General features: G+C 45.5%; 2 protein-coding genes, 1 non-coding gene and 1 pseudogene across 4 annotated transcripts; 1 reads left to right on the top strand and 3 right to left on the bottom strand.

Moving 5' to 3' along the window:
- Positions 1-9,921: 9,921 nt before the first annotated feature.
- Foxi3 (forkhead box I3) lies at positions 9,922-15,834 on the bottom strand. Its single transcript, XM_028859424.2, is given in 3 exon segments — positions 9,922-11,979; positions 11,982-12,193; positions 15,104-15,834. Coding segments are annotated over 3 exon segments (1,278 nt in total). The 5' UTR covers positions 15,780-15,834; the 3' UTR covers positions 9,922-11,589.
- Positions 15,835-27,408: 11,574 nt separating this feature from the next.
- On the bottom strand, positions 27,409-28,247 carry LOC114684875 (annotated as a pseudogene).
- A 25,861-nt stretch (positions 28,248-54,108) lies between these two features.
- Tex37 (testis expressed 37) lies at positions 54,109-61,875 on the top strand. Of its 2 annotated transcripts, XM_028859425.2 has the most exons (4): positions 54,109-54,210; positions 55,449-55,485; positions 58,066-58,158; positions 61,357-61,875. In XM_028859425.2, the coding sequence occupies exons 2-4, from the start codon at positions 55,459-55,461 to the stop codon at positions 61,777-61,779; spliced, it is 543 nt and encodes a 180-aa protein (XP_028715258.1). In that variant the 5' UTR covers positions 54,109-54,210; positions 55,449-55,458; the 3' UTR covers positions 61,780-61,875. The 2 variants fall into 2 exon arrangements, with proteins under 2 accessions (XP_028715258.1, XP_037059335.1); XM_037203440.1 differs by lacking the exon at positions 58,066-58,158.
- A 2,366-nt stretch (positions 61,876-64,241) lies between these two features.
- On the bottom strand, positions 64,242-64,295 carry LOC114684893. The gene has a single exon (XR_003733415.1). It is a non-coding gene; the product is annotated as a small nucleolar RNA Z17 (small nucleolar RNA).
- Positions 64,296-71,402: the final 7,107 nt, after the last annotated feature.

Raw genomic sequence — 71,402 nt, 5'->3', positions numbered from 1 at the left:
GAGTTCCAGCCGGGCGGTGGTGGTGCATGCAGCACTCAGGAGGCAGAGGCAGGCGGATCTCTGTGAGTTCGAGGCTAGCCTGGTCTACAGAGTGAGTTCCAGAACAGGCAGGGCTACACAGGGAAATGCTATCTCAAAAAAAAAAAAAAAAAAAAAAGTTCCAGACCAGGAATACCAGGCTGCAAAGTGAGTTCTTAGACAGTCAGGACTACATAGAGAGAATCTGCTTCCAAAAAAAAAAGGGGTGGGGTGGGGGTGGGGGGTGGAGTTACCATCAGCAGTTTCTGTAGCTCACACAATCTGGACCCTGACAAAAATACTCCAATGTGACAAAACTAATAATCCACATCTTCTGTAACTAAGAAGGAAATACTGCTTGGTGAGGCAGCCAGCAGTCCATCCAACCCGCCCCGGCATCTGCCCACCCCAAAGCTATGGGGCGCTCTCTAAAGCTCAACCTCTGCCATTTCCCTTGTATTTCCTACTTTCATTTGACAACTGGAGGAAGCTGCTTTCCTACTCTGTATCCAATTTATTAGCAAGTTTATCAGTTCCTCCTCCAAAATAGATTGGGCACCTGGCCACTGCCCTCACCCTGAGCCAAACCACGCGCACTTGCTGACAGCCTGCTGGTGCCTTACCCTAGTCTCCCCTTGGTACTGTACTGTGTATCTACAACACAGATCCTCAAAGCTTGGTTTTGTTTTGGTTTCGGGGCGGTTGTTCGTGGGTTTTTTGTTGGTGTTGCTTGTTTGTCCTTTTGAAACAGGGCCATGCTACGTAGCCCTGGCTGGCCTGGTACTCACTACGTAGCCCAGGCCGACCTCCTTCAACTCAAGACAGGCCTGCTTAGCTGCTCCAGGGCTGGATTATACACATGAGCCTCCTGCGTATGGCCTGTTCTTCTCAAACATGATTGGTTAAGGAGGCAGCAGCAGTTATATCAGTATATTTTTGATAGGCTGATGTTCTAGTTTCTTTTCTTTTTTGGGGGGAAAGAAGGTTCAAGACAGTGTTTCTCTGTTCTTTTTTGGTCACTGTCTTGTAACACTGTGGGGCTGATTCAAGCCTTGGACATGCTCTCTCTGTGGCTCCTGCTGTTGGGTGTTGTTTGATTAATAGCTCTTTGTTTAAGAAACTGAAATTTGTTTGCTCTTGAAAAACTGAAACCTATGTCCAGTTGTAAAAAGGGGAAAATTTAGACCTCTCAACATAACCAAAAGCCAATTGCTTATTTCATTAAACAGCTACTTTGCTAAGTCCCACGGGCTCACCACCATCGTTACCATGGACATTTCCGAGTTTCTCTCCTAACACTCCAATGGCCTATTGCAATGCTGCAAGCCTGCAATATCAGTATACCAGAGGCTGAAGCAGCAGGATTTGCTGCAAATTTGCGGCCAGCCTGGGCCAGGTTCCTTCACCCCTGCCAAAGGAAAATGTACCTCCCCAAAGACCTGAAGTGGTCTCTTGTTCACAGAACAGGGAGATCACAATCCTCCTCCTGATCTCTACCTCACTTCAGACCTTTGTGCTGTCTCCCTTTTCTCCATTCTCATGGTGAGTGCGGCTCTCTCCATTCCTTGACTCCATTTCTTGATAATGACCCTTCCTTCCTTCCTTCCTTCCTTCCTTCCTTCCTTCCTTCCTTCCTTCTTTTTCTTTCTCTCTCTCTCTCTCTCTCTCTCTCTCTCTCTCTCTCTCTCTCTCTCTCTCTCTCTTTCTTTCTTTCATGTGCATTGGTGTTTTGTCTGTGTGAGGGTGTTGGATCTCCTGGAACTGTATTACAGACAATTGTGAGCTGCCATGTGGATGCTGGGAATTGAACCTAGGTCCTGTAGAAGAACAGCCAGTGCCCTTAACCACTGAGCCATCTTCTAGCCCCTAAGGAAATGTGTTTTATTAGAAGATTGTTTTCTGTTTTAGTAGGTTAATTCAGTAGCAAATGTAAGACTTTGGGTTTGGAAAAATCCTTAGAAAGAAGCTGTGCCCCAACGCCTGTCCCGTACACCCTCCCAGGCTCTTGAGTTTGACCTTCAGTCTGGAATGCTTTCTACTTATCCAGTCATCCAGCTGAGCCTCGGGGAAGAGCAGCAACCCTCGCTCTGGGGCCCAGGCCTTCTCTCAGGTGTCTATCACACACCCTGAATAGTTCCTCTTCAGAATCCTAGAATTATTTACACACACCCTGAATAGTTCCTCTTCAGAATCCTAGAATTATTTATGCAACTTTTTTTTTTTTTTTTTTTGGTTGAACAGGGCCTGACTACCTAGCCCTGGGTAATAGTAGCCTGGCTCCCTTTCTACCCAACTGCCTGGCTCTAAACTGACAACAGTCCTCCTGAGTGCGGGGATTACATGCGTGCAGCGCTGCACCAGGCTGGAAATGCTTTATTATTTATTTATGGTTTGGGTTTGTGGGTTTACTGTCTGTTTGTTTTGACACGAAGTCTTCTACTAGTCCTGGCTGCCCTGGTGCTCACTCTGTAGCCCATGCTGACATCAAACCCACACCTACCTTCCCACTTCAGCCACTTAGTACTGGGATTACGGGTATGAGCCGACACACGAGAACTGAAACACAGATTTTATTCTTTCTGATTCTGTCCTTCTGAGGGGCTTTTTTTAGATCGTAGCTCCACCTTCCAGCTTCTTTCCCTGTCCCCTCCTCCCCACAGGCATCTCTCAGGGCTCCATCTCTCAGTCGCGCAGGTCCAGGCTTCTGCTCTCATTCATGCCCCATTAACACCTACTCCTTCTCTCCCGGAATTCCTAACCTGGCAACTCTCATCTGGGGTGAGGCCTCTCCGACTGAGTGCCCTTTGATTGGAAACCAATGAAAGCATTCGCCACTCTTCAGCATCCCCTTTGGCTGGAACATAAGGCCCTCCTTACTGGGACTTTGCTTTTGGTGCTTTCTCTGGAGGAAGGTTATGAGAACGTCGGTCCATAACTGAGCTTCAGTGAGAGTCTGGGGCTGATGGTAGTGACTCGGGCCGTCCGTGGGCACGCTTGATTGCACAGACGTTGATCCTTTGGAAGAAACGGTTTCAATGCCTCTGCTGAAGGAGTGCTCTTAACGCCGGCATGCTGCAGCAGCTGTTGGGGGGGTGTGTGTGTGTCTTACATTCCCCAAACCGGTGAGCGGAGGACTTGAAAGTCTCTCCCCGAGACAATGCTGGGGGGCAGCTGGAGGGCTGCTGATCAAAGACGGCAGGTGTCTGGTGGAGACTCTTCCTCCTGAGGATGAAGGGGCAGCAGGGGAGGTATGAACGTGCGGAGAGAGAAGCAGTGTATGAGCCGTGGGGGCCCATGAGTTCACAGTGCAGACTAAACACAGCCAAAGCATCCAAAACTCTGTGAAGAAGGGTCCAGCAGGATGGCTCAGCTGGCAAAGGCACTGGTTGCCAAGCCTTGTGACCTGAGTTCCACCCCAGGTCCCACAGGCTGGAAGAGAGAACCAACTCCTACAAGTTGTCCTTTGGCCTCCGCATGCTTGTCCTCTCCACTGACACACAATAAATAAAACGTGTGTGTGTGTGTGTGTGTGTGTGTGTGTGTGTGTGTGTGTGTCATGTTTTATATAGAGAGGGGATAGTATTTTGGTAATGAGAGACACTGCAGTTTTTTTCTTTTTTCTTTCTTTTTTTTTTTTTCAGTTTTATTTGGTCATGTTATTTTATGTGTGAGTGTTCTGCCTGCATGTATGGTAACACATACTTGGTGCCTGCAGAGGTCAGAATGGGGGGGGGGCAGGTTCAGACTAGGGTGTCAGATCTCCTGGAACTGGAGTTAGAAATGGTTGTGAACCACTACGTGAGTGCTGGAATTGAACCTAGGTCTTCTGCAAGAGCCACAGTGCTCTTAACCCCTGAGCCATGTCTTCAGCCCCAAAACTGCAGATTTTTATCGTAAATAAAAATCATAAGCTCATGTTCCAGGCCAGCCAGGGCTACATAGTGAGACCTTGTCTCAAAAAATTAAAATTAAAATCAACCAATCATGGGAATGTGGATGCTTTTACCTTACTTTCCCCAAACAGGGAAGAGGAACAATGTATTTTTCTGTTTGAGTGAATAAGCAAATGACTTCACTTGGATACAGACTTTATTCTTTTTCTTTTCTTTCCTTCTTATTTATTTATTTGTTTGCTTGTTCAAGACAGGATCTCTATGTAGCCCTGGCTGGCCTCACCTCCTATGGAGACCAGGCTGGCCTAGAACTCTCTCCTGCCTCTGCCTCTCTAGTGCTGGGATTACAGGCCTGCCCCAGGCTGCCCATAGACCTTATCCTTAAATTAGCTTATTCTTAAATTAGCAAGAAGCAAATATGAATGGGGCCCTTGTGTACAGTTGGCTCACTCCATGTCTGTTCCCTCGGTCCCTTTGGTCCACTCCCTCCTCTGCTCCAGAAATTATCCTGTTAACACGTTCATTGCTTTTTGTTTTTTGAAATTATTTATTTATTTATTTAACATTCATGGGTATCTCATCTTCCTATGTCAATGTGTGCATGCCTGGTGCCCACAGAAGCCAGAAGAGGGGGTATCAAATCCCCTGGGACTGGAGCTAAAGATGAGTTTAAGCATGTAGGTGCTGGGCATTGAACCCAGATCCTCTTTGAGAACAATCAGTGCTCTTAACTGATGAGCCATCACTCCGGCCCGCTTTTTGTTTTTTGACTCAGGGTCTTACAAAGGCCTGGCTGACCTCAAACTCAGAGATCTGACTGCCTCTGTCTCCTGGGTACATTCCAGAGATCGAGGCAGGAGGATCAAAAGTTCAAGGACATCCTCAACTACATAGTGAATTTGAGGCCAGAGAAACTTCAGGGTTTGATTGTGATACTGCTCGATAAAATCGGTCATAGCACTTCTGGAAGGTATTAACCAGGGAAAGGGTAGGTTTGAGGGAGGGGCTGATCACACCTCATTTCCCTGCCATTTCACAGATTAGAGCAGGCACCCCACTGGGAAGGTGCCTGGGACAGGCTCCCCGGGGCCTCTGGACTGCAGCATATCTTGCTGGTTTCAGATTCCTACAACATTCTGTCTGGCACTGACTACATGTTGTGTCCTCAAGGAACTTTGGGGTCTCCGCCTTATCCAGCACATTTCAGAAAGTGCCACACTTGTTCCAGTAGGTTTCTATACAGCCCTGGGTATGTCGGCACCCTCTCTCTTGTAGATCCCAGGCACTGAAGATGGACAGCAGTTTGAGGCCAGCTTGGGCTATACAGTGAGACCCTGCTTCAAAACTAAGTTTAAATAGGTAAGTGGCATGTTGGTGTCCAGGTAGTAAGACTGACCACAGCAGGGAGGAACGGAAGGTGGGAGGGAGGCTAGGGCCTGAGACTTGAGGAAGGAAGCCCAGTGAGGAGGCTGCAGTGATCCTCGGGCCAAAGAGATGCAGAGAGGCCAAGCAAATTGGTGGGACATGGGCCAGACCATCCCTACATGTATGTGTATGTACCACATGCATACCTGGTGCCCACGGAGGCCAGAAGAATGTATCAGATGCCCTGGAGCTGGTGTTTCAGATGGTTGTGAGCCACCATGTGGGTGCTAGGAATCTAACCCTGGTCCTCTGGAAGAGCAAACCAGTGCTGTTAGCTGCTGGGCCATCTATTCAGTACCCCCTCTTCCACATACACACAGTCTCTCATTCTCATCCTGATAGGGCCTCACTATGTAGCCTAGGCTGGTCTTGAACTCTCCACCTTCCAGTCTTCCCCTCTCCAAGGGCTGAGATGACATGTGCATACCACAATGCCTGACTTACAGACAACTTCCTGAGAAGAGACAAGTGGAGGCTTAGTGAGTGGAGACAGGGTCCCGCTAACACATAGATTACTTATAAGTTAGTATGTCAGCTTTCCTGACAACCATGTGAAGTAGATATTGCTGTCCTCCATTTCATCGCCAGGGAGTTTACATAACTGTGTTAGGCCTGGGTATGGGTTGACAATGATGCAGGGAGTTAAAAGTGAATGGAGTGGCAGTTGGTTCCATCCTTGGAGAAGAGAAGGAAGAATCCTTGTGCTGATGCCTGCTTGTGATTCTAGCATGGAAGGGAGAGATGCGTGCGTTGTGGTTCGCTGTCATCTGGAGGATGATGTTCATCTGATCTTCTGCTTCCACCTCTAGAGTGCTGGCATTTCAGATGTCGGCCATCATACCTGGTTTATGCAGTGCTGGGGAATCGAACCCAGGGCTTCATGCATGCTAGGCAAGCACTCTACTAATCGTTATTCGATCCCTCTTGGGTTTCCCAAGGGGCTGACTTTCCTTCCAAACAGTGACTTCAGGAACTGGATCACAGTCATCTCAGCACCCTCAAAGCCCAGCACACTCGGGGAGTCCAGTTGAAGAGAGGGAAGAGGGATTATATGAGTAGGGAAACCTGCAGAGACAACTGAACCAAGCTCGTAAGAACTCACACACTTTAGACGGGCAGCTGTGGAGCCTGCATGGGACCTGACTAGACCCTCTCCATAACGGGAGACAGTTGTGTACCTGGGTCTGTTTGAGGGGCCCCTGGCAGTGGGATCAGGGTCCATCCCTGGTGCATGAGCTGGCTTTCTGGAGAGCATTACCTATGGTGGGACACCTGGCCCAGCCTTGATGCAGGGGGAGGGGCTTGGTCCTGCCTCAACTGAATGTACCAGACTTTGCTGACTCCCCATGGGAGCCCTTACCTTTTTGGAGGAGGGGATGGGGGGTGGGTGAGGGACTGGGAGAAGGCTGGGGTTGGGGAGCGGGAGGAGGGATGAGAAGGGTGATTTGTGGTTGGTATGTAAAATAAATTTAAAAAAATCTTGAAAGAAAAAAAAAAAGCCCAGGGCAGGATGTGGTGCCTGGGGATGGGGGTTTGCTAAATCAGTGGAAAAATTTTCCATAGGTCCAAAAAGGTCCTTTTGTTTGTTTTTTATTTTTGATATCACTATGTAGCTTTGGCTGTCCTGGAACTCAATATGTAGATCAGGCTAACCTGGAACTCCCAGAGATCTGCCTGCCTCTGCATTTTGAGTGTTGGGATTAAAGGTGTGGGCCCCTATGCCCAGCTAGGGTCCAAGGTTCTTAATCATTGTTACCAGTGTCTGGCTTTCCTGAGTGGCTTCAGAGCCAGAGACCCGGAACTCCTGACTAGACTGTGGGCTGCTTCTGAGGGCGAGGTATGCCAAAGGAAAAGTGACTTTTCACAGTTTAAACTTCTGCGTCCATGAAGAGACAACCCAGACTCAAATTTTAACTTCAGGGTCCACACAAAGGAAATTCCTGGAACAGAAACTAACCAAACTGGAAGGCAGAAGACTGGATTCTAGGTCCCTGGTGTGGCTGTGTGGTTTTGGGAAAGTTACTTTTCTTTTTGAAATGATTGGCAGTGTAATGTGATCAGCTATGACATCACAGTTTAATTTAAAATTCAAAATATTTGTGTGTATGTGTGTGCATCACATGTATAGGAGCCCAAGGATGTCAGAAAAAAAACATCAGATCCCCTGGAACTGGAGTTCCGGCTGTGAGTAAAGTAGGTGCTGAGAACCCAACCTCGTTCTAAGAACAATATATGTACTTTTTTAAAAAGGGGGGCATGTTTTGCTTTGTTGTTCAAGACAGGGTTTCTCTGTGTAGCCGTGACTGTCCTAGAACTCACTCTGTAGACCAGGCTGCCTCAAACTCAGAAATCCACCTGCCTCTCTGCTTCCCAAGTGCTGGGATTAAAGGCCTGAGCTATCTCTCCAACCCCAATGGCCTCATTTTGAATTCTGGTTTGAGCACTTGCTGAGGCAGCCACTTAGATCAACCCTCAGGCCCCGGTTATAGAAACTCCCAAGCCAGGTAATAACTAATTCATTGTTGTTAGGGCTGATAGGGTGAGAAGTTAGTCATATAGGTGTTTGAACAATGCCACCTTACAGATGGGTCAATGGTGACACTTGCCTTTTTTAACATGATAAAAGGCCGTTCTTTTAGGCCTCCTGGAGAGGAATTCAGGAGGGCACCAGTCTGTTCGGCCTCTTTGTGTTTTGTTCCCAAATCTGGCAGGAAATTCCTTTCCTCAGCGGTGCCAGCCTAACCCCACCTAACCGCAGGCCCCAGTTGACGGCTTTCCATGACAAAGGCAAAGCCAAAGCCGGGCTCTGGCCTACAAGCCAGCCGACCTCCTGCCCTGTGAGAGCACCAGGGGTTTCTTTCTCATTAATGACCTCAAAGTTTTAGCCCCAGAAACAGTAGGAAAAAAAGACAAAAGCCAACCAGGCTAAGGACAGGTGCTTTCAAGCCTCCGAAGGCAGGGAAGGCCCTGGGAATCCCCTCTGAAGTTTGGGAAGTCTTTTGTGTTCTCAGCCTGCCTTGGTTTGCCTTGGGAGGGGTTCGGGAGCACAGTTGGCCGCTGGAGAGGGGGAGGCTGCAAAGCTGTTTTCAGAGCCTCCTCAGCTGCCTTCTTTCAGGAAGTTCAAGAGTGATGGAGGATTTCAAAATGACAAGATGAACCGAGCATGGTGGCGCAGCATTCAGGGAATGGATGAGCAAAACGGAATGTCAGCCTCTGCTATACAGTGAGTCAGCTTGAAGGCCAGTCTAGGCTTCAAAAGACTATTTCCAAAACCCAAAATATATGTACAAAGATGGAAGCATAAAACCTACTTAATAGGTCCCCAAATTCTCCTGCCCTACCGTATTTCAAAGGGCACAGCAGGCCACAGAAAGCTGAGACACATCAGCCTCAGCCCGGGCTCACTCCCCAGGGACCCTAGCTACCTATTATAGGGCATTCTGTTCTCCGGATTGTTGCAAGCCACCCAAAGTGTGGTCTAGCCCACTTTAAAATTTTCTATGGTTCCAAGGCAGAAAACATCACAGACGCACAAGTCTGCAGCAACTGGGTGCTGGTGCACTTTGACCCGGAACCATCCAGGCCCCAGCAACTTCCTTGCTACTTAAGCAGATGGCTGGCAAGAGCCACACCCTGGTATATTTCATGCTGGATCTGTCACCTTGCTGACCCCTCAAAGGCAGGCAATAGGTCCTCACAATGCTATCATTCCAGTGTTCAATGTCAATCAACTATCCAGATCTAGTTCCTTCTAATACACATTTTGATCTGGTTTTCCTTTCTTCCCAACTAAACCCCACACTTGATCCCCTTAAAGAAGTTTAAGTAAAAGGTTCTTACCTGAGTTAATATGACCCTATGTGGTGGGGGAGGATGGGGGGGTGGGAACGGGGGGGGGGGATCTGTGGTATGTAAAGTGAATAGAAAAATTCTTAATAAAAAAATGACTATGTGACCTAGAGTAGGTATTTCAACTGTGTGGGTATGCCTCTGGGACTAATAGGCTTCCCATGATACACGGGGCAGCCTAAACAAAGAACTTCTGGGTGGGGCCAAGTTCAAACTTCCTGCTCCAGCCCTGGAAATGGGCTGCCTGTGGCTCCTTCTTCCCAAGCACATTCACCCTGGAAAGCTCCATGAAACGGCAGCCTCAGAATACTTTCTTTGGACTACTGTGCACCAAAACTCAGCTTAATCTGTCCTCCACCCTCAATTAGAGCCTTATCCTAGGAAAGCTAGACAAGCACTCTACTACTGAGGCCCATCCATCCCAGCTCAAATGTAGCTTCTAACAGAACTGCTTCTGCAGTATAAACAAACCCAACACTCATGCCCCAAGCCCTTCGTGAATGGTAACTTTTCCTCTAGCCCTTTGACCTGGGATTAGGTGGAGCAAAGTCAATGTGCAAAGTCAAGTACTCAACAGAGTCCCTCTAATGGCTTGAGTGACAGGTCGTCCATTTTTGTTGCTTCAAGAAAGACACTGAGGTCAGAAAGGCAGTAACACAAAAGCCAGGAGTCATCCCATTGAAGAGTTTATTCTTAGCATGCAGAGTACTTTCTTGGGAAAAAAAATCTTTGCAGCTCCAGCAGACATTATAAATTAATTTACAAATATAGAGTTGTGTTAGAAATATTCATAAAAGTCCTTATGATTCTTCACATACAAAAATATTAAGAAAAAAATTTTATGCACCAAGTTTGAGGCCGAGTAGTTTCTTTGGTTATATTTTTGCATAACAATTAATAAGCAATGGTGATAGAATTTGTACATCAAGAGGCCATTAAAAATTTCCATACATTTCTAAAAAATTTTAACTAAAGTTGTGAGTTCTAATATACAGGGGGCATAAAGCCTATCTTAAAACAAAAACAAACAAACAAAAAAAAAAACCACCACAGGGATTCCCCGTGGCCCCCCACTACAATTTCATGAGGTTCCTGTCTCATATCAATATTAAGAAAGAACACAGTGTCATGGGAGCTTGTAGAATATTACCTTCAATTTAGTGGTGGGCTGTTCCTGTAAATCCAAATCATTCCTGTCTGTCAGCAGCGCTCTCTGAGTTCAACTAATGATGACCAAGCATTTCCTTCCTGTATGATGCTGTGCTAGATTCTCCCCACTAAAAAATTATTCAAATGAAGTCACCTCAGAAGTGAGGTGGTGGTGAAACAGATTTATTATATACATACAACTTTTAAAAGAATTCAAATCTGTAAGATTGGTCTCAGAGGTAGATCTCTGTGAGTTTAAGGCCAGCATGGTCTACATAGGGCTAAGCAGAATCTTGTCTCAAAATTCCAAACAAAAAGAACCTGTAAGATTTCACTGTCAATGAAATAAATACCTAGGACACAAGCTAAAAGGGGCAGGATGCCAGGTTTACCAGGAGGAACTAAAACAATGGTCTCCAGACCTTATCCCATGGATACTCTGTCGTCAATTATGAGGCTGGCATGTTTGAGAACCAATTATTTCCTATGTGTGACCTTGGTATATTATTACCCACCATCTCAGAAAGATAGTCATACCTATTTTCCACACAGAATTTGGTACTTTCGATGGTGTCAGAGACCCAGTATCCTGGAACACAAGGAGACTTACTGTGTAGAGAAGTAACTGAGTTGACATTCCAGATCTACAGAACATTTGGCACAAAGAATCTCTGCAATAAGCACCTACCATGTCCAGACAGAGGTAACTTGTAACTTGTGAGCTGGATTCAGAAAGGGTTTGTGGCATACCCTAGATACAAGAAGAGGCAAAGGATACAAAATTGGAGTTTTCTTATTTAAAAAAAAAAAAATCCAGATGATCTGGCTTTCCATGAAAAATCAGAACGCTGTTATGAAGGAAATGACCAGCTGGTCAATCCCCTGTGCCTCCAGCTGCCAAAAGCTTTAATTTTTCCCACCCATAGCTTCAATGGCCTTTTTCCCCAACCAGCTGCCTGTATACATTTGAGCTTGCTGTTCTGATAAACAAGTGAATAATAAAATAGATGCCATTCTCACAGAGTTTTACCTACTGAGTAAGGTGCCTTTTATTTCCAGAGAGGCACACAACCAGAGAAACCTAGAAAAGCTTGCAGGAGTCTAAGAACTACTCTGGTTAATGTGAGCATAGGCAGCGGAATGTAGGATCGTTCAGGGGCTCACAGAAATCAATGAAGCTCAGCCCTACCCCAGACTTCCTGAGCCTACATTCAAAACGGATCTCAAGTGGACATGTGAAGTCTTGAGGAGCTGTTTACACATCAGAGCCATCCCGGGGGTAGATGAGGCTGTTGACCATGCTGAAGTTGTAGAAAGGGCTGCTGAAGGGACTACTCTGGTCCCCGCCGCCGCCGCCGCTGCCGCCAGGGAACGGGCTGTAGTAGGAAGACAGCTGGCTGCTTCCACCCACAGTGCTCAGCTGCACGGAGTCTGGAGAGCTGCCTGGGGTGGAGGTGTTGGGGAACGTGCTGGCGGGCAGCTGGGTGCCCCCTAGGTGGCGGTGATTGCCTGGGATGGCTCGCTGGGTGCTCAGGCTGCTGGGGCTCACACTTAGCGTGCTAAGGCTGCTGAAGAACGTGTTGAGGCACGGGATGGATGCTCCAGGAGAGGAGGAGGTACTCTTGGCGTCGTCTGCTGGAGACTCCGGGACTGGGATGGCCTCATCGCAGAGGAGGGGCTGCCTCCTTCCAGCTTCCCACTCGCTCTTAGTCTCGAGGATAGCCCTTCTGATTTTGATGTTCCTGAAGCTGCAGTGAGGTTGCTGTTGGCCTCAGAACGGCGCTTTCGCTTCCGACGGAAGTTTCCATTGTCGAACATTTTTTCACAGTTTGGATCTAGAGTCCAGTAATTACCTTTTCCTGAGGAAAAAAGAAAAAAAAAAAAGAGTTAATGAGGGTTATATTTTTTATATTTGAGACAGGGTTTCTCTGTGTAGCCCTGACTGTCCTGCAACTTGCTCTGTAGACCAGGCTAGGCTTGAACTCAGAGATCCACTTGCCTAGGGCTCCGAGTGCTGGGATTAAAGGCATGTGCCACCACTCCCAGCTTTTAGGTTCAATTTTATTCCTGTACACAGAGTGTCCCCCTTAAGTTGTCAAGACAATGTAGTGGGTGTCTGAAATCACGAACAGCAGCAGATCTTATCAATCCTATTCTTTGTCCTATACATGTACACCTATGATAAAGTAAATATATAAATTAGGCAGAATAACAATATTATAAGCTATGTCAAGTAGGGCCTGTTTCTGGAGTTTGAAGACAGTTTCATGTACCCCACGCTGGCCTTAAATTGACTGGTTCTGCGGTCGCCCTCTCTGGGATCACAAGCATGCACCACTATACCCATTCTACAATGCTGAGGATCAAAGGCATGCCATCCTCTTCTGGAGGCCTTACCTACTTCACTAGCAAGGAGACATTCAGAATAGGCTGTCCTAGTCAGTTCTATGTTTTAGTAGCCCCACCACTTACACCCTAAAACCGATTTTATGAGGCACGTACTACAGTCACCCACCACTTTCCCTTACTCTAGTCCCAAACCATGTAGACTTGCAAAATCATGAAAGTCTGGTGCATGGTAAAACAGAAGCTTCCATTTGTTTTCTAAAATAAGGCGGCTGGTAAGTTAACACGTAGTAACTTAGGCTTACATGATACCTTAGCGTAGTAGCTTAGCTGGCACAGGGCAAGCAGCCTGAACAGTATTCACTACAATTTTTTCTGAAATATATGCAACTCCTACAACCAAAAAGAATCGCCCTGAAAAAAGCAATCACAAAATGATGAACTGTGCTCCGGAGCAATCAAGCTCTAACAACTCCACGGATGGGGCTTGTTTGCCGCACCAGGAAGCTGGGAACGGACACTCATCTGAGCAGGGTGTGTCCCTGTAAAACCAAGTTGTCCACTGGGGAAATTCTGCACTCGTTGAAAACACCCAACACGTGCCTTCTGTAGAAAATGCCCTCCTACGAGGGAAGGGGAAAGACCCACAGCTACAAATTTAATAATATCTCTTTTTCTTTAATCAGGGTCTCACTATGTAGCCCTGGCTATCCCAGAACTTACTCTGCAGGCCAGGCTGGCCTTAAACTCAGATCTGGCTGCCTCTGTAGATACCGACACACAGTATCTGTAACTATCTGTATAGGTCATCTTGGTATATGAATCTTTTCTTCCTTCTCTCCTCCGTGCTAGGGGGTACCCCAAGACCTCAATAAATTAGGCAAGTGCTCTATTTTTGAGCTATACTCCTGACCTTCACTGGGTTTTGTCCTAAAAAAAAAAAAAATTTCCAGATACCAATATCTCTTTGAATTTAAGTTCAAAGGAATACGTGTAACAACAGACATAAAAAATCTTGGGTGGTTTGAGGCTAAATTGGGAAGGTACATCTTCAGAAACTGCGCGTCCTGTCCAAGTGTCACTGCTGGGCACAAATGGCTGTTAGGACACTTGAAATGTGTCCAAATTAAAATGTGTTGTAAAATATACACAGGCTGTGAGATTTAAGAGAAAGGATGTGGCCGGGCAGTGGTGGCTCAAGCCTTTAATCCTAGCAATCTGGAGGCAGAGCCAGGTGGATCTCTGAGTTCAAGGCCAGCCTGGTCTACCAAGTGAGATCACGAAAGCTACACAGAGAAACACAGTCTAGAAAAACTGAAAAAAGAGAAAGGCTGTGAAGCTGACCTTGAACTCCTAATTTCCCAGCCTTTGTCTCCGACATGATAGGATTATAGGAACAAAATTCGCTATGCCTAATCACAGGTTAACTTTTTAAATGTGGTCTGCAGCTACACAGTAACAGCACTGGAAAACACTGCTCCAGAGCCATGTCTGCAAGACTAGGGGCGCAACTCAGCGGGAGGGCTAATCCCCTGCAGGTCTGAGGCCCTGGGCTCCATCCCCTAACACAACAAAGGACGTTGGTAGCATTTAAACAGAACTCCTAGATCTCATTTTCCTTGTTCTGGGTTCATTCAAAACGCCTCAAGCAAGAGTCCGTTTCTTTGTAAGCGTCTCTCCACTTCCCCCTCTGCCAGGTGAAACATCACTCAGAAGACCTATGCAGTCTTCTGTACTCAAGAGATGGGGTTTAGACCAGTGGGAGGACAGTTGGGTCATTTATTTCTTAATTTACCTAAACCTCTCAGTTGTTCCACTTCGGATTTTCATCATTAAATGACCGCAAGTTAAGTGAATAGGTAAGGACGCGGTGAGATCCTCAGGAATCCAAAGGAGGCCCAATGTTCTCGTTCATCGTTTTCAACAGCTGATAGAACACCCTGCTTCTGAGAGTCCCTTGCCTCCTGTTCTTTCTCCCAATCTACTTCCAGTAACTAAGCTGTCCCTTGCAGCGGCCTCCTTGAGGGTTTTAATTCTTTTCTTTTTCTTTTTCTTTTCCCCCCGGAGCTGAGGACAGAACCCAGGGCCTTGCGCTAGCTAGGAAAGCGCTCTACCACTGAGCTAAATCCCCAACCCCTGATTTTTTATTTATTTATTTTTCTTTAGCCGACCAACTTCTGCCCTGAGTGTAGGGGACCCAGTTCACCGTATCCTCTGTAAGATCTGATACTTCCCGCATCCCTATCAGACCAGGTTGGGGCGGATCTATCCCCACATGTTCCCCAGTGATGAGAAGACCCGGTGTGGATTTTCAACCTAGCCGCACACACGACTCCCAATACTGGGCTCCGGCTCGCAGCACCCGCAGGTGCGCGCGGCTCCGCGTCCTCCCCAGCCGGGAAGGACCTGTCCTGCCATCTCACCTGGGTCATCCTCGTCGCGGGGCACCTTCTTGAAGCAGTCATTGAGTGATAGGTTGTGGCGGATGGAATTCTGCCACCCGGCCTTGCTGCGCTGGTAGAAAGGGAAGTTGTCGGCAACGAACTGGTAGATGTGGCTGAGAGTGAGCTTGCGCTCGGGAGCGCTCTGGATGGCCATGGCGATGAGCGCCGAGTACGAGTAGGGCGGACGCACCATCTTCATCAGATCCTCGCGGCTGGCCATCGACAGCCAGCCCAACTCGCCCGGAGCTGCCGAGCCGGCGGGCGAGGCGGGAGCAGCAGCCGAGGGCTGCGCGAAGCCCCGCTGGGTGCCCGCGAAGGTGCCCGGAGCGGCAGGGGGCTGCAGGAACGGCCCGGGAGCTGCTCCGGGGGGCGGCGGCGGGGCGCCCAGGTAGCCCGCAGCGGAGGCCGGGCCGCCCACGCCGGGCCCGTTGAGCCACAGGTAGGGGTTGGCGGCCGCTGCGGGCGGCGCGGCGTAGTCGGAAAACGAGTAGGGCGCCCTGGTGGTCGAGGGCGCACCGGGCGCGGCGGCGGCGGCGGGCTGTGAGTACACGAAGTTTTCGCTGCAGTACAGGGCCATGTCGGTGGCCGAGGGCTGGTGCGGCGCGGCCGCGGCTTTGGGAGAACGGGGTTGGCCTAGGCGATTCGGAGAGAGCATCCCTAGGAGAACCAACCCAAAGGCCCGCCCCGGCCTCGGCTGTGAGTACCGATCTGGAGCGCTAGGGAGCTCTCCAAGGGCGGGCGACCGCGCTTCTTATACCTGCGGGCCTGCTGGGGCTGGGCGGCTGAGCAATCCACGCCCTCGCCACGCCCCACGTGCCCCGGAGCAGCGTGGAGCCTTTCGTGCCCCGCCTGTCCTGGTCTCGCAGCCAGCTCCCGAGTCAAGGTGAAAAGCGCCCCTCCATCCTTCCTTCATCCCGCCCTCGCGTCCTCCAGTCTCGGCATCCATCCATCCCAGCCTCCCCTCCATCTTCCCATTCTAGCCCCCGTGCGATCAGTTTACTACGAAATGCGGAGTACTGAACCTAGAAGAGAGACCTCGCCAACTGGAAGGCTGTTCCTTTTCTAACAAGTCCCAAAGTTGTAAACTTTGGCGGGGGAAGGGGGAAAGGCGGTGATCGCGCGTTTTTCACCTTCAGTACAGCACTCACGTTGAGTCTCGACCGATCGGCTCCTTGTCATCAAAAATATTATATGTGAAAAGGCACCCTGTGGGCCAGGAGTGAAATAGTTCTCTCGTCTCTTCTTTTGGTGGCGATTCATCTTTCTAGTTAAACTGTATGTTTATTGACTTTCGGAAACACTTCATTTTTTCACCGAATTTGTTCCAACTTTTGGTGTGTGGTATTATTTTTCAAAAGGTGTGTGTGTGTGTGTGTGTGTTGTTGTTGTTGTTGTTTGGAATTAACATTTAAAAGCCGCAAAGGTTGAAGTAATTTAAACCGTACAAGAATCGCTTACAGCCAAGGGTCTCTTGTTTTATTCTCCGCTTCTCCTCGTTTTCTAAAGAAGTTCTCTGGCACCGGGAAAACAACTAGTGAAATACTGTGACGACCCACGTGCCGCGCAATCGTTACTTACTAATTCAAAACGACAGCGAGAAAATAACCTCTTTTATCATTCAAAGTATTCCTAAATGTGTTCTCGATAAAAACAGATCCAAAACCTCTTGTTTGAGGGGAGAAGTAATTGGTTGCTTTTTTTTTTTTTTTAATTCTCTACTTTCGGATTACAGTCTGACCGCTGAAAATATTACTTCAGAACCTCCGCCCTAGCATTTATTCACGATAGTGTTAGTTTTGTACTTTAAACAATTCACCTCTTTTAAAAAAAAAAATACAGGTCCGTGGTTCGAGGCGACTCAACAGGTAAAGGCGCTTACCGCCAAACCTAAAGCCCTGAGTTTGATCCCTGGAGTCAACGAGAAAACGGACGCAGGAAAGTTGTTTTCTGATTTTCACAAGTGCGCCGCGGCGACACCCGCTCCCCTTTCCCATAAACGAGTAAATAAATAGTCATGTAATGTTTAAACTTAAAATGGAAACTATTTAGCAAACTTGAGTGTCTAAAATTTATATCTCACCTCAAACGTAAATGGTTATCTTCTCTGAAACCAGAAGGAAGCCCTGCAACTATAAAACACCTGCCTGCGTCTTTGACGTTCTTGGAAGAGTCTAGAACAAAAAAGAAATTATGACCCCTTAACTGTATTTTAGCTTAAAATACACTGCTCTTTATTTAGATAAAAACAAAAACCGGCTTCCCATCTTTCCAGTGGGTTTGGAATAAAGTTCTTTGGTGTTAGGCAGATCTCTCCTGGGAAGCTAGCAAAGTTGGAAACTATGAACTAGGTTGGAAAGCAATTTTAATGTCATTATGCCCTGCTGGCTATTTTTTCTTAAGTGTAAAGCTAAGATAACAGGGTCCAAGTAAAAGTTGAGAACCTAGAGGCAAGCTTTTTTTTCCCACACAAACTTTAAACATCTAACTTTTATGTAAAGTGACCAAAAGTATTAGCTTCAGGTAAATGAATGTTCAAAAGGTTTCAGCACTAACTTTTCTTTCATTCTAAATGGCAGTTAGTTACGAAAACGTTGAATCCATCTTCTCTTTAGTAACTGATATTCTTCAGAATATAGTACTTTCCCTAATCTTTTAGCAAATTGATTACCCACACACAGTTTGCCATGTTTCTTCTGGGTATAATTTTCAGTCCTCCAAAACGAGAGGCCACCATTGCAGAGTATTGTTTATTGTTTTGATGAAAGGATTTACCCAGTGGGTTGGGTTCCTGCTGTCTTTCGCAAACCTTAGTTTTATTTGAAAGGAGCAGAGCCACCTACCGACCTTTGGTTGCTGTTACAGTACCTCCCCGTGTGACTAGACAGCATCCTTTGCTAAATAATAATAATAATAAGTCACGCTTTTCTATCTATTTTCTTTATTTCATTTCATTTTATTTTGAGAGATTCATTTCACGTAGTCTAGGTTGGCTTTGAACTCTCTGTGTAACTGAGGATAGCCTTTAGGGGCAGACCCTCCCGCCTCTACCGCCTAAGTGCTGAAGTTACAGGCATGCGTAACATACACACCCATACCTTTGATCACATTTTGGTTCTATAAACATAAAGCTAGTACTAGTCACAGCTTGGGTTATTCCCTGTCAAAATTAATTTTTTTAAAGCATCTCTATGTTTAAAATGGAGGAAGCTGAGGCAGGTGGATTGTCATAAGCCTGGGCTACAGTTTGAGAATGTTAAAAAAAAAAAAAAAAAAAAGCCCACAAACAAACAAAACAAATAAATAATAATCAGAGCAAGAAGAGTGCTGAAACTAAAGTTTCCACTGGGGAGGCTGAGGTAGGAGGATCCAGAATTTGAGGCCAGAGTGCTGCACTGTGAGACCCTATATAAAAAATATATATATACAACTACAATACAAACCGGGTGTGGTAGCCATGCCTTTAATCCCAGCACTCGGGAGACAGAAGCAGACGAATCTCTGTGAGTTCGAGGCCAGTCTGGTCTACAGAGCGAGCTCTAGGAAAAGGCACAAAAGCTACACAGAGAAACCCTGTCTCGGAAAGAAAAAAAAAAAACCAACAACTACAAGACCCCTGTAATAATGTTTTGTCCAGTCACCCTTCCACAATAGGATATAATCAAGACAATTAATTGTTGCATAAATATAAGCTGTGGCATTTGGGGAAATTATTCCACTTAGGGAAGATAGCTCACAGGCTTCCACTGCTATTCCCTGACATTCTCGTCACCTCCTTGAGGCGGCTGAGCAACAGCAGACTCTGACGGGATGTTGTCATTTTGAGCAGTGTCTTATGGAACGTAGTTATTACTTCCATTAATCTGCAGTATCATAGGAACACCGCACATTGGTGTGCTGGCTTCGCCACCTACTTCCAGAGGAGGAAAGGATCACATGCACTGAAAATGGCCTTGGTGCTCTTCACTAAACACATTGGCCAGCGTAGGCCAACGCTGCATTTTACGTAGCATTGGTGTTTACAGAAACACTCATGAGTGGAAATCATGGGCTCAGTGGGTAAGGGTGCTTGCCACCAGCTTTATGACAGTGGAAGGCAAGAACTGACTCCCTCAAATTGTAAACAGAGACAGACAGACAGACAGGCAGGCAGACAGAGTGACTAAAATAAATAAATGTGATTTTTGAAAACTGGAAACCAGGCACTCTAGCCCTATCTCCTACCTGGCTGTTTAGCTGGCATTCTATAGTCCTCACACTCGTCTCCCTTCATCAAGTAAATGAGATGCTCACTGAGGTTGAACCCTCCCGGACCCCCGACAGTGTAGCTCAAACTGGCCCAAACTTTCCACAGTCCAGCTGCCTCAGACTTGTGAGTGCTAGGACTGCAAGCATGCCAAATTGCCCTGGCTGGAGGGGTCATTCTTTCGCTTACCAAATATTTATGGCTTTACCAAATATTTATGACTGGTAATGGGAAGTAGAGTGGACAATTGGGAGAGCAAGCTTTTGCATGATGAGCAAGTATTTCATGTAGTGGTGTACCCAAAACAAACAAAAGTTGAGAATAAGCCTAGGCTCGGGCCCAGGATGAACCTTGGATGCCTACACCTGAAAAGTATCAAAAGAGAAAGTCATACGTGGAGAACCAAGAGACCCAGGGAGCCCAGACTATCCTGTACCCAGTCTTCCAGTGCTGAAGGTCACATTGTCATACCTGGGTGAACTAACGTAACCTGGTCCACTATTTTAGCCTTTCAAATGAGTAAAAGTTATCTAAAGACAGGCTGATGCTAATTTGCAAATCTTCACTCAGGCATGTGATCTCAGACGTTTTCTGCTAAAGAGATAAGTCTTCTGCTATCTCAAAAAAGTTTGGGGCTGGGAATATAGCTCATTAGCATGTGCTCACCCAGCCTAGCATACTGGAAACCTTGAGTTCAGTTCCCTAAAATTTACATAACAAAGACTGGCCTTGGTTGGAGAGATGGTTCAATGGTTGAGAGCACTGGCTTACAGAGGACCTGAGGTCAATTCTTCACAGCTGCATGATGGCTCACAACCATCTGTAACGTCTTTTTTCTCTGACTTCTATGGGCATGTGGCATACAGACATGCATGCAGGCAAAACATTTATACATATAAAATAAATAAATTAAAAAAGAAAAAAGACCTAGAACACTAATATGAAATAGTCACTTGCCAACGTTTCAAACAATTGGGAAAAAAAAAAGAATTCACCCATTTTTAACATATCTGACAATATCGGCAGACTTCTGGACTCGTCATGACTGTCTGATTTGTGTGGCCAAGAAGTCCTTGGGTACACAACAGTGAATAGTTGTGCTCAGATGTACCAGCCTGAATAAAGGGCTTCCATTCTCATATTAAACCATCAAGGACCATGCACTCTGGGTTTTCCCAACCTTCTCAAACTCCATTTTGGTTTGCCATAAATAAATCAAAGTGTTCAGAAACCCTTACCATCTCTGTCTGGATGCATGATTTGGCAGATGTCACCATGGTCTTCATTCAGCCTGTGTCTCTCACACACAGTCAATTAGCTGACTTTAAATTAACAGTGACTTCATCAGTTTCCTGGCCTCTGTCATATATATATCTTTGTATAAGGTTCAAATATACATATATGTATACATGTGTGTATATACTATTATAGAATATGATGCAGTGAGTAGATTTTTCTGTAAGGTCTGACTACATGATGCAGTATATACACATATGCACACACATACACAATAGAATGCATATATACAATATATATGGATCATGGCAATATACTCCCATAGTTCTTTGCTTTGCTTCTATTTTTTGAGACTGGTGACTGTCTTTCATTTAAAAGGCACCTCATACATTTTTTTCTCATGACAATGATGTCCATGGTAATGATAATGAAGAAGTTGATGACAAACGTAATTTTATGGTTCTTCCTAACTCTAGACTTAATTTGGTTGATTCCTCCCAGCCAGAGTTTATTAATTTGTCAACCAGTGCTTCAGGGTCCCTTGGTAAAATCAGGAAGAGGATTAAAATGCTGATTCCCTACACCCACCCAGGAGAGAAAATCTGCTTTTAGGTTCTTTCATTTCTTTCTTTTGGTTCTAGAGTTACGGATTGAAGCTAGGGCCAAGAACATGGCAACTGCGGGTCTCCTGCTGAGCTAACTCTCTAGGACAGATACCCATTCAAGTCTCTCACCTGCACCTAGTGACTCAGACATTGCTGGGTTTGGGAGCATAATCACCTATTTAAAACTTTATAAATAAAAGGGGATGCTATTTTAGAGACACACACACATCATAAAGCAACTGTTTGCAAGTTGTTGATGTGTGAGCAAGGTATCAGAATCAATAAAAAATATTGTTTTCAAATGGCCTGGGTGAAAAGCCATGAGCAATAGGTATGCGCCTGTATAACTCCACAGATGTGGGGGCAGGGAGATGCCAGAGCCATGCTACAGGGCAGGTGTAGAAATAATGACAGAGTACTTTGTACAAATGCATCAATCTATATTTTAGAAGGGGGGAGAGGAAGAAGGGGAGAATGTGAGGGGTCTGGGAAGGAAGGAAGAAAGGAAGAGAAAAATGAGGGGGGAACTGATGAGAAGGAGAGGTAGGGTAAGATTTGGGATAGAAAGGAATTCTTTCTTCCTTCCTTCCTTCTTTCCTTCTTTCCTTCCTTCCTTCCTTCCTTCCTTCCTTCCTTCCTTCCTTCCTTCCTTTCTTTCTTTTTGAGGCAGGGTCTCTCTACATAACCCTGGCTGTCCTGGAAGACCAGGTTGGCCTCAAACTCACAGAGATCTACCTGCCTCTGTGCTAGATTCAAAGGCATGTGAAGCCACACCCAGCTTAAAAAAAAAAAAAAAAAAAAAAAACGAACTCTTATCTGAACTACAAAGTTGGAAGATAAAAATGGCTTGAGCTCATCTTGGGATGCTATGTAAATCTGTGACTCTGAAGCAGAGCATACCTGAACCAATACCTCTCAGACCTTTGACCTCTCAGACTTATGTTCTCTGAAAGAGTTTTAAGTATCAAGATGAGCACTACTAGCTACTCACAAGACAGATGAGCAGCAGAGGGCTGAGAATGTTGGTACAGAATAAAGAGGAAAACAGAGAAATTTTAAAAACGTAAAAGCTGTAACAGGAGCTGGAGAGATGGCTCAGGAGGTACGGGTGTGTGTTGCTCTTACAGGGGACTAGACTCTGGTTCCCAGCACCCATACCAGGCAGATCATAACTGTCTGTAAATCCAGCTCTAGGGTATCTGAGGCCTCTGGTCTCTGCAGGCACTGGTACTCATGTGCACATTCCCACATGCAGACATGATACACTCATACACATGATTTAAAATAATAAAACAATTTAATGTTGAAAGCAAGACCCAAATTGCTTAAAGATGTGACAGGAAATGTGGCGAGGCCTGGAAAGTACTGAGCATTTAGCAAGCAATAGCTTTTAAATGTTTTTAAAATTTATTTTTGTCGTATAAATGTTTTGCTTGCATGTATGTCTGTTTGATATATGTGTGCTTGGTCCCTGGGGAGGTCAGAAGAGGACATCAGATTCCCTGGAACTGGAGTTATAGACAGCTGTGAGCCACTATATGGGTGCTGGAAATTAAAACCAGGTCCTCTTCAAGAGCAGCTAGCAGCTCTCAAGCTCTGGGCCATCTTTCTAGTCCCTAAAAACAATATTTGTTTGTTTATTTGGTTAGTTGGGTTTTCAAGACAGGGTTTCTCTGTGTAACAGCTCTGGCTGTCTTGAAAACTCCCTTTATAGACCGGGCTGGCATCGAACTCACAGAGATCCTCTTGCCTCTGCCTCCTGAGTGCTGGGACTAAATACATGCACCAACATTGCCTGGCAAAACAATGTTTTTAAATCATTACCTAATTTTAATTTTTTAAAAATAGATAGACCTGGAAATTAAAATGTATGTTATTGTTGTTCACTTTTGAGACAGGGTCTTGCTCTGTAGCCCAGGCTGGCTTAGAATTCATTGTGTAATAAAGGCCTCCCTCAAACATATAGCAGTCCTCCTGCCTCAGCTTCCTGAATGACCATGGGTGTGCCGCCATACCTGGCTTTGACAAGTCCTGTTCCGATCGCCCATAAGACACAGATCATAAATATAGAAGAATGAAGAGAAATAAATACTAGATTCAAGTGTGTGTGTGTGTGTTGTTGTGTGTGTGTGTGTGTGCATCTGTCTGTCTGTCTCTGTCTCTGTGATGAAAGTAGAAAGGGAAATATAAGAAGGCGTGCAAAGAACAAGAGAGTCATGAAATAAAGACATTATGAAAATAGAAGAGAGCACTATGGGAAATAGAAAGGGGATCAGCAAGAGGGGAGATGGGACATGGGAATGTGTTTTGGGTAAGGAAAGAACGTGTGTGTGTGTGTGTGTGTGTGTGTGTGTGTGTGTGTGTGTGTGTATGGAAATGTCACAGTGAAACTCATGCCTTCTGTCTAAGCAAAATAGTAATTAAAAAGAGTGATCTCAGCTCCTCAGGTGGAAGGTGGAAGGAAGGAAGAGAAGTGAGCGGTTCTGATCCTATTGTGACCGGCGCTTGCAGGAGGAGGAGAGGGAAGACAGCTTTGCCCACATACACACCTGCCAGGTTTCATTGCTTGACATTAGCCTGTCTGTACTGTTGAAAATCTTTACAGAGAGAATTTAGAGGAAACTGACCAGAAAAATAAGACATGAGATGTTACTTGTATCGGTGGTATTTTGTACTGTTTGAATACCAAGGAAGAACATATTAGTGGCAACTGATTCAAAATAGGCAAAATATTGCCTGCTGATCGTGTGAAAATGCGTCTCCTGAGCTAGAGGCGTAGCTCGGTGGCAGCTCCCTGACCTAGCAATTTGATTCCCACCATGACGACGACGAACAAACCAGAAAAGTAAAATGCACTGAAATGTCCCTTTGCATTTCAAATCTTGTCTGGTCAAAGTGCTAGTTTTTGTTCACTTGTTCGATTGGCTGTTTGAGATGGACTTTTATTATATGGCTGTGGCTAACCTTGAACTCTCAGCAGTCTCCCTGCCTTGGTCTCCAACGTGCTGGGATTACAGGTATGAGACACCACACTCGGCTCAAAAATGTGTTAAATCTGAAAAAAGAATATTTTCAAGACTGAAGAAGAGACCGAGGGGGCTGAGGCTAGCAACTTTGTGTGAAGCTGTCCCTACTGAGTATTCCTTAAGTGTAATTTCTCACCGTCTTTGCTCTGTATGAGTGTGTGTGTGTGTGTGTGTGTGTGTGTGTGTGTGTGTGTGTGAGTGTGAGAGAGAGAGAGAGAGAGAGAGAGAGAGAGAGAGAGAGAGAGAAAGCGCATGCACACATAATTCAGAAGACAGTTTAGGAGAGTCCTGTCTCTTTGCTCTACTCTGTGGGGTCCAGGATTGAACTGAGGTCATCCAGCTTGAGAAGGCAGGAACTACTGCTACCTGTGAAGCCGTCTCTCCAGCCCTGACTGAGATTTTTGTTGTTTTTAAAAAAGAAAATCTGTGTGCATGAGTGCTTGTGTTTGTGTGTATATTCGCGAGTGTGTATATGTGTGTGCCTGCAGAAACCAGAAGAGGGTATTGGATTTCCCCAGGAGCTGGAGTCACAGGCAGTTGTAAGCCACCAGATGTGTCCTGAGAACTGAACTCCAGTCCCCTGGAAGAACAGCAAGTGCCCTTACCCACTTTACTGGGGATTTTTAAACTGTAATCGATGGTGTCACTGAAGGTTGCACTCGGTTTTCCCTCAGCTGTTTTCACCTATAAACTACGGATCGATCGCACTGGTTGTAGGGGAGCAGATCACAGGCTTTCTGTAGCGGAGGGAGAAGATGGGACACTCTAACCAGGCACTTGATGTGATCTTGCCAACAAGACTTGAAGGAAGAGTGGAGATGACGTTTCAGATTCTGCAAAGATGGAAGGGACAGAACACAAGCCCCACACCTTTGTCACGGCACTTTCTCTGCTGTTCCCAAACGACAAAGGATTAAGATGAGGGGGACCAGAGTGATAATTTCTAAAATATTTCTTTCTAAGCCAGAAGAGACACTTTTTTTCAGAGAGTTGTGGGGCTGGGTGGTGGCGCACACCTTTAACCCCAGCACTCAGGAGGCAGAGGCAGGCGGATCTCTGTGAGTTCGAGGTCAGCCTAGTCTACAGAGTGAGATCCAGGACAGCCAGGGATACACAGAGAAACCTTGTTTGGAAAAAAGGTGAAGAAAGATAAGAAGGAGGAGGAGGAGCAGGAGGAGGAGGAAGTAGTGGTGTCACATGGATTATACGGTCCAGTCACTGTCCACAAATGTCCCCACCACTCCTTTGACATTATGATTTGCTGTTTAAGATGCTGACCTCACTTCTTCCCAAGTCATCAGAATAAGTAAAAACCATCTTTTGGCACAAGTATGGATGACTATTAACCCATCGGTTATCAGGTAAGACTTTCTGGGAACCACTGCCCAATCGCCTCACCAAGATGGCCAGTGAGGGGCACCAGTACTTCCTCACCTGTCCTTCAGAGGGGAGTGAGGGGGGATGGGAAGCACACACCTCTCGGCAGAGGAAGTAATGAAGAGGGCGAGTTTTGGTGTGCCTGTGAACGAACAATCATGCACAGTTATAGAAAGCGAGGCTTTCACAAGGCCTTGTGTCTGTCATCACCTGGGCTGGGAGATGGAACACTCACCTGAGCCATCCCTCTTCCTCAAGACGTTTCCCCATGCCAACTCTGAGAAGCATAAATAAAGACCACTGGGAAGAGCTTTGCTGGCTGACCTTTAACCTGAAATGAAAATAAAGCTTGGAGAATGTCGTCCTGACTCAAGGATGACAACTCCTTCTCTTACCTGATGACAAGCGCCTGCCAGACCTCGCAGTTACCTTTGATTTAGCTGGAATGGCATCCCCACACATAGCAGAGGTCTGTCCTGTAATCCTTCTGAAGCTTAGGTCAATTTGATGGTAACCCGAGAGCCGTTTCCTGCTTCGAAATGATGTCACTGTCTGTTAACACATACTAGAGTGGCCACCGAATTCTCTCTTAGGGCAGCAGAGTAGTGGAGTTGGAGCTGGCTAAAAATAAACATTATGTGAGCTTTCAAAATGCAAAAGGAGGTTTGAATCTAATACACCAATAAACCCCTAAAAGATATCTCAACAGATGTTTTCAAAGAGCCCAGAGGATTTTATGACTCAGAAATCTGCACCTCAGAGGTCTGAGAGTTTAGTTTTTGTTCAAATGGGTGCAGTTTTATAACTGGAGTGGAGAATCAGGGACATCAAACCATCCACACCTGTAACTGAAGTTTATTTTACATTTTTCCTTTGTTTTGGTGTTTTCCATTGAAAAGAATGTCCTCTCAGCCGGGCGGTGGTGGCACACACCTTTAATCCCAGCACTCGGGAAGCAGAGGCAGGTGGATCTTTCTGAGTTCAAGGCCAGCCTGGACTATAGAATGAGTTCCAGGAAAGGTGCAAAGCTACAGAGAAACCCTGTCTTGAACCCCCACCCCCACCCCCACCCCCAAAAAAGAAAGAAAAAGATGTCCTTTCTTTTCTAATGGAATTTTTGTTGATGTCTGCTGGAGGGGGCAGGGTATGTGTGTGCCTGCATTGGAGTCCCTCCATATAGCCTGGGGTGGCCTCAGGTTTGGAATTATCCTTCTGCCTCTGTCTCCCGAGTGCTGGGATTACAGGTGGATGCAACAATACAGCACTTCTAATTGATTTGAAATCGTGGTGTTTTTTTTTTTTTTCCCCAATTCAGTGACTTCTTCCCTGAAACTGGCTTGTATCCATACAAGGTACCTCAGGGCTAATATCCAGTTCAGCTAGGTGCTGTAGCGTGCACCTCCAAGCCCATCCCTTAAGAGAAAGCAATGGAAGGATCAGGAATTCAAGGGTATGCTCAATGACACAGTGAGTTCAAAGGCACCTTTGAGATCTAAAGCCGGGGGTGGGGCATTCCATGTGTTTTTCCTAGTTGTACCTCTGGAATAAACTTAATAAATTGAATAGTAATTTGTGTGGGTAATGGAGATTCTTTTCTGTTGTATTTTGCTCAAGGTATTTCCTCCCAAATAGGTTGAGAACCATGGTATTGAGAAGAGGGACCTCAAAACCAGGGCGACTGAGCACAAGCGGGGGGGGGGGGGGGGGGAATGACCGCAACCTGCTCCCAGGGACTGGAGAAAATTCAAAAAGAAAAAGAAAAGAAAAAACAGGGTTGGACTCCATCAGTCTTCTGCGTTAGTCATCCTGGCCTTCATCCTCCTCTCCTTCCTCCCCTTCATCTTCATCCCCTTCCTCATCAGTATCTTCCAAGCCTTCCTCTTCTTCACCATCACCATCATCATCTTCTGCCTCTCCTTCGTCATCCATCTCAGAAACCCAATAGCATTGCAAGGGGTTTGGCTAATCGCCGTCTCTGAGGACCTCTCCTAACTCAGCTGCACCTGCCCCAGAGCGGTCCGTCAACTGGTAAAGCAGCTCTCTGGCTCTTCTCTTCGGCTGCCTCTTCCTGCTGGCCATATTCTGCGTTTGACTTGAGCGCTTTGTCAAATCCTTTCCAGACTTCCATTTGATTTCAGTGGGCTTTGAAGATGGGTCACCACTCTCATTCAGATGGAATTCTTTGGAGAGAACTTTATTTCCAAAGTAAGGATTTTCATCGAAATAAGAATCTATTCTGTAACCGGATTTAATGTCTTCAAATTCTGTCACTTCAGCTCTGGTCAAGTGAAGTAGGGCCTCTTCGTCTTCCTCCCCAAGCAGTGCAGACACGTGTGGACGGTTGACAAATGTTGTTATCCAAAATTTTGGGATTTTGGCCATCTATTCTGACCTCTTCTGAGAAAATGGTTGGCGGAGTTTGCTATATTTCTGTTCGACTTTCAAAAATGTCCTCACTGGCTTGTTCATCAACTCTGTCTGTTTCATGTTGTACTCATTCAATTGCTCTTTCTGCTCTCTTCCTTCCTTCTGCAGGCTGGCAGAGGCCAACTTGTCCTCCAAGTTGGGAGGGGCAGGAGCCGATTTGGGTTTCTTGGGCTGAGGCAGGAGCGCACAGATTGCCATTTTGGGGCCATGGCATGAGGGAAGAGGCCAGGAACCAGAGGCCAGAGGCCTGATGTGCATGTACGTGTGTGTGTGTGTGTGTGTGTGTGCACACGCGCGCGTGCGCTCGCACTTGCACGTGTTAACCAGGAGCTTCAAAACCAGCAGCAGATGGGCATATTTAACCCCAGCACTCAGGAGGTCGAGGCAAGAGGGTTTTGAGTTCAGACTGAGCTTCCCTAACCCATAGGAGCTGGCCTGCTCCTTGTGGAGATGACCAAAAGAACATTGGATTTGGGGTGACTTCACCACAGACCGGTTAAGTTCTTCAAAGAGCAGGAGGTCTCAAGTGTGGAAAGGAAAAGACCTGGAATCCACACAGCCTGGAGGAGAGCACAGGGCATCAGAAATGCTGTCTAAACTGTAATGGGCTGTGAAGGGTGGGCACATCTGGAGCATAAAACACATAACCCGGAGACCTGGGCGCTGCTAATGCTCCTGTCAGATGTGGTGTTCAGGGTTCCTGTGGCTTCCCCTGGGACTGGGCTGTGTCTGGACACTAGGTATCTCAAGTTTTTGACTGCTCAGTTAACTCTCTTACATCCAGCTGTTGTATATTGAGCCCAGTGGAGTGTGGTCTAGCCACTGGGCGTCTCTCATAGGGCTCCATCACACCACCAACCAGACTGTCCACTTCTGTAATACAGTTCAACCAATAACTCAGGCCAAGGCTTCACACTGTGTCCCTTTCTGCTCTATTTCTTATGACCAGATGTTGTTTCCCTGAAACTGACTAGATCAAACCTTAATGTGTTTGTTTTCCGCAGCTGCTTCCTGCTTGTCTTTTTTTTTTTTTTTAAAGACAGTTTCTCGCTCTGTAGACCTGGCTGCCCTGGAACTTGCCTGACTCTGGCTACGGAGTTCTGGGATTTAAGGCAGTGCACCATGATGCCCAGCCCTGCTTGTCTCTAAACTCAGCCAAAGCACGCCTTTCTCACCTCCAGGGCGATCAGTTCCAGGAAACTTCAGAAGCAGATGCGCATGTGACTGCATTTTCCTCCTTCGCGCCCTTCCCAGTCTCTCTCTTCCCTTCCTTGTAGATGGCATGTGTATGTTCAATTTTGAATTGTTCATTGCTAATATATATAAAAACATAATTGCGGTGGTTGTGGTGAAACACCACCATATTCCTAGCACTTGGGAAATAGAAGAAGGATTAGAAAGAAGTACAAGATTATTGCCAGTAGTCTAAGGTGGGGTCATCCTCGTGGATTCCTGGAAACTTCCCCAGCACTCTGTTTCTCCCTATTCCCATGATGTCTTCATTTATCATGGTATCTCTTTCCTTGCTCTCCCACTCTGTCCCTGTTCCGGCTTGAACCTCCCGTTCCCCTGTGTTCTCATCCCCCATCCTTTGCCCTCCATTAACCCCCCCTTACCCCCAGTTTGCTCATGTAGATCTCATCTATTTCTCCTTCGCTGGGCGACCCATGCATCCTTCCTAGGGTCCTCCCTGCTAGCTAACCTGCCTGGAGCTGTGGGTTGCAGTCTGGCTATCCTTTGCTTTACATCTAGTATCCACTTATGAGTGAGTACATACCATGTTTGTCTTTCTGAGTCTAGGTTACCTCACTCAGGATGATATTTTCTAGTTCCATCCACTTGCCTGCAAATTTCATGATGTGATTGTTTTTCTCTGCTGAGTAGTACTCCATTGTGTATATGTACCACATTTCCTTAATCTACTCTTCAGTTGAGGGGCATCTAGGTTGTTTCCCGTTTCTGGCTATTATGAATAATGCTGCTATGAACATAGTGGAGAGGATGCCTGAACCAGCCTACTCTGGTGATCAGATGTCCGAATACCCTAACTGTCATCACAGAGCCCTCATTTAGTGAGTGATAGAAGCAGATGCATAGATCCACAGCCAGGCACCAGGCTGAGCTCCAGGAGTCCAATTGAGAGAGAGGTGGGGGGGGGAGATTCTATGAGCAAGGGACATCGAGATCATGATGGGAAAATGTACAGAGACGACCAGCCAAACTAGTGGAAATGCATGAACTGTGGACCAATAGCTGAGGAGCCCCCATGGTACTGGACTAGGCCCTCTGGGTAAGCGAGACAGTTGTTTAGCTTGAACTGTTTAGGGGACACCCAGGCAATGGGATCAAACCTTCCCTGGTGCATGAGCTGACTTTTTGGAGTCCAGTGCCTATGGTGGGGCACTTCGTGCAGCCTTGGTGCAGGGAGGAGGGGCTTGGACCTGCCTCAACTGAATGTAGCAGGCCCTGCTGACTCCCCATGGGAGACCTTGCCTTAGAGGAGGTGGGAATGGGGGTTGGGTTGTGGGGGGGAAGGCTGGGGAGTGGGAGGAGGGAGGAGAGGGGGATCTATGGTTGGTATGTAAAATGAATAGAAAATCTCTTAATAATAATAATAATAATAATAATAATAATAATAATAAAAAAAGAAGTACAAGATTAAACTCAGCTACATAGCAAGTTTATGGCCATTTTGGGCTACGTGAGGCTAAATCTCAAAAAACAAAACGAAGATTGATTTGTATGTTGCCTTTTTAACCCTATGACTTTGCTAAATTTTCTTGGTTATTGGTACACAACTGTGAGTTCTTTGGAAATTTCCCCAAAGGTAATAATGTTATCTATAAAGAACAATTTTTATTTCTCTTTCTCAATATGTATGCATTTCATCTCTCTATTATTTTTATCTGTTTACTTATTTATTTGGGGGATTTATTTGGAGGTGGGGATAGTATCTTATACAGTAATACAGACTGGCATACAGCTCACTATGTAGCTGGCACTGAACTCACAACAATCCTCGTGCCTCAGCCCCTTGAATGCTGAGATTACAGGTATAAGCCATCTATTTGGTCACGCCTGGCTCTTCTTTCTCTTGTCTAATTATGCCATATTGGATCTCTAGTCTGATTTTGAATGAGGGTGGAAGTGGATACTATTACTTCTCTCCCTCCATCCCCCCAAACTTAGAGGGAAGGCTTGCAGACTCATACTAGTTGAGGTAGGTGCTGGCTGTGTGTCTCATAGAGAACCTGAGAATATAGCTCAGTTGGTAGAGTGCTTGCCTACCATGCATGATGCTCTGATTTGAGTCTATCACATATAAAAATGGCCATGGTACGACTAAGATGAATATGAACACACCATAGAGGATTCTTGCCCAAAACAGGTGGTAATAGATAATGAGATCTGTTGGACATACTGGACACTGGTGGACAAGAGGAGTAGAGTGCATGAGAGGCAATACACAGGACAAGTGAGGGCTCTCTCTGCAGACATTAACCTCTACAAGGAGCAGATTAGCCAGTGAAAGACTCTGATGGCCTACGGATTTGTGAACAAGGACTTTTGACACAAACGAAGCCCATGAACTGGCCAAGAGTTCTGAGATGCCACTCTCTCGGCCAAGACAAGATCGTGTGTGAAGATACTTTTCACAGACTGGTAAGGGAGATAAGCCAGTACCAAATGAAAATCATCCGCAACGGTGATGGTGGCACTCCAGGTTGCGAGGGGTTGCTCCTGAGTGATGGAGTGAGATACACAGGGAGCCCTGTCATCAGAAAAAAGACACCTGCCCCATAAGCTGCTTCTAACTCTGGAGAGGCACCCGCTGCTCTCTTCCCCTCGAGGAGCTCCTGGGATATCCCCAAGTCACTACGGATCTCCTCATGAAACTTCCTCACTTGCTTTCTGACCAGATAAGTGCACCTGTTACTCCCTGGAGGGTTTCTCACTTCGGTGCCCCCCCCATCCCCAAAACAAACACCTCTGCCAGCCAGATTTGCAGCCGGCTGCACTCTGATGCCGAGAACCAAGCTGTAGACAGGAAAACCTGTTGACAATTGCTCCTTACACTCTGAAAGAGCAGCTGCTGGTGATTTTTTTTTTCTTGTGGCTGACCTTGCACCTATGCTAATTTTTGGGAAAATGTCATAAACTACTGTTTTGCTGACAACATAATTAATGTTGCTGATTGGTTTTTGTTTGCGGTGTGACCAGCTATGTTCTAGGCCAGAAAAAGACATCAGCTCCCCTGGAATTGGAATTACCAATTGTTGTGAGACACTATATGGATACGAGAAATTTAACCCATGTTTTCTGCAGGAGCAGCAAGTACTCTTAACCACGGAGCCATCTCTGCAGCCTCTATTTTATTTTTAACTATGCGTCTATATGGGTGGCTGTGTATGGGTATGTGTATGCAAACACCAACGACATCAAATCACCCGGAGCTGGAGTTACAGGCAGTTGTGAACTGATTGACCTATGTCCTGGGAACCAAACTAGGATCCTTCAGAGAAGCAGTACATGCTCTTAACCATGGAGCCATCTCTCCAGCCCCTCAATACATTCTATTCAACATTCTAATAGCAAGGAATCATTTAATAGGCCCCATCCTGGGAGGGCCCTAATTGACTTTCAGTGTATTTGAAACACAAATATATAGGGGAAATATGGGGGGTATCAGAGGATGCCTCCTGGGAAGATGGCATTTGAATTGGTAGCCACTAAAGAAAGATGATTCATTTAGACCAATGTTTCTCAACCTTCCTAATGCTGTGACCCTTTAATACAGTTCCTCATGTTGTGGTGACCCCCAACCACAAAATTATTTTCATTATTACTTCATAACTATAATCTTGCTACCGTTATGAATTGCAATGTAAATATCTGATATGTGACCCCTGTGAAAGGGTTGTTTGACCCCCAAAAGGGTCTCAACCCACAAGTTGAGAACCACTGATTTAGATCAAATGGATAATATGGACATAAAAAGAGACGAGCCGGGCGGTGGTGGCGCACACCTTTAATCCCAGCACTCGAGATGCAGAGCCAGGCAGATCTCTGTGAGTTCGAGGCCAGCCTGGGCTACAGAGCAAGTTCCAGGACAGGCTCCAAAGCTACCCAGAGAAACCTTGTCTCAAAAGACAAAAACAAAAACAAAAAAACAAACAACAACAAAAAAGACGATCTTGTCAGGGAGAATAGAAATGGCAGATGGAGTTGGAAACAGGGGGGTTACTCTAAATCAGTCAAGGTCTTTCTGTTCAGCAATGGGGCTGGGTCAACATATCCAGCATCTGCCAGGGCTCATACAGAGATAATATCTTACGCTGTATAAATCTACATTTGATTTATTATTATTTTTTATTATTTTTTAAAGGTTATTGAGGTTTCTGCACCATTTCAACAAGGGTGGGCAGTGATCCGTGCACAAAGCAAGCCTGTGAGAAGACTGATCGCCCTGGGAAGCACTCTGTTTATCCACAAACACCTCCCCCCATGCACTGCACGGTGTTGGAGAGCCAGGTGACATGTCAGGAGGGACATGTCAGGAGGGATGGCCTGGTGATGCTTCTCTCAACTCTCTCACCCTCCTTTGTTCTCTTCCTTGGTGTTTCTACAGCTCTGGGTCCGCTCGACTCTGTGAGAACGGCACTAACAGAGATCCTGTCAAGGCGTCTCTTTGGGCAGATGTTTGCACCCTACCCAGATATAACCCAGTCTGTTTCAAATCCAGGAAGAGAAATAGGGATAACAGAAGTGCTGGCTAGTTTTATGTCAACTTGACACAAGCTGTAGTCATCTGAGAGGAGGGAGCCTCAGTGGAGAAAACGCCTCCATAAGACTGGGCTGTAAGCAGACAAGCCTGTAGGGCAGCAGAGTTCTCGACCTTCGGGTCTTGATCCCTTTGGGGTCCAATGACCCTTTCACAGGGGCCACATATCAGATATTTATATTATGATTCATAACGGTAGCAAAATTACAGTTATGAAGTAGCAACGAAATCATTTTATGGTTGGGGGTGGGTCACCACAGCATGAGGAACTGTATTAAAGGGTCACAGCATTAAGAAGGTTGAGAATCACTGCTATAAGTCATTTTCTTAGTTAGTGACCAGTGTGGGAGGGCCCAGCCCATTGTGGATGGTGCTATCCCTGGACTGGTGGTCCTGGGTTCCCTAAAAAAGCAGACTGAGCAAGCCATGGGAGCACCCCTTCATGGCCTCTGCATCAGCTTCTGCCTCCAGGTTTCTTCCATTCTTGGGTTCCTGTCTTGACTTCTTTGCTGGTGAACTGTGATATGGAAGCATAAGCCAAAGAAACCCTTTCCTCCCCAAGTTGCTTTGGTCGTGTGTGTTTCGTGGCAGCAATAGGAACCCTGACTAAGACACATGCCTTGATATTGCTGCTTCTGGCTGTCATTCGAAGGGATACTTAAGAGCTGGGAGTGTAGCTCAGTGATGGAGCACTTGCCTAGCATGCATGAGGCCTTGGGTTTGACCTGAGCAATAGAAAAAAAAACAAGTCTCAAATACCAAAAGTACTATAAATGTCCTTTTTTCACTTAACCCAGTGTACCTCACAATCTCATATTCAATAAAAAACGGTTCTGTGGACTGGCGAGATGGCTTTGGGGGTGAAGGCACTTGGCACCACAAGGCTGCCAAACTGAATCTGATTCCTCAAGCCCACATGGTGGAAAGACAAACTGTCCTCTGACCTCCACACATGGACCACAGCACACACATGCTTGCACACACAGATCCCAATTTCTGAATGAATGAATAAATAAATACATGTAATTTTAAAATATCTTAAAACATGGCTTCTATGGTGGCAACTTGCGTCAGTCTCAAGCTCTGAGTTCCAGCTCTAGATCCATTTACGGGTACTAATTGCATAGGTCACACCCTTGCTGCAAAAGCAATCCACCCTTTACCCGAGAAATAAAAGTTGTAGGCAACGTAGCCATATCTTCAGTTAGCATTTTCAGGGAATTTTGAATGCTTCACTTACAGTGTAACATTTCATTGGCAAGTCAAGATTTGATGAGTAACATGGTTTTTATGTTCCCTAAATCACTTAGACATGCATTATGTTTATGTAGAATACACAAAACTCTGGATTCGCTCTCCAGCATAGGACCCCCCCCCCCGTGTGTGTGTGTGTGTGTGTGTGTGTGTGTGTGTGTGTGTGTGTGATAAAATGAATGCTCACTGATGATCTACTAGGGTGAAGCCCTGGGGTATGTCAGAGTTACCATCTGCTTTGTCCAAGGTCACTCACTTAACAAGTGATTCTGCGCTTCAGAGCTGTGCAGAGTGTCAGCAATCCTTCAGATAAGGAAACTCGGGCAGGGCAGAGGATTTACCTATCCTGCCCAAGGTCATACAGGGAGGAAGTAGCTCAGTCCTTGACTCATAACTCCACAAGTTCAGCCTCATCTTCCTGGCCTGACCTCATTTTGCATTTGGTCCAGGAGTGCTAGTGCCCTCACTTCAAAAGATGTTTATTCCATCTTTAGCCAAAGCTTCAGTTCGCTAACGCTTATCATTATTACTTATCATCATCACAACTTAAAGCTGAAAAAGTAGCACAGAGTATATAATATCAGGGAGAGCTTGATTTTTTTTCTTTTTCTTTATTATGTAGCTATGGCTGTCCTGGAACTGATATGTAGACCAGGCTGGCCTCAAAGTCACAGAGATCTGCCTGCTTCTGTCTCCCCAATTCTGGGATTCAAGTTCTGTACCACTACACCCAGGCAAGCTTGACATTTTAACATTGTCATATAATGTTTTAATAAGTATTTGACAACTGCAACACACACGCGCACACACACACACACACACACACACACACACACACACACAGAGTTGGTGAGATAGCACCACAGGTAAACACTTGCCTCAGGAGCCTAAGGACCTGAGTTCGATTCCTCAGACCCACACCAAGGTGGAAGGAGAGAATTAACTAGAAAAGTTGTTCTCCCCTGTGTATCATGGCATGTACACCCACACCCACATGCGATGTACATATGGACATACATAATACGTAATAATTAAAAAACAAAATGAAAATTTAAGAAATGAATTGAAAGGAGCTCTAAGCATGCACAGTACACGCTGTAACTCCAGCACATGGAAGCGGGACAAAACAAGCTGGGGGCCAGCCTGACACACACTGTGAGTTCAAGGCAAGAGGGCTCCATAAAAGACCCTAACCAAGACCCAAACAAAATAACAACAGAAGAACCTTCAGTATTCGGTTAGCATCAGATTCTAAAATGGAAAATGTTAGCTCCGTACTCCATCCACCTATGCTTGTTTTTGTTAAGAATCGCTCCAGCCTGCTTTTGCTGTTAGGTAACCCAAACCCACCCGGAAAACTAAAAGCCACAGTTCTAAGCAGCTGCCTACTTAAACTGACACACCAGCAGAGTAAGACCTGGCCTTTCCCCCGAAGAGATAATTAAGCAACTGGGCTGTTTGGGTTTGTGTCAAGAGTCACCTGTCCCCTTGATCTGTACTTCAGCTAAGGTGCATGATAGGCCTCAGAGGTCATGGGAGAAGTGGCCAGGGCAAGGGAGAAATTGCAGTCCCCCTTGAAGTGCCAAGTGTTTGTTTTCCCCAGGTCGGCTCCTCTGACTTCCTCTCGGGTGAAAATCTACCCTCTGTATTCCTTCATGAAAGTACCTTGGCATTCTTCAACTGCCCTTCCCCAAACTTAAAGGAACGCCCAGCCCGGGACTATGGCTTTCCAAAGGCTTCTGGTGGCATCTTGGAGTCTGTTGGGTTCTGAGACACAATGTAGAGGATTTTTGTTGTTTCTGTGGTTGTTGTTTCAATGTAACAACATGTGTTTTCTGCAGTACAGGGACTTGACATCTTTCACCCTTCAGGGGAACTCCCTACCCATGAACTCTGAATCTAAATACGACATCACTGCCTGATAAGGAAATTACAATCACAGTCACGTTCACTCAAAGTCACAAGGTTTTCTTCTACTCTTTAACAACTTCCCTTTTTGTTCCTCGCCTTGTGGATAGCATCAAGAATTGAAGATCTAGAAGATTCCATGAATGCAGGAGAGGCTTTTATCTGATTTAGGAGTCCTGTCGTTATTTCTATCAGTTTTAAAACGTCCCTCTTATTTTTTCTTTTGTTTCCCTCCATACCACTGGTAATGCAGTGAAACCAGAAATTCTCTTTCACAAAGTTTTGGTACCACCCCTAAATGCCACCCTCCTCAACCCCCCACTCTCCCCACCCCCCACCCCACCTTCCCACCTCCCCACCCCTCCACCTCCCCACTCTCCTCACTCTCCTCACGCCCCATCCTTCCACCTCCCCACCCCCGACCCCACAACCAGGAGCAGAGCCACTATCCTAGGAATTCTGACCACACTCTTATTGATATAAATCAACAGCATTTTTATCCTGATTAATAAGTCAGGAATCTTAGAAACGAGCAAGGCTGTCACCAACAGCTTCCCACACAAAGGGGCTGTAGACACTCAGGTCGATTCGGTAGGATTCCAGGCTTCAGTTCCCCAGCTAGCGTAATCATGAACCAAATAAGACAGTTGCCATTGCAATTTTGTTGTTGTGTTTTGGAGACAGGGTTTCTCCCTGCCTCTGCTCCCCAAATGCTGGCATGAAAGGCATCAGTTGCCATTACAATTAGACGGTGATACTGAGGCAAGCAAGGAGCTACTCCAGTTAGACCTCACTGACTGAAACAAGGAAGCATGGAATTTGGGTTCACAGGTGGCTTGGGCCATGGAAGACAAACTTCCAATGGTCTGATCGTTCTTCTCATAGAGTCAAGGGCAGAAGAGACGTGCTTGATCCTGGCCTCCACAGTTTCTGGTCACTGCAGGCAGCAAAGCCCCTGGGATTCTGCAGACTCCAGTTGCCACCACATTTATGACAATTTCATCTCTGTCCAGAGTAGCTGTACAAAAGATTGCGTGGAAGATGGTGGCTGGGGAGATGGCTCAGAGGATAAAGCACTCCTCACGGAAGCATGAGGACTCAGGTTCTGATCCCCAGAACCCACCAGTCTGGTAAATGCCAGTTGGGCTCCCACCTGCCTGAAATTCTAGTTTTGCAAGGCAGAGACTGGATTCTCAGATCTATCTAGCTAGCAAGACTAGTCATATCGGAGAGCTCTGTTTGGACGAGAGACCCTGCCTTTAATGAGTAAGGTAGAGGGACAGGAGAGGATGATCTTCTCATATCAATCTTAGACCTCCACAAGACCATGCACTTATGTGTGCATGCATATACACATATGCCCACACATATGCAAGCCGCACATACATGGAAAAAAGGAAAAAAGAAAAAAAAAAGGAAAATGGGTCTGCTCATCCAAAGGGGTCTCTTGCTTCCTCCAAAGCAGCTTACATCTAGAGTAAGCTTTAAGGATAAAGGACTTTCTTGGGCCAAATATGGCGGCATCTGCCTTTAATCCCAGCACTCAGGAGGCAGAGGCAAATGGGTCTCTGTGAGTTTGAGGCCAGCCTGGTCTACTACATAGGGAGTTCTTAGTCAGCTTAGGCAACAAAGTGAGACCCCCGTCTTAAAATTAAAAACTGATAATAATGATGATGATGATAATGATGATAACAATGATAATAATAGACCTTCCTAACTTCACTTTTGACTCTAATACCAAACTCCCTTTCCCTCTTCCAGAAGGTCTACCCCAGGTCCAAACCAGAGATAACTTTCACTCTACGCAGAAGAAACAGGTTTGGATATAGTACCAGCACAGGAGACAAAATTAAGGTATCTCCTGGGCAGCATATATTCTGGCTTAAAAGAGAACGACTAAGGCCGGGCGGTGGTGGTGCACGCCTTTAATCCCAGTACTCAGGAGGCAGAGGCAGGAGGATCTCTGTGAGTTCGAGGCCAGCCTGGTCTACAGAGTAAGCTCCAGGAAAGGCCCAAAGCTACACAGAGAAACCCTGTCTCGAAAAACCAAAAAAAAAAGAGGAGTTTGTTTAAGGAGATCGCAGGGAAGCCAGAAGTGGGCCCTGCAGCTTCTGCCTACATCACTCTCGGTGTCCTTCTGAGGGTCTAGACAAGGAAATGGTTATGACAAAGAGTTGACTTAGGCCCACATTGCACACAGTTCTTTCTGGCTTAGAATGTCACATGGCAATGAGAAGCCGCTAGGATAGACGGAACAGCAGGAGTTCGGAATCCTGCGACAGTGTGTGCTCTGCAGTGCATTCTCTGGCATCTTTTCTCTTTTCCTTTTGGTACTGGGGATCTTTATCGGAACTTGTCACAAGTAATTTATGAGGAATCGGTGTGATTGAATGTATCAGAAGGATGTCATTGGGCTTCTGTGCTTTGATACGACCCAAAGATCAGTACGTCTCTAGTCTTCCGGTGGGCTTGAGAAGACGGAAGTGTGAGAGGGAACAGAATAACCTGAAGGATGTAAAGAGACTGTTGGGGTAGGTTCAGTTTGCATGTGATCGCTAGGGTAGATGATCAGAACTTCTGGTTTTCTTTTCTTCTTAAAATTTTTACGTCTATTTTTTATTTTAGTGTGTGTGTGTGTGTGTGTGTGTGTGTGTGTGAGAGAGAGAGAGAGAGAGAGAGAGAGAGAGAGAGAGAGAGAGAGAGAGAGAGAGAGACCATGTGCAAGTGAAGGTCAGAGGACAGCTTCTGAGAGTTAGTAGGTAGAGTGGGTCTCAGGGACGGAACTCAGGTCAGCAAGTTTGGCAGCAGGTGTCTTTTTTTATGTCTTGCCAGATTTTCTGTTTTTTCAAACATCTACAATAAAGGACATTTTGTTGTTGTTGTTGTTTTGAGACTGGGTTTCTCTGTGAAGCAGTCGTGGCTGTCCTGGAACTCACTCTGTAGACCAGGCTGGCCTTGAACTCACAGAGATCTGCCTGCCTCTGACTCCTAAGTGCTGGCATTAAAAGCATGTGCCACCATCACCCAGCAGATAAAAGGAGATCTTGATGTGTTATTTCATTTTTAGTTGTAAGCAAATGTATATAGAACTGAAACAAAAAGGAAGAAAAAAAGAAATAGAGAGAGAGTGTGTGTGCTAGGTGTGATGGCATGTGCCTGTAAGGGAGAGGGAGTCAGAGGATTACAAGTTCAAGGCCAGCCTGTTCTACTTATCAAGATGCTGTTGAAAACAAAATGTCTGGGGGAAGAGCTCAGTGGCTAGAATGCTTGCCTAGCGTGCACCAGTCATGAATTTGATTGCCCAGCACCACATAAAGTGATATGATGCCCCGTGCTTGGGGCCCGTACTGGGAGATGGAAGCAGAAGGCTCAGAGTCATTCTTGGTTTTCTATTGAGTTTGAGGCTAACCTGGGCTACATGAGACCTGTTCTAAGCAAACCAAAATAAAGAACCAACCAATCAGATTGGGAGTTCCAGCCTCTAACGGGGTGTCCCCATCCACAGCACTGGGTAGAAACCCTTCCCTGCTCTTGAGTCACAGGCAGAGGTCTTTTGCTGCTTCTTCCACCCCACTCATCCCTGGGAACTCCCTGGCTCCGTTTCTGTGTGCGGCTCACTCCAGCTGAATGGTTCTTACCGCACCCCCCGCCCCCGCAGCCGCCCCCCCACGCTGGCCCCGGCCTCACTCACACTGCTTTCCCTCCGGGTTCCTGGTGAAATGTCACCTCCTCTGAGAGGTCCTCCTTCTGCGCACTATTTTATATGAAATACTTATTTTCTTTCCCGCCCGAATTATGCCTCTCATGACCGTCCTCTCTGTAACTGTTAGTGGCGCTTACCCTTGCCTCCACCACTGTGCAGCAGAGGCCAACAGAGGAGTGAACAGGGAGAAGCCCCGTTGTCTCTGAAGAGGGCACTGTGAACAGCATTATACTTATGTGTGCAGAACCTGATTCCACAGGGGAATTCAAGGTGGCTTGCAAAAATACAGACAACGCAAAGAAGAAAAAGTAAGTAAGCAAGAAAAGATAGAGCTAGGAAAGCTGAAGCAGGTAGAAGAGGGGTCACCTATTTACAGGGTGGAGGGCTGGCCATACTGCTAGCGGCCTGTTACCAGCAACCTGGAGAATCGGAAACAAAAGGACACAAGAGGAGAAGGGCATGAGAAAAAGAAGTTACCCACAGTCCAGTGGTTTGTAGGTTTTGCAAGGTCTATGAAATTAAAGCCAACTCTGTTGGGTCTGAGAAAGTTAATCCTGTTTCTACGAATTGAAAGAAAACTTTAGCATGGAATTTTCTGAGACGTGGTCTCACTTTGTAGCTCAGGCTGGCCTCGAACTTCCTATGACAATCCAGGCTAACTAACCTCTCTGACTTGTAGAGATTCTCCTACTCCTGCCTCCCCAGTGCTGGAGTTACAGGAGTGTGCCACCATGCCTGTCTCCTTTCTTCAAAAAAACAAAACCAAAAAACTTTTTAGTTAGCATACAATACATTCACCTTTCATTGTGAATGTTTTCATACATAGCTCACACACACACACAACACACACAACAACACACACACACACACACACACTTTATGTTATACTTTGTTCTCATCTGCTACTCCCACTGCACTCTCCTCGAGTATCTCTTTCCTGAATAGTTCTTCTATCTGCTTTCATGACACCTACATCCCATTACCCCTCTGGTTCCCCTTAGCAAGGATCTTAATATTTTTGTTTCCTTGTTGATTTTTTTCCTGAAAGTGGTCAGACCGAGGAAAATAACATCAAAGAACAGGACAGAGTCTCCTTGTCCTTTGGAAGCTTGTGTCGTAGAGGAAACAGGGCCCAGCTATTTATGAGGGCCCCATGCACCCCCACACTCTGTTGCCTCTTCCTGCTGGAGGACTAAATGAATTGCCCAAGGAGACACAGTTGCCTAGTTGCCAGCAGGCTGAACCAAGAAAATGAGTGCTCAGCTAAGGGCCTATGGCCTTCTACCAAACCCGCCCGTCTAGATAACCAGGTGCTGGAATCCAGGCCCCGGAGGACCCCACAACCTTTGCTTATCAGTTAAAATCCTCCAGTTCGAATGAATATCAAAGGGAGCCTCCAGGGAAGTGAATGGTTCTGCAGGGCGGCTCGCCTGCTGAGAAGATGTGAGAGGCGGCCCCTCTCCCGCTCTCTGCCTGGCACTCGGATTTCCTCAGGCATGCAATCCGCCCTACGACCTCCCCTACCTGCCTCCCAACACTGCTTCTGAGTTTGAATCCCTCTGAGTCAGCCCTCTACAGCCTTATTCCCCTCTACAGCTATATTATTTATTTCAATTTAATTAAATTATTATCATTTTAAGGCCATATTTTAAGGCCGGGTCTCACGTAGCACAGGGTTCATGACCAGGGCCTTCTCTTCTCTTCTTCTAATAATTTTATCAAGGGTAATTTTCTACTATCTCCCCACTTCCCCCTGCCCCACCTGCTACCCTATTTTTCCTAATCTGACCGTAACAGCCCTTCCTTGAACTTGCTATGTTCCCTTGAGGTGTCCTTGAATTCTGGATCCTCCTGCCTCCTCTGTTCCAGTGCCTCAGGCCTGCACAACCATGCTTTCTTAGGTGGCCTGGGGAAGCACCCGGTACTGAATCCTGAATAGTCTAGCAGGGCCTGTTAGGCAGAGTATTCAGGAGAATTGCTCAGGGCAGCAGGGGGGTGTCTTTTGCAAGACCCCTATTATTAGGATCCTGCACCAGCGCTGATGTGGTTTACCTATCACCTATTCTAAAGAGACATGGTGGACTAAGCCTCCCTGCCCCTATTCCATGTCCACTCAGCACCCCAGATGGTGACTTTCTTTGGAAATGGGGCTTTTACAGAGCTATAATTAAAGTAAGAATCAAGCTGAGGTTATACAAACTGAGGGCAGCCCCTAAATAATACCAGAGCACCATCACAAGAGACAGGAAAGGACAGAGGGGTCCACGGAGAGGACAGCCTTGCAAAGACAGCCAAGCTGAGCAGAGAAGGCAGCTCTGCCCTCACACATCAAGGGACACGTGGGGATGCCAGACCTTGGATGAGGCAAGTGTGGGAGAGGTCTGCACACCTTGGAGTTAGACTTCCGGACTTCAGGACTGTGACTGAACACGTTTTTTTTGTGGTCTTAGACTAGCAGCCCTGGGAAGCATACAAAGACACGCCATTCCACATGAATTTTTGTTCAATGTTATTGTGTGTGTGTGTGTGTGTGTGTGTGTGTGTGTGTGTGTGTGTGTGTGGTGCTGAGGGTTGAATCCAGGGCTTCAAACATGTTAGGCATTTTGTCTTACCAATAAGCTATGTCTCAAGCCCTCCTTTATTTAGAGACAGAGTCTCACTATGTAGACCAGGCTGTCCTCAAACTCTAGAAGATCTACCTGTTTCAGCCTCCTGGTGCTGGGATTAAGGGATCACACAACAACAACTGGCCCCTTCTCCACATTTTATTTTGATACACGATACAGTTAAACTGCCTCAGCTGTCCTTGAATTCACTCTGGTGTCAAATGATCTTCCTGCTTCAGCCTTTCAAGAGCTGATATTAGGGCTGGTGCCATGGCTCTACGACACTGACTGCTCTTCCAGAGGACCCAGGGTTCAATCCCCAGTACCCACAAGGCAGCTCACAACTGTCCATAACTTCCAGTTCCAGGGGATCCAACACTCTCTCACACACAGAGATATACATGCAGGAAAAACATCAATGCACATAAAAAATAAATAGATCTTAAAAAAAAAAAAAGGATCTGCTATGACAGTCACATACCATCAAGTCTGCGTTTTCTTCCTTCCTTCCTTCCTTTCTCTCTGTCTCTCTCTCTCCCTTTCTCCCTCCCATTCTTTCTTTCATTTATTTATCTATTTATTTGTTTGTTTACTTATTTTTTGAGACAGCGTTTCTCTGTGTAACAGCTCCAGCTGTTCTTGTCCTAGCTCTGTAGACCAGGCTGGCCTCAAACTCAGAGATCCGCTTGTCTCTGCCTCTCAAGTGTTAGGATTAAAGGCGTGTGCCACCACTGCCTGGCCTGAGGTCGGAGTTTTCTAATGTATGAGACAAGATCTTCCTGTTTAGCCCTGAATTCTTGACCTTCTGCAAGCGCTCACCTTGGGAATCACAGGTGTGCCCCGAGGATCTCTTACTGTTCCAGCCATTGCAGTATACACAGGAGCTGGTTAGGGCAGGAAAAATTAATCTGATGCCTCTGAGACTCAATATCCAGGATAGCTGAGGGCCCTAGTGTGGAGAATATACACAAATACACACACACACACACACACACACACACACACACACACACACACACTCTTTAATAGTTCAGGCATGCAGCCTCATTTTGTAAAGCGAAATGTTCGAAGAAGATCAGATGATCAAGATTCATTACCACCCAGGTGTGGTGGCTTGCGCCTGTCCTCCTGACTTTCTGGAGTCTAAGCAGCGGGCTAGCCACACACTGGAGAGCAGCCCGGGCTGCATATTGTTGAAATCCTGCCTCAAACTAATGAACAGATGAATGAACTGAACAACTTCTTTATAACTAGAAGAAAATCTACAGCATCTGTGAGCAAGTGGCCTAAGAGGGTGGTACTGGGGGCTTGGAACAAGCTGGGCTCATTGCAGCCTAGAACAGTAGAAGTGGGACAGGGTCTAGGCAAGAAGTAGATCCAGCCAGATGTGGGGCACATGCCTGTGACATCAGCACTACAAAGGCAGAGACAAAAGTAACCGCTGTGAGTTCAAAGGCAGCCTTTACATAGTGAGTTGGAGGTACATATTGAGACTTGGTCTTGAGTGGGAGGGAGGGAACGAGAGAGGGGAGGGGAGAGGGGGAGAGGGAGAAAGGGAGAGAAGGAGAGAAGGAGAGGGAGAGAGAAAGGCTGGAGAGATGGCTCAGTGGTTGAGCTCTTAGTGTTTCCTGCTCTTCCAGAAGACCGGAGTTCCGTTCCCAGTTCCCAGCTTCCATGTTGTGCAAGTTCAGAACTGCCTACAACTCCAGCTCCAAGGGATCTAGTGCCCTCTTCTGGCCTCTTCTGGCACACACAAGACAGACTCACACACACAAAGCTACACACATATAAACACAAACCAAAAACAAAACAAAGAGAAGGGAGCCCAGGCCAGCTCTGAGCCTCGCTAAGGCCATCCCTGTCCTGTGAGAAGAAAGTGAGTGGGTATCCTTTAGTGAAATCGATAGGCATGTATCCGCTCTGTGTCACCCTTGGAGGCAGCATGGGGTATTGACGGCACATGTGGTTCTTAACTCTCCCATGCTGATGACGATGTACACGGAAAATTTTGGCAGCCGCATGGTGGTTCACAACTCCACCATGTTCTGGGAGGTCTGACACCTTCTCCTGACCTCTGCAGCAATGCACATGGCATACAGACATACACATAGGCAAGGCAAAACACTCACCTGAAACGAAACTAAATCTAAAACATTGTTTAAAGATGGCTGCCGTGATTGTGTGTGTGTGTGTGTTTTCTCTAAACGTAGCAAAAAAATGTATTCAAAGGAAAGCAGAAGAGGACAGATACATGTTCAAGAGCGACAGCAGGGGTTGGAGAGATGGCTCTGTGGTTAGAGCACTGGCTGCTCTTCAGAGGACCTGGGTTCAATTCCCAGCACTCACATGGTGGACCACAATGATCTGTAATCCCAGTTTCAGAGGATCCTACATCCTCTCGTGGCTCCCAAAGACACTGGGCACACCCATGGTACACAGATATGCATCTATACATATGAAATACAATTTTTTGTTTTTTCAGCCGGGTTTTTCTCTGTGTAAACCTGGCTGTCCCGGAACTCTCTCTGTTGACAAAACTGGCCTCTAGCTCAGAGATCTGCTTTCCTCTGCCTCCTGAGTGCTGGGATTAAAGGTGTGTGCCACCACAGCTCTAACTTATAATAAATAAATACATAAATAAATAAAGAGTGATGGCAGAGCAAGTAGATAAACTATATGTGTGTTTTTTCATGTATATACATATGGCTTTGGTTTTTCTTGGCGAGGGTAGACCTCTGCATCTATTCAGCTTTGCTGTGGAGCAGGTGATTTTTTGTGTGTGTGTGTGTGTGTTTTTATTTTATTTTTAATTTCAGGGCTGAGGACCAAACCCAGGGCTCTACCACTGAGCAGGTGTCTTATGTGGATTACTTCTAAACCGCTCACCTATCCCATTGGAGACATTTTAATTTGCCTTTTCTTTTTCTGAAAATTTAATTGATGTGTGTTGGGGTGGGGGTGTCACAGTACTGGTGTGGCAGTCAGAGGGCTACTCCCACTGTGTGTGACAAGGGTATTCAACTCCTGTCATCAGGCTTTATAGCAAGTGTGTTTACCCATTACCCATCTCACCCCCAACCCCTTTCATTTTAAAGACAAGGCCTCTCTATGAAGCCCTAGCTGTCCTGGAGATCGCCATGTAGATCAGGCTGGCCTCCCAAATGCTGGGACTGAAAGGTGTGGGTCACCACTCCTGCTCACCAGTCCCTTTATTTGACTTTCCTATAAGAAGACCCAAAACTAAATGGACCACCTAGAATCAAACATGAGAGTGTTAAAGTACTGAGGTTAAACCCAAGTCCATATGCCCTGCATGAAGTCAGTCTGCTTTCCCAAGCCACAACTCTGTACTCTGTTATATTTGTGTGATGTGACAGAGAGATCTCGCCCAAAGATAGGCCTATATCCTTGTTCCTTTATATGTCCTCAATGACTGGTGTATAGTACATTCTTACTAAGCACTGGAATAAAGGGAGGGAGGCAGCAGGGAGGGAGGGAGGGAAGGAGGGAAGGGGAGAGAGGAAGGAAGGAGGAGGGAGGGGAATGGTGTAATCTTTGAGGTAATGTTACACATAGATAGCTAGTTGACCTTAATCAATGACAAAATTGCCCTCAAGATTTTGTTGAGAAGAAAAAACCAAGTTTTACCTGTTTATTTTACATGTTACAAATGAATGCAAATAAGGAAGGAATCTCTGAAAGGGAGAGACCAAATATACACACATACATATATGCACACACATGTTTAACATCTGAGACATACAGTAGTAGTAAGCGTTTGCTAACAAAGTGAGTAAGTAAAGCACATGGATCTATGCAATTTTTCTTGGAGTTTTCTTTATATTATTATCACTTTTTTGGCATTATGTTTGATATTGCTGAAATAGAGAGAGGACACCATTTAAGATCAACCTCAAATTATTATTATTATTTGTTGTTGTTGTTACTCCTCTTCTTTGTTTTTTGTAAGCCAGGCTGTCCTGAAACTCACTAAGTGACCCATGTTAGTCTTGAACTCATGACAGTCCACCTGCCCCTGCCTCCCAAGCACTGGGATCATAGGTGTGAGCTACCACCCCAGGATCTTCTAATTATTTTGTATTCCAATCTAGTAGAGCAGATCTAGGGTTTCATGTGTGCTTGTCAAAGATGTAATCAGACATAATGATGTCCTGAAAGACAGGACCATGGCAGGTACTACCAAGGTTGCCTTCTGTTGATTGCAGACTTCAGTGTGCTGAAGAGCTCCTGAAAAATCCCACTGATTTCCAGTTGGGCATGGTGGCATATGCCTTTAATCCGAGTACTCGGAGGCAGAGGCAGGCAGATCTCTGAGTTAAGAGGCCAGCCTGGTCTACAGAAGGAGCTCCAGGACAGCCAGGGTTACACAGAGAAACCCTGTCTCAAAAAACAACAAACAAAAAGTTAACTTCCATTCCTTTCCCTATCCTTCCCCATAAAATTCTAGTTTGGAAGATCTGGGCTGGGGCAAGAGGGTCTATATTCTCCCCATCACTGAAGGAATACAGACCATGTGTAAAGACCCTAACTTCCAAAGTTTCTGTGACTCAGTGTCTTTTCCTCAGCCTTCTGTTGCCAGTTCTGTGTTCTGATGTGCAAGCAGGCAGGCTGACCCCAAAGTGACTGGCCAGTCTGTCAACACCGCCCTGGGAAGATGCACCTTTCTGTGCCTTATTCCAACGTGATGGCATAAAGGGAGATGCTCTCCCAGATTACACGTGCGGAGCCAGGGCGAGCACGCAGAGAATGGAGGTGTGACTTACTGATCACCTTGCCCTTTCAACATCTAAATGGCCTGACCCAGCACTGACCCTGGACGCATGGCCCGAAAAGCATTGGAAAGAATTTAGGAAAGTTGACAGAGGAATCAGGAGGCAAAATAAGCTCAGCTAATATATTGCAGTAATTGTTGGGCTAAGGTCTCTTAGGTGCTTTCAGCTCTTCGTGGCATAAACTCCCCTCCGTTATCTCTGCCATCAGCTCCAGCAACAGGTCCTTAGTGACCACCCACAGGACAGACACATCCTACACATTATGGGGTAGAGATCCTGACAGCTACCATTTCCCATTCCATTTCCAAGCTTTCAGGCAGAAAGACCTCATCCATCTATCTTCAGAGATATCACAATTGCATTTTAATATCTTCATGAAATGGTTTTTCTTCCTCCATAGCAGTCCTTACTTTAACTATCACTAATATTTCATCGTATGTATGCATCTAAATTATTTTATCAGTTTCTGTTAGTGTAGATTTAGGTGCATGCAGGTTCTTGTGATCTCAAGTCATTCCTGTCTTTGCATAGGAGAATCAATTGTTGCTGTAAGACCACATCTAGGAAGCCAGTTGTTAGGTTAAAGGCTTGATTTGGGCTCTTGGCATTTGAGTAGATGACGCCAATCACCTTCAAAGGTTATGTCAGTTAAGACACCTGACAATAATGTATAAGGAAGCAACAGCTTTTTCATTCCAATAGTGGAAACTATATATCAGAAAGTAGGTATAACTGGGATTGAATACTTTATTTGAGACAGAGTTTCATTTAGTTCAGGCTAACCTGGAACTCACTTTGTAAGCTGAAGGAGTCTTTGAATTCCTGATCCTCCCGCCTCTACCTCTCAAGTGCTGGAATTAAAAGCATGCACCATCATACCTAGCTTCTTTGGTTGGATAGCTTTTTAAATTTTATCTTATCATTAATAATTAGTATATTGTTATATATGTTGATGTGTGTGTATAGTTGAGTATTCATTCACCTGTGTGGTCAGAGAACAACTTTCAAAAGTCCGTTCTTCCACCATAGGAGTTCTGGGTATCAAACTCAGTCCTCAGGCTGGGCAGCAAGTGTCTTTACCTAGCATCATCTCACTGCCCCTGTGATTGGGTTAATAATGTAACCATCAGGCAGGAGGAGTAAGCTAAACCTAAGGACACAGCAATCTCCATTGGTAGAATAGGAAGCTATTTGGTTCATTTGTGTGTCTGTCTTAGACAGTGTCCATGTTGGGCTGGAGAGGTGGCTCAGTGGCTGCTCTGGCAGAGGACCTGGGTTCGGCTCCAGCACCTACATGGTGGCTCATAACCATCCATAACTCTGGTTCCAGGGGACCTCACACCTTCTTCTGGTCTCTTTGGGCATGAGGCACACAATGCAGTACATATACATACATGTGGGCAAATCATTCATACACATAAAATAAATACATCTTTATAAAATGGTAGTGCCCATGTTTTCTCTATGTTGAGACATACTAATGATGGGGTATTTATTTATTATTTTGCAATACCTAGTATTGAATTGAAGGTCTCATGCACACTAAGCAAGAACTTTATCCCCAAGCATTCTTTTTACTCCCCACCCCCACCCCAAGACAGGGTTTCTCTGTATCCTTGTCTGTCCTGGAACTCATTCTGTAGACCAGGCTAGCCTCATACTCACAGAGAACCATCTGCCTCCCAAGTGCACAGGATTGCCCTGTCTGGCTTGAATTCATTGTGTGGCCCAGACTGTCTTTGAACTTGAGATTCTCCTGCCTCAGTCTCTAGTAGTTGGGATCACAGGCTTGCCTAACCAGGTCTGGTTCTGATACAGATAATCTGTGAGATTAGTTATTCTTGATAAGAAAATACATAAATACGTAGCTCAGCTGTGGATGGCAAGTAACCTTAAGCTAGCCTTCTGTTGTGGCTAACTCAGTCTAACTGGGCTAAGGGATGCCCAGCTAGCTGGTAATACATTATTTGGGGGTTTGTCTCTGAAGGTGTATCCAGATAGTAATAGCACTTCACACTGCAGACTGAGAGGATTTCCCAGTGTGTGAGCTTTAAATACATTTTATTATGGTCTGTTATTCTCATCTCTTCATTTTATTGTTAGGTGCTGTTTTTAATCCTGCACAGTGTCCAATTTATAGATAATACTTTTATCATAGATGTGTCCAGGTAAAGGCGAACTGTATTTACGGTGTGTTTAGGGTGCTCAGTAATTCAGGCCTCCACTGGGGTCTCGGGATGTGCCTGTTAGACATTTTATTGAACAATGAAGTGAGAGGCCCTGAATTCTTATGCCTCTTTAATAATTTCAGGGACTTTTGATAGTATTTTCTCCTCCGCAGTGAGCCCCCGCCCCCCCCCCCCCAAGTCCAAACTCCTGGAAAACTCTGGGCCTCAGCTCTCTCCTCTAAGGACAGTAGGGGGCGACCGTGACAACACCGTTTCCTGTTTCAGTCTTAAGAATCCTGAGTTGTCGGAGAAGCGTCTTCAGAGTAGATTATTCTCGGGTTGGCACAGAGAAAGGTGACGACAGATAGCAGGCCAATATCCTGGATCCCAGGCAGCTGTGAAGTAGATGTCCTTTGGCTGCTCCCGGAGAAACCTGTCCTTCGGGGACCGTCAGACTATGCTGCAGGACCGGGAAAGGACAGAGCCTGTGTGCTCCTGGTGCAGCAGCATTGCGTGGGGGACAGACAGATCGCTCTGAACTAACTCTGTCATTTCCAGAGCGGTCTCCTTGAACGCTCATGACCCACCACTATGAAATAGCACAGCATCCTCACTAGATAGCACAGCCCCTCCTAGAGATGGGGCAATCTCACGGGGATTTTTAACTAGGTCGCTTCCTCTTGCCCGGCTGTAGTGTCAAAGATCTACCTTACCTGGTTGGTTGTTTTCGAAGTGAGGGGGGCTTAATTTGTGCGGAGGGCCCTGACCGAGGCCCTTCTTTGGGAAATGCCTGTTTGATAAAGAGTGCCACCTGCCCGGCCCCAAGGCTCTAGGAGAGGGCGTGGTACTTTGTAATGTGGCCTGGCTGTTTGTGTTTCTGTCGTTCAGGGAAAGGCTGCTCCTAATTAAAGGCGTAAATGCTTTAATCCCTGGCCTGGGGGCTTCCCATGGCGCATTAGCCCTGTTAGGAAGGAAGTGGATTGTAATCCCTTTAATAGAAGCCTGGAGGAACTGGGGCTTCCGAGTTGAGAGAATTTCTTCCTGTGATCTAACAATATTAACAAGCTGAATTTGCATAGACAGAAGTTTGGGGGCCTGGCTCTCCCTTCGGGGTACAGGGGTTGAAGTGGGATTCATGCTAAGAAGGGCTTTGGGAGCTTTCTGCGGCAATAATTAAAGTCCTACAGCATACTAGGCCTGGAGTGAAGTAGCTAAATGCACATCACCTCCTTTGCTTTTCACAGTCAAGCCTGTGAGTGTGTATTTGGGCAAGTGTTTTTATCAATGTGGAGGTGATTATTTTCACTGGAGGAAGGAGGGGAGGACTGAAGAACAAATGATGTCCTGGGAACACTGGATCCTGTTCAGGCAGTTTCTGTCCCTCGCTTCCCTCATTTTGCAACCTTTTAAACATGGTTTAGTGTAGCACAACCGTGCTTCTGCAGTCCTATTGGTTGCTAAATTTTTATTTAATACGTCTTACCCTACACCACACAATGTGCCTCCCCACACACACCCAAGGTGAAGTATCTGGAACCCTAGAGGTCAGGATCAACCTTCAGAATTACAGGGAAAGCTATACAAAACAAAACAAGGCAAAATTTACTTTCCAGCATATTTCCCATCCCTTATAAATGTAGAAAACATATGTTTGCATGTTAATAAAGCAGATACTAGAGAGGCGTATAACTCTGGGTGATGGTGGTACATGCAGAGGCAGGTGGATGTCTGTGAGTTCCAGGATAGCCAGGGCTACAAAGAGAAAACCAAAAGAGAAAGAGAGCTATATAACAATGGGGACTGTGAGGAGAGAGAGAGAGAGAGAGAGAGAGAGAGAGAGAGAGAGAGAGAGAGAGAAACAGCGAGCTCAGTGGAAATGGCTCAAGTAGTTGTTACAATGTTTACCACACTAGCATGAAGACCTGAGTTCAGATTCCCCACATCCCCATAAAGAAGCCAGGGCATGGCGGAACATATCTGTGCTCTCAATGCTGTGCAGGCAGAGAGGTGGATCCCTCTAGCTCACTGGCCAACTAGCCTACCCAAATTAGGTTCAGTGTGAGACCCTTTCTCAAAAAGTGGGGAGTGATGTGGACCTCTAGTTTCTACATGCATGCAAGCATGCTCCTGCACACACACACACACACACACACACACACACACACAACGCACACAGATACATAAATACCACACACATACAAAGGAGTATATCGTGTTCCGTTGTAAAATGTTAAATTTAGTACGATGTGACGATGTGTGTTGTAGTCTTTGGTAGGAAAACGGAACAACTCGGGTTTTCCGTCTCCAGCGAAGGACTCTCTGGAGTGGAGTTACCTGCCAGGCTGCAGGGACAGTGCCCAGTTACTCCTGCAGGCTGCTCTCCCAAGTGCCAAATAAATAACAAAGAAATTTGCATCCTGTCTCCTCTCTGCACTTGGCAATCTCATTTGTCTTTTTGTGACTGGTTTTTGAACTTAGCATAATGTTTTCTAGTTTCATCCCCTCTGTAGCATGGGTCAGAACTTTCTGAGTAATGTTCCACACTGTGCCTGCACCACAGTTGGGTAACCCATCCAGCTGCTGGTACCGTTCAGGCATCATGAATTCTGCTGCTACGAGCAGTGGCATCCTGTGTCTCTGATGCCCTGCTTTTAATTCCTTTTGATTTATGACTAACAGTGAACTTTCCAAGTCACATGGTCCTTCTCCATGTGTTTTTTAAACATTTATTTATTTATATTTGTATGTGCATGTGGTGGTCAGAGGGCAACTTTCAGGAGTTGGTTCTCTCTTTCCACCATGTAAATCCTAGGTTCGAACACAGGTAGTGCCACTGGGTGGCAAGAATCTTTCGCTACTGAGCCATCTTGTGTGCCCCCTGTGCTTAACTTTTGAGAGACTTTCAACCATTTTCCCTAGCTGCACCGTTTTCCATCACCACCAAGAGTGTGTGAGAGTTTTACTCTCCCTGACTCCTCAACCACACTTGCTACTTTCTGCTCTGTGCCGTTTGTTTTTAAATAGCCTTACTAGTACAAGTAAAAGAGAGTAAGACTTTGACAAATATATGAGCTGGGCTCTAAGGCAGTATGAAACCCGCAGAGGCATGGGTTTAGCTAAACCCAGGCTGATGTCTGTAGATGTAACCAACCGTCTTATTAAAATAAGAAACACAGAACCAATGTAAAAGAGAAAGCCGAGAGGTCAGAGCTCAGAGCTAAAATCTTACCTCCTGCAGTGCTCCTAGCTTCCTGAAAAGAGAGCTACTTCCTGTGTGTCTGTCTTTAAATAGTCTTTCTGTTCTGCCTTCTCATTGGTTGTAAACCCAACCACATGACTGCCTCGTCACTGCCTGTAAGTACCGCCCTCCAGGTCTTAAAGGCATATGTCTCCAATGCTGGCTGTATCCCTGAACACACAGAGATCTACCTAGCTCTTCCACCAAGTGCTGGGATTAAAGGTGTGCACCACCACCACCACCACCACCACCACCACCACCACCACCACACTCTTGCTATGGCTCTAATAGCTCTGACCCCCAGGCAACTTTATGTATTAACATACAACAAAAATCACATTTCAGTACAAATAAAATACCACCATAGATGTCATCAAGCAACTACCTCTCCTGGCAATAGCCGGACCCGCAGAGTAGTGACAAGCGTCTCTCCTCCAGTACCATCCCATCAGGTTTGTTCTGGCCCAGTTGGTCCAGATGTACTGAGACTCCAGGAGGGCTAAGCCAGGGACAGGGGAACTGACATTCAGGGAGCGGAACAACCAGATACCCACATCACAATGACCAGGGCCAATGACCTAAACAGTTTCAATTGTGTAGGTCAGGGTTGATCTCAGGGGCAGGCTTGCCAGCGAGACAGTGCCAACAGGACTTTCCACAGAGCAGGGCCTCCTGAGGTTGGAAGGGCAGGAACATTGAGTCTTGTCAAAAGGAAAGGAGGTAGGCTCTGAACCAAAGCGGGCCCTGGGCTGTCTGTGTTCAGGAAGGAGGAGACATGGACTATCAGCTGAGGTCTGGCCAGTACCTCGCCAGGTCACAGCTGGCTGATCAGCATGGACCGCAGGGCAGAGAGGTTCCTGGTAGTGAAATGAAGGAGTGGTTGCTGGGGACGTAGCTCAGTTGGTGGGGTGCTTACCTAGTATACACAAGGCCCTGAGTTCAATTCCTAGCACCACATAACACAGACATGGTGGTGCACACTTGCTTTTTGGGTTTTTGTTTTGTTGTTGTTTTGTTTTGGTTTGGTTTGGTTTGGTTTTGGTTTTTGAGATAAGGTCTCTCTATGTAGTCCTGGCTGGCCTACAACTCACTATGTAGACCAGACTAGCCTTGAATGCCAGAGAGCCACCTGCCTCTGTCTCCTGTGTGGTGTAAACTTGTAACACTCAGTACTCAGAAGGCTGACATAGGACGATCAGAATTTGAGGTGATTCTCAACTGCACAGAGGTTTGAGGCCAGCCTGGGCTGCCTGAAACCCTGTCAGAGAGGTGAAAGAGAGAGAGACACAGAGACACAGAGACACAAATAGTAACAGAGACAGACAGACCTACAACATGGCTTCCCTCAAGATTTCAGGGCTGGGCATGGGGGACATTGGACCTTCGTGTGTGGACATTCATCCTTCATCTGGGAATGCCTCACAACTTTCTTTACCTTGGACAGCCTGCTTCTGGACTGGAGTGCTGGAGCCCCAGGCCTGGGCCTTGCCTCCTCCGGGCAGGGTGAGCCCTGGTTTACACTAACTGGGGAGATCCCACATTGCGCACATCTCTGCAACTCAGTGTCAGCGATATGTTAGAAGCTCAAAGTGGCCATGCTGGGGGATTTACTTCCTAGGGATTGGCAGATGCTGTAAAGTCGAGGCTTCTGTTCCTTCCAAATTTGGTTATTAAGATTGCTTTGCTATTTGATGCACCTTTTGGAGAGGTGGAGCATCAAATTAGTGAATTCTAATTCCTCTGAATTCTGTGTATAGTCTCCTTGTCACACGGCCCCATACACCCATCCCTAGTGCCTCCAAGGGCTCCAGAGAATATGTAAGATAGAATCTTAGGGAAGGTGGAGCGGGGATGAACTAAGGGGACCAGAGCAGTCCTGCTTGCTTGTATAGCTGTGGAAATAGTGGGATATTGCCTCTGCTTGAGACAGAGCAGGGCTAACCGACATGTCTTTCTAGGTCCTTGGCCATGGCATGTATGGTGAACCCAAAAAAGGTGAGTAATGTAGGTTTCTGTCCCTTATAATAGTCTCAGAGTGAGCTACACAACACAAAGGAAAGTCTGAACCATTCTGGAGGTTTATTTGTTCATCATGCATTTACGGGGCACTCATGGCGTGATGTACCAGGCATTGGCGCTGAACTTCAGAGACTGAGGGAGCTAAAACAAGGTGTCAGTCTAGAGCACTTCATTAAGTTTGTTATTGTGGTGGTTGCTTTTGTTTTTGAGTATGTTTATTTTTTGTGGTTTTGAGACTGAGTTTCATTATGCAACCCTGGCTGACCTGGAACTTGTTATGTCTTGCTGTGTAGACCAGGCTGTCTCAGACTCACAGAGATCAGCCTGTTTTTGCCTCCTCGATGCTGAGATTAAAACACCACACTTGGCTAAATAATTTTTTTGTTTGTTTTTTTTTTTCAAAAGATTTATTGATTTTTATTTTGTGTGTGTGAGAGAGTGTTTTGCATGTATGCATGGTATGTGTGTGCTTGGTGCTCACAGAAGCCAGAAGAAGGCATTGAATGCCCTGAACCTGGAGTTAGGGATGGTTATGAGACTCTATATGGGTGCTGGGAACTGAACCCAGATCCTCCACAAGATCAGCAAGTGCTTTTAACTGCGGAGCAGTTTTTCTGTCCCAGCTTGCTTGTTCTTTGGTGGTTTTTGTTCTTTGGAGCCAGTGTTTTTAGGTTTTGTCTGTTTGTTTTTGTTTTTGAGACAAGATCTCTCTCCATAGTCTTGACCGTCCTGGAACTCACTGTGTAGACCAGGCTGGCCTCAAACTCACAGAAATCTACTGTGTAAATTAAGCTTTACTTCCTCCTTTCCCAAACCTTACCTCTAGTTCCAGATCTCCCTTTAACTCTCACCAGAGGCATCTAGCTGTGCAGGTTGCCTAGTGACCGAGCACACTTTCCCCTACCCTGCAGAAAAACAGCAGATAGCTTGGACAGATATGAGTCACAGGAAAAAAGAAGACAGTTTTATTTTCTCCCATTGACCTAGCAACTTATAGATTCTTAACATTTTCTACCAATTACATTTAAGATTATAGTTGAGCATATAAGAGCCCTCTTCTTAGATATTACCTGAATTTAGCCTTTAGTTAATTCATTTCCCCATTGGTTGTTTCCCTTTGGTATTGCAAATGATAATTAATAGTTATTGCCTCCCTATGTGATTCTTCTCTCTCTCTCTCTCTCTCTCTCTCTCTCTCTCTCTCTCTCTCTCTCTCTCTCTCTCTCACTCACTCACACACACACACACACACACACACACGTTTGACAGTGGAAGCCTGGCTTTGCATTGCTAAGGGAATGCTGCTTGTAAGTGTATATATACCAGGACTTCCAGGGCATGTGGAGGACAGAGAAGAGAAAAGAGAATGGAAGAACTAGATGGGTAAGAACTTGAGAGGAACAAACTGAGATGGGGAAGAAGTAGATTGAAGGGCTAAAAGAGAGGACTAGAGGAACGAGATGGAAGATGAGGAAGAGCCAGATGGGGAAGAACAAGATGAGGAAGAATGAGATGAGAAGAGAGAAGGAGATGGGAGAGGAGATGATATGGGAAGGAACAAGATAGATGAGAACCTAGAAGGGGCATAACTAGATGAAAGAATTAAGATAGAACCTAGAGGGAACTGTAGACAAGTGTAGAGAGAAATCAGGCCAGAAATGAGCTAAATATGAGAGCAGAATAGAAGCTTGTAACTGACACAATAATAAAGTATATGGACTAAGGAGTTTCGTGTACATAGATTCATTTCTTCTCATCAAAGATTATTTATCAGCTGGTTGTAGATTCTTCCCAGACCTTGGGAGGGGACTATTGAGGGGCTGGACCCCCATAGTTCCCAATAATCTACCTGCCTCTGTCTCCCAAGTGCTGGGATTAGAGGTGTGCGCCACCATGCCTGGCTAACAGCCAGTGTCTTTTGTGGTCCATGTGTCTTGTATTCCTGAACTTCCTGCTTCTACCTCCCAAGTGCTGTATTATAGGTGTACCACCATGCCCAGCTACTTCATTAAATTATTCTCTTAAGATTTATTATTTATGTGTGTGTGTGTGTGTGTGTGTGTGTGTGTGTGTGTGTGTGTGTGAGCACAGATGCCCTCAGAGGTCCCAGGCATCAATCAGATCTCCCTAGAACTACAGGTAATTGTGGCTGCCTCATGTCTGTCCTGGGAATCGAACTGTGGTCTGAAGGAACACTTGCACAGTGTATTACTGAAGCAGATGGGAAAGGAGGAAGGTTTTTGTTCTTGAAAGCTGGGGCATGAAGAGGTAGAGACTGACTGGGGAAAGGGACATTTGGTCTGAGTCTTAGAAGATGCCCAGGAGTTTGTTTGTTGGCAAGGGGAATAGTTTTTGTTTTCATCAGGTAGTGAGCATGTGCCAGGCTTCTGTGATGGTGGGAAGAGGGCCCTGAGGGACAGAAGCCAGATCCCTCACAACTCCTGATGCCAGGCCCCAAAGCTGCCTGTGATGTTATAGTCAAGAAGTCTTGAAAGAGCCTTAAGTTGAAGAATGACAGGGCCAGGCTCTTGTTTTCTTTTCTCACTTGTCCTCTAGAACTACGTGGACCTAGACATATACCAGAGCTCGTACATGGTCGACTATAAGCCCTTCACGAAGCACAAATACTCCAGAGTCACGCCACAAGAGGTAGGGGTAGTTGCAGGCCTGTTATCCATTCTATGAGTCCCTGGAATGATCTTTATTTATTATTTTATTTTATTTTATATGTGTTTCACCTGATTTATGCGTGTGTAGTACAAAAACTGTGTGTGCATACAGTGCCCGAAGAAGTCAGAAAAAAGCGTTGGAGCCTTTGGAACCAGAATTACGGATGGTTGTGAGCCATCAAGCCAGCGCTGGTGACTGAACCCTGGTCCTCGGCAAGTGCAGCGGCTGTTCTTAATCACTGAACTATTTCTCCAGGCCCATGACTTTTACTTTAATGTGGGTGTTGTGGCTTTTAAACTAGCCGGTGACTGGGGACTTCTCTTAGAGGTTTTGCATGTTTGTATGTGCATACACGTGTGTGCACGTGATATGCCAAAATGTATGCACATGTAAAACTTGAAATATTATACATTTATAGTTTAAATAAGGGCCAGCAAGATGGCTCAGCAGATAGAGGTGCTTGCCTCCAAGCCTGAGTTCAATTCCCAGGACCCACATGGTAGAGGGAGTGAACGAACTCCCACAGTTGTTTTTTTGACTTCCACATGTACCATGGCGTGTGTGTATACCTCCACATACTCCATAGTGGGTACACGTGCATGCACAACAAATAAATGTAACAAAAAATTGAAATAACACTGAGAAAACCAACACTAATGTACCTGTTAGTAACCAGCTTAAGCATGGCGTGTGTATTCCTCCTCTTACACGCATATTCTGAATGTTAGCCTAATCCCACGTGTTTATAGAATTCCTTTAATTTTTCTTTATTTTGAAATAAAGTCTCACATGGTCTAGCACTGAGCTTGCTATAGAGCCAAGGATGCACTTGAACTTGAATTTCTGATACTCCTGCTTCCACCTCTTGGGTACCGGGAAGATAGGCATGTGCACCAGGCCGGGTTTAATGGTGCTGGGGATTGAACTCAGAACCAAGCAAACACTCTCTCAGTGAGCTATCTGCCCAGTCCCAGGCCCCTCCTTCTCCCCTGTTCCTCCTCTCCTCTTTTACTTGAAAGAGAGAATTACTTAAGCTGGGGAGATTTCTCATTTGATAAACTACTTTCTGTACAAGCACGAAGACCTGAGTTTGACCCCTAAAGCCCATGTAAAAAGCCAGGCATAGGCCGGGCGGTGGTGGCGCACGCCTTTAATCCCAGCACTTGGGAGGCAGAGTCAGGCGGATCTCTGTGAGTTCGAGGCCAGCCTGGGCTACCAAGTGAGTCCCAAGAAAGGCGCAAAGCTACACAGAGAAACCCTGTCTCGAAAAACAAAAACAAAAAAAAAAAAAAAAAAAAAAAAGCCAGGCATAGCAGCATGTGCTTATAATCCTAGGGCAAGGGAGGCAGAGACAGGCAGATCCCTGGAACTCATCGGCCATGCGGTCTAGCCAGATGGGCACCAGTGAGAGGTACTGTTTCAAAAGATAAGGGGGATCTGAGAAACAACATATGAGATTGATCTCTGGTCTCCACAAGTACTTGTACAGATGTGCACATGACCCCACCCCCCTCCCTGTGTGTCGCTTTCATGAAAGCACACACACACACACACACACACACACACACACACATTCTCACACAGATTAAATAAAAATAAAATGTACTGTGTAATGAGGAACAATTTGTATGTGTTTTGGCCTGCATACACGTATGTGCAGCATGTGTATGCCTGGTATCCACGAAGGCCAGAGGAGGGCATCAGATCTTTTGGTACTGAAGTTAGTTGGTTTTAAGCTGCCACGTTGGTGCTCGGAACCAAACTCCAGTCCTCTGCAAGGGCAGCACGTGCTAATAACCACTGAGCCATCTCTCCAGCCCCATTAGTAAGTAATTTTTGAAAAGTGAATTATTCATATCCTTCCGTAGCTCTCATTCTCGCTAAGCATTGTGGGTATCACTCATTTTCTGTGTAGTATTGGACCATTACACTCTACGAACTCTCCACAGTGTGGGTGCTCCTTCCCTTGGTGGACATGAGCTGTTTTCTTCCTACTTGGATGCTTCTAAGAAGAAGAAGCCCATCCTAATGTGCAAGAGTTTCTTATGCCAGGAGTGGGGTTGCTAATTCTCAAGTGTGTGAGCAATATGGTTTCCCCTAAAAAGCTTCTAGTTCGTACCATTGTTAGCACTGGGCGGCCACGGTGATAATGCTGTCTTGCGCAACTTGAAAGGGTTCGAAAATTCGGTGAGTGTGAAATCATATGGTCCATGGTCATAATTTTCCTATTTCAGTTTTTGTGTTGTTTTTCAAGACAGGGTTTTTCTCTCCGTGTAACCCTGGCTGTGCTGGTATTGCCTCTACGACTGGTCTAGAACTCAGAGCTCCACCTGCCTTGCCTCTGTCTCCCAAGGCTGGGATTAGAGGTGTGTGCCATCACTGTCCAACTTTTTCTTTTTTAAATTTTATATTATTTATGTTCGTATGTGTGTAAGGTACATTTGTGCCAGGATGCCCCCACACACATACTACACAATTGAACAACCAAGCACACACAGTAAATAAAAGTGCTATAAAAAGAAATCAAGCCGGGCGGCGGTGGTGCGTGCCTTTAATCCCAGCACTCGGGAGGCAAAGGCAGGCGAATCTCTGTGAGTTCGAGGCCAGTCTGGTCTACAAAGTGAGTTCCAGGAAAGGCGCAAAGCTACACAGAGAAACCCTGTCTCTCGAAAAAACAAACAAACAAACAAACAAGCTAACAAACAAACAAGCTAACAAACAAACAAACAAAACTGGCTGGGCCGCGGGCTGCAGCACGCCATTAATCCCAGCACTTGGGAGGCAGAGGCAGGCAGGTCTCTGTGAGTTTGAGGCCAGCCTGATCTACAGAGAGAGTTCTAGTACAGCCAAGGCTGGACAGAGAAACCCTGTCTTGAAAAACCAAAAGTGTCTGGGTCTTTTGCCTACATATATTCTGTCCCACACGCATGCCTGGTGCCCACAGAGGCCACGGGGTGTCCAGTCCTCTGGAACTGGAGTTATAGATGGTTGTGAGCCACCACATGGGTGCTGGGGACGGAACCTTGGTCCTTTGCAAGAGCAGCCAATGTTCTCAATATTCAAGCCATCTCTCCAGCCCCGAACTTCCCATTTTTCAAAAGTAGTGTGGCCTGTTCTGGAGTGCTTTGAGGGGCACTGCCTCGGGGACCTTTCTCCGTCTTCCCTTTGTTTCTACAGCAGGCCAAACTTGACGCTCAGCTCCGAAACAAAGAGTTTTACCGGCCAGTGCCCAACCCCAACCCCAGATTGGAGGATGGATACCCTGCCTTCAAAAGACCTTACATGACTGCGAGAGACTTGGGACTCCCTGGCTTCTTCCCGCCCCAGGCTCCGGTAGCCCCTGTGAAGAACGAGAGCAGGTTCACCAGCACCTGCCATGCGGCGTACCCAGCTTCCCTGGCTCTGTACATGGCCCAGTTTGAGCCCCACCGGCTTCATCAGAGAGCAGACTTCCCGTGCCTCATGGAGCCTGAGCTGCAGCCTGCTCCAGATGTGGCCAAAGGCTACCTTCTACTCCCTGGCTGTTCCTGCCCTTCTCATCAGAGAGTCAAGGTCCCCATCTTGAACAGGTGGGGCCCCTTGATGCCGTTTTACCAGTAGAGGTGTGAGAATGCCTGTTGTTTCAAAGCATGACGAAGTTCCACACCAACGCTCACAGAGAAGGCACCAAAAATAAACCTGGGAAGATGTTCCTTATGGCAAGCGGTATTGTATCATCATAACCATCGGCACCATCTCAGCGCAGGAGGGAGGGAGGGAAAGGGAGGAGGGAGAATTTGTGTGTGTGTGTGTGTGTGTGTGTGTGTGTTGTGTGTGTGTGTGCGCGCTGTGCGCGTGCCCAACTGGAATTAGTGTCATTCTTATTTTTTAGAGTTTTGGAGTGTGAGTATAGAATGTATGCATAGCTGTGTGAATGGGGGCGCCTGCATGCCATGGTACATGTGTGGAGGTCGGAGGACCATCTCAGGTGGCAGTCCTTATACTTTAAGATAGGGCCTTCTGCTGCTTCCCTTAGGCTAGCTGGTCATAAGCTTCTGGGGAAGGGGTGTGTGTGTCTCCCATCTCTGCTTCTATTTAGCTGTAAGATCACTGGGATTAAAGGTGCACAATATTTTATACCCAGCTTTACATGGGTTCTGGGGACTCAATCTCAGGTCCTTGTGCTTACACACTGTGGTAGTTTGAATGTAATCCCGTAGGGAGTGGCACTATTAGGAGGTGTGGCTTTGTTGGAGTGGGTGTGGCCTTGCTAGAGGAAGTGCGTCACTGTAGGGGCGGGCTTTGAGGTTTCCTATGCTCAGGATACCGCCCAGTGTGTCAGTTGACTTCCTGTTACCTGCAAGAATAATCTCAGCTACGCTAGCACCACATCTGCCTGCAGGCTGCCGTGTCCCACCATGATGATAATGAACCGAACCTCTGAAACTGTAAGTGAGTCACCCCAATTAAGTGTTTTCTTTATAAGAGTTGCCATGGTCATGGTGTCTCTTCACAGCAATAGAAACCCTAACACACACACAGCAAGAGCTTTATGCCTTGAGCCATTTCCCGAGCCCATCCTATTTTTTTGGTTTTGGCAGGAGTGGTCTTTGTTTGTTTGTTTATGTTTTTTTCCATGTATTTTGGTGGAGGCCAGAGGTGGAAAGGTTGCACCACAGTGTGCTTGTGGAGGTCAGTGGACGATTTGTGGGAGTCAGTCAGCTCTCTCCTGCCATCACATGGGTCCTGGGTTTGAACTCAGGTTGTCAGGCTTGGCAACAAGTGCCCTTACTGCTGAGCCGTCTCACTGGCCCTTGGTGAGAGTCTTTGAAACAAGGTCTCATTTTATAGCCCAACTGGCCTGGACCTTACTGGAGTGGGTAGCTGTTCCAGCTTTGACCTTGAAGCACTCCCCCTAGCGAGGCAGCAGGAAACTGCTACACCTGCCTATGACTTGCCCCTGGGGCATGGCCTCTTCGGGGCCCTTAAGACCTGAGATGTATCGTGCTGGCTCTCTTGGCTACCTCATGATCCATGGTCTGCTGGATTGCAGACCAAATCAGAGTTCTCCAGAGAACTGTGTTGGCCTGCACCTTGCCTTTCCCGGATTCTGTAACTGATCCATTTACTGGTTGTAAGTCACCCAAAATAAACCTCTTTTGACTACTATCAGATTAACTACGTGGAATTGCCTCATTAATTGCCACTTTACCTTACTATATAACTTAGGCTGGCCTTGAATCTTATGGGATGATCTGGCTTAGCCTCTCAAACTCTGGGATTACAGGTAGGAGGCACTATGTGTGGGTTTGTGTCATATTCTATTATAATTAAGAGTCTTTCTTTATAATAAATAGAACTCATCTCCTGTCCTATGTCACGGGTTTAACAATCTCAAAGTTTGTGTAAGTGCAGTCATGTGGGGGTCACACTTTTAACTACAGAAGCCAACTCAGACAATAAACTGAAAAGATCCATAGCAGCAGACCTCCTGCAGAGTCTTACTGTTTCAGGCATTTTCTGACAGATATGATTTTAATGTCTTTCCAGAGAGCTTGGGTGTTGGACATTAACTCCCGAGTTCACAGGTTATTGGTATTTGGAAGTGAGATTTGGGAAATAATGAGAATTGGAGGAGTTAATGGGGGGGGATCATGATGACATTTGTGGCTTTATTTTTATTTAATTTTATTTTAGTGTGTGAATTGATGTCCCACTTGTCTGTGCACCATGTACATACCTGGTGCCCATAAGAGAGTGTCAGATCCTGGAATTACAGATAGTTGTGAGCCCTCACTGTGGGTGCTGAGAATAGAACCTGGATCCTCTGGAAGAGCAGCCAGTGCTCTTAACCACTGAGCCATCTCTCCAGCCACATTTGTGGCAGAGGAAGAAGGAGAAGGAGGAGAAAGAAGAGGAAGAATAAAAAGGGAGAAGGAGGATGGGGAGGAGGAGGAGAAGGAGAGAAGAAGAAAGGAAACAGAGACCTGAGCTGGCACCCTGCCCCATTTCCCCATGAAATGAATGCCCTCCACCATGCTACAATGAAGGACAACAATCTTCTCCCAATCTCCCCCCCACCAATAGCAGTCATTTTTATCAGACTTTGGTCACTAAACAGTGTCATCACATGCAACTTCTCCCAATCTTGTACCATATAGGCTGTCATCCCTTGTCATTTTTGGCCCTGTGAGGGACCCTTGCAAGTAGGCTGTAGAAACAGGACTGGGGCTTGGAGGTAAGGCCAACAGTCCTTGACTATAAATACTCCTCGAGATTTACAAAATACAGCCACAGGTGCTATCTTCCTTCATACTCATTTCCCCCAGACTTAGAAGTTTCCATGCCCTTTCATAGCAGGGACGAGGGACCAAGCAGCTGGACAGGGATTCACACTGTGGTTTCAGACTTCTGTTGTATGGGTGAACTTTACCCTCAATCCACACTCTCCACTGGTAACAACTTCTGAGAGTGCCCGCCTGGAGAGGGCACCTGGGCTCCTTGAGAAAATGTGGGCATCAGGTCCAGATGGACACTGTAGGGTCTGGAGCCAGTTCGTGGGATTCGTGTGTGCATGTATCCAGTTCAGAGGAGTGACTGGTGCTCTATGGGAGAAGCAACGGAATTCGGCACGGAGCTCCTGGAAGAAGGGAACAGCAGTCAGGCTCTCCTGGAGAGAAATATAATAGATGTGGGTTAGGAGGTCTGTGTTGAAATATGTGAAACCGTTCAGGCGGAGCCACATTCCAGAATGTGCCCATTAACCTTCAAATGTGTGTGTGTGTTACATTATATATAATGTATACACACTTTTTTCATTATTTTGGTGGAAGGCAAGAGTGGAGGGGCTGTACACACACACACACACACACACACACACACACACACACACGGTATGCATGTGTGGTAGTTTGAAAGAAAGTGGCCCCCAAAGGGAGTGGCATGATCAGGAAGTGTGACCTTATTGTAGTAGGTGTGGTCTTGTTGGAGGAGGAAGTGTGTCACTGTGGAGGTGGGCTTTGAGGTCTCATATATATGCTCAAGATACTTGCCCAGTGTCTCAGACCACTTCCTGTTGCCTGCAAGATGTGAGACTCTCGGCTCATTCTCCAGCACCATGTCTGGCTGCATGCTGCCATGTCCCATTATGATGATAATGGGCTGAACCTCTGAATTGTAAGCCAGTCTCAATTAAATGTTTTCCTTTATAAGAGTTGCCATGGTCATTGTGTCTCTTTAAGCAATAGAAACCATGAGACAGTATGTATGTTTTACTTAAGGTACCTAAAGAAGTCAAACTCAGGGTAAGTGTTACAGCTCTGGAGGGAAAGGTATCCTGGCCATAGGAAGCCAGGCGATACCTACAGCTCTGTTCTGATGGGGATGGTTTCCCCCTAGCAATGTAGCTGTTCTGCTCCAGTGACAGATGTCACTTCTCTATCCTGCTCCACTCTGGTGAAAGAAGGCTGTCACCCAAACCTCATTCAAGAGATTTATTGGGAGGGAGGAATCCATGAGAGTGACTGCCTCTGCCAGGGTGGAAAAAGGCAGCTTCACACTGAACAGGTACAGGGCTTATGTAGAGTTTCTAAATAGCTCAGTGGCTAAGAGCACGGACACACTGACTCTTCTAGAGGATCCAGGTTCAGGGGAAGGAAGAATAGGGATTGTTTGATAGGCAGTGTGGTGCTATAGAGTGGCCTCCATAGGCTCGTACCTTGTGGACCTGTTTGGGAAGGATTTGGAGGTCTGGCCGTGCTGGAGTGAGTGTGGCCTTGTTGAAGGAAGTGAGTCACTGGAGGTGGACTTTGGGATTTCAAAAACCCACCCTCACTAGGCCCAGTGTTTTTCTCTCTTGTCCTGCAACTTGAGGACCTATAGCCGAATTTCTAAGCGGTCTTATTAAATAAAGAACATGGAGCCAAATAGAGGGGTGAAAGCCTTAGAGATCAGGGAAATAGTGAGAGCCACCAACCACCTTACCTTACCAGCTCTGCAGTTCCCAAAATGCCAGGACTTCCTGTCTAACCAGGCTTTTATTGCCTTGCTGTTCTGCCCTCTCATTGGCTCTTAGCCCAGCTACCTTACTTCTTGTCACTGCCTGTCTGTACAGACCTCCAGGTCTCTATGGTTGGTACTGGGATTAAAGGTGTGTGTCACCAGTCTTGGCTTTGTTCCCTAGTGTGACCTTGAACACACAGAGACCCTGCCTGCCAAATGATCGGATTAAGGGCTTGTGCTACCACTGCCTGACTTTTGTGTTTACTTAAAACGGCTTGCTGCTTCCTCTGATATCCAGGCAAACTTTATTAACATACAAATAGAATATCACCACATTTCATTTCAGCACAAATAAAATATCACCACATTTCCCCCTTTTTTGTCTAATAAAAATTAAAAAAATAAAGTTATAACTAATATAAGAAAAACTATATACAATAAGTATAATAACTATATACAATATATACAAGCAATAAATACAACAACAATGTCTAGTCCATTTGCATTTGACTATTTCAGAGAAAATATTCCATTATCTATTCTATTTTGGTAAGTCCAAAATGTACTTAATTCACTTTCTATCCTAACTGGTATTATCAACAGAAAGCTATCCTATGATGTCATTCAAACTTTTTACATTTTATACCTCCTTAGTGAGTTTCTTTTTTGAATTTCTTAACAAGGAAAACTGTAACTACAACTATCTAATCTTCAACTCCCTCAGAGACCCAAGAAGGAAATAATATTACCTAGTAAAACAGGAAGTGCAAACAAGTGACTTCCAAAAAAATGTGAGTTGACAGAAACAGCCAGCTGCCTGAACAGTCACCTGAGGTTTCTCTGCAAGGTTGGGGCATCATCTTCGGCCTATAGGCTTAGTGGATCTGACAGACTCATTTTGTGAAAAAGGATGTACTCAAGGTCTACAGCTCAACCTCACATTCAGTGTGAGAATTCCATGTACCAGATAAACCTGAATTCCACCAGTGTCCTGTCATGATTCAGGATTTTAAATTCTGGAAATTGCACGTGTTTTTGGAATTCGGCTGCTTATTCTTCTTGGCTTGTGGATGGCTTCATCTCAGCATTCCATTCTTCTCCACATCCCATTCTTCTGGGCTTGTGGGCAGCTTCATCTCATTTATTAAATACCAGTCTACCATTGAGAGGTTAGACTCCATCAGCCTTGTTACTCTTTCAAGAATAACTGTTTCAGCTACTGTTCTACTGCACATCAGAAGCCATCAATCCATGCCTGTTCAGCTGCCTTTGAAGAAATGGGCACTATACTTTTTCTGGATTGCAAAACCACTTCGGCAATGGTGCCATATTGTCCTGGCCTCAGAGGACACCTGCTGGCAAAGCTGCAACCACACTTGTCTTGGCAAGGATCAGTAGTCCTTTGTTTTGTGTCCTGTTTGTCCATTTTGGATAGCATACTGTCAGCAGTTGATGTGAGGGCACTTTGTTGTCCAGTGGCTAACTTTTGCCACAATGAAAGTTAACTCCGTATGTAGTTTCTTCAATGCCCATATCTTTTCTAAAGTAGATTGGTGCTGCCAGGAGCTGACATATCTCATAGCCATTAAAAAAACAACAACAAAAAATTCTAAGTTATTAAAACATTTCAAATGCCATATTCTGTAGATCTCTGAAAGGTTTGAAGATGACCTGTTTATCTAAAATATATCTCTGCTTAACCTTGAAAACACCAAATGTGACTACAAGTTCGATTGTAATGTATAACTACTAACTTTCATTTCTTTATATCCTAATAGTTGGTAATAATAACATTCAAGGATTAGCAAATTCCATGACATTGTTAAGTGAACAGGATAAGTACAATATCCTGAACAAGATTAGAAATATACTTACAGCATTTTCTAACAATATCAATCTCAATATATATATATATTAGGTATACAATATATAAAAATCCAATCCAATGTAAAGTATTTAAAACTAATAGTTGTCTTAAAAGTAGATTCAATAATCTATCTTGTAGCTAGAGTTTTCCTGTTCCTGTCTGGCCCCCGGTAAGGACAAATCTCTCTCACCCGCCAGTCCCACAGCTGCTCAGACCCAACTAAGTAAGTACACAGAGACTTATATTACTTATAAAATGTATGGCCACGGCAGGCTTCTTCTTATCTAGTTCTTCTATCTTAAATTAACCCATTTCTATTCATCTATATCTTGCCATATGGCTTACCAGTATCTTACATGTTGGTACTCATGGCAGCGTCTGGCAGAGTCTCCTGACTCAGCCTTCCTCTTCCCAGAATTCTCTTCTCTGCTTGTCCCACCTATACTTCCTGCCTGGCTACTGGCCAGTCAGCATTTTATTTATACAGAGCAATATCCTCTACACTACTTTTTTTTATCTATATCATATCTATATCCTCTCTTTTCAGAGTAGATTCAATAATCTACCCTTTATTCTATCATTTTTATATCTCTTTTTTCAGAGTAGATTCAATAATCTACCTCTTATCTATATCCTTTTTTCTTTTCTTTTTTTTTCAAACAAGAACCTTAAATCTAATCTACTTTGTTTAGACCTTTTCCTGACCACTAACAACAACTTATAACCAACCCTCCTAAACAATGACAACTATTCCAAACCTGAAACCCATTGAAAGACCAATAACCACCTGCCCCACCCCACCTCTTGGGAATGTGGATGTTGTGTTCTTAAAACTGCTTCCTGCTGTTTGTGGGCCAAGGCATCTTTAAAAAAAAAAAAAAGATTAATTTTATTATGTATGCAGTATTCTGCCTGCATATATGCCTGTGGGCCAGAAGAAGGCACCAGATCTCATTACAGGTGGTTATTAGCCACCATGTGGTTGCTGGGAATTGAACTCAGGACCTCTGGAAGAGCAGTCAGTGCTCTTAACCTCTGAGCCATCTCTCCAGCCCCAGGGCAATCCTGAAAAGAAAATTTTTAGGTTAATTTTCAAGTTCTGGGAGAGGAAGCTATATCATTTGTTGTCCAGTCTCTGCTTAATGCCAAAGTGCAGGGCTTATCTCAAGTCCTTGTTCGAGTAGTCTGTGAAGCTGGATCATCTCAGCTAGCCATCTCAAATTTGATCTTTTTTAAACCTTTACTATTGACATGACTCTTTTTTTTTTTTTTGGTTTTTCGAGAAGGGTTTCTCTGTGTAGCTTTGTGCCTTTCCTGGAACTCACTTTGTAGATCAGGCTGGCATCAAAATCAAACTAATAGAGATCTACCTGCCTCTGCCTCCCGAGTGCTGGGATTAAAGGCATGTGCCACCACTGCCCTGCAATTTTTTTAAATGAAATTCTGAAGCCTCCAGCCATTTCCTATCAGTAATTTATCAATCTTGTCATTACCTTGTGCTAGAGGGCCTGGCAGACCCGTATGGGATTGGATGTGAATTATATATACAGGATGCTTCCTATTCCTGATTATATCTTGTAACTGAATAAATAGTGAAGTTAATTCTGACTCATCAGGGATAAATTCTGCATTCTCAATATGTAATACCACTCTTTCAGCATACTGAGAGTTAGTAACTATGTTGAGAGGTTCTGAAAAATCCATTAATACCAACAGAATAGCATATAATTCTGATTTTTTTGAACCAAATTATGAGGACTTTGAACCACTTTACTTAAATTTTCTTATTTGTAATCTGCCTTTCCTTGTTTGTTTGCATCTCTATAAAATGTACAAGCTCCAGATATGGGTGTTTCCCATACAATGTGAAGCAAAATCCAATCAGCTCTCTTTATAAGTTCAATTCTATTACTTTTGGGATATTTGCTGTTAATCTCTCCCAAAAAATTACTGCAAGCTCTTTGCCAAGGTTCACTTTCTGCCCATAATTTGTCAGTGTCCTCCTTAGTTAAAGGTATGACAATTTCTGTTGGGTCTATTCCTTCTAATTGACAAAGTCTGAATTTTCCTTTTAAAATCAAGTCAGAGATCTTTTCCACATAAGTTTTTAATTTTTTACTCTGTTCCATTCTAATATAATATCTTCCCTTTGCATTAAAATTCCTGTAGGAGAATGCCTAGATAGTAAAATGACCAAAATGCAATCCAGCTTTGGATCCACATGATCCACATGTCCATCTTGTACTTTTTTTTCCACCAAGGCCAATTCTTTCTCAGCTTCAGGTGATAATTCTCTTGGACTATTTAAGTCCTTGTCACCTTCTAAGGTTTTGAACAAATTACTCAGTTCATCATTTTTCACCTCAACAACAGTTTGTAGATGGGAAATATCTCTGAATAATCTTTGAAAGTCATTAAGAGTCCATAATTGATCTCTCCTAATTTCACCTTTTGTGGTCTAATTTTTTTTGTAGACCTATTTTATATCCTAAATAATTAGTAGAATCTCCTCTTTTATCTTTTCAAGAGCAATTTGTAATCCCCAACAAGGCAAAATTTTCTTTACTTCTTCAAACATTCTTTCTAATGTATTTGCATTTGAGTCAGCTAGTAAGATATCGTCTATGTGAAGATGCTAGAGGTTGGACTGATGCTCTTGATCCTAGTTATTACCAATGTGTCACCTTGTAATGAGATCTGCTTTTGCTGCAGACATGCAGGCAGAACATTGTATGCATAATAAATAAATATATCTTTAAAAAAAAAAAGATATCTTCTATGTAATGATAAATTATAGATTTGGAAAAATGTTTACATATCACTTCCAATGGCTGTTGTACAAAATATTGGCACAAGGTTGGGCTATTCAATATTGCCTGTGGGAGAACCCTCTATTGATATCTCTTAACAGGTTGAGAATTATTATAAGTAGGCACCATAAAGGCAAATCTTTCTCTATCATTTTATTGCAAGGGTATTGAAAAGAAACAGTCTTTTAAATCGATAACTATTAGAGGCCATCCTTTAGGTAACAGAGTAAGCAAAGGAATTCCAGATTTTAGAGAGCCATTGGCTGAATTACTTTGTTAATTGCTTAATAACAAATATAGGAAAATTCCAAGGGCTGGTTGATTCTTCAATATGCTGAGCATTTAACTGCTCTTCTATCAGCTCTTCTAAACCTGCAGTTTCTCTGTTGTTAAAAGCCATTGCTGAACTCATACAGACTTGTCTGTTAACTATTTTAAAGGAAGAACTGTTAGTGTCTTTGGAAGATTATCAGTTGCTGTGTCCTGTTCTTGTACAATCTGGATGGCTGTTGACTACTCATTAGAATAGTACCTTCTAATATTTCTCTCAGAAACATGTGATAGTT

This window comes from Peromyscus leucopus, chromosome 3 (assembly GCF_004664715.2).
Source record: "Peromyscus leucopus breed LL Stock chromosome 3, UCI_PerLeu_2.1, whole genome shotgun sequence".
Classification (NCBI taxonomy): domain Eukaryota; kingdom Metazoa; phylum Chordata; class Mammalia; order Rodentia; family Cricetidae; genus Peromyscus; species Peromyscus leucopus.
Note: the sequence above shows the minus strand (reverse complement) of the source record. Positions and strands in the feature narration are given on the sequence as shown.

Excerpts from the sequence above, each read along its gene's own strand:
- Tex37 (XM_028859425.2), top strand. The coding sequence starts at position 55,459 with ATGGCATGTATGGTGAACCCAAAAAAG. Across the intron at positions 55,486-58,065 it reads GTATGGTGAACCCAAAAAAG|AACTACGTGGACCTAGACAT; the intron begins GTGAGTAATGTA and ends CTTGTCCTCTAG. Across the intron at positions 58,159-61,356 it reads CCAGAGTCACGCCACAAGAG|CAGGCCAAACTTGACGCTCA; the intron begins GTAGGGGTAGTT and ends TTGTTTCTACAG.